The sequence below is a fragment of the Octopus bimaculoides genome, chromosome 16 (genome assembly GCF_046866305.1).
Source record: "Octopus bimaculoides isolate indiv1 chromosome 16, ASM4686630v1, whole genome shotgun sequence".
Lineage (NCBI taxonomy): Eukaryota > Metazoa > Mollusca > Cephalopoda > Octopoda > Octopodidae > Octopus > Octopus bimaculoides.
In genome coordinates, this window is record NC_142943.1 from 39,603,107 (window position 1) to 39,670,273 (window position 67,167).

At 36.0% G+C, this 67,167-nt stretch overlaps 1 protein-coding gene across 1 annotated transcript; it reads right to left on the reverse strand.

Annotated features, from left to right (window-relative positions):
• Positions 1-19,216: 19,216 nt before the first annotated feature.
• On the reverse strand, positions 19,217-38,811 carry LOC106883228 (V-type proton ATPase subunit F). Its single transcript, XM_014934157.3, has 5 exons — positions 38,250-38,811; positions 26,295-26,376; positions 25,086-25,168; positions 21,264-21,386; positions 19,217-19,797 (listed from the first exon to the last, which is right to left on the reverse strand). The coding sequence occupies exons 1-5, from the start codon at positions 38,295-38,297 to the stop codon at positions 19,768-19,770; spliced, it is 366 nt and encodes a 121-aa protein (XP_014789643.1). The 5' UTR covers positions 38,298-38,811; the 3' UTR covers positions 19,217-19,767.
• Between the last annotated feature and the right edge of the window lie 28,356 nt (positions 38,812-67,167).

A 67,167-nucleotide genomic window follows, 5' to 3' on the forward strand; every position in this document is an offset into this window, starting at 1 on the left:
AATAACAATAAGAAAATCTATGGAATAACAATAAGAAAATCTATGGAATAACAATAAGAAAATCTATGGAATAACAATAAGAAAATCTATGGAATAACAATAAGAAAATCTATGGAATAACAATAAGAAAATCTATGGAATAACAATAAGAAAATCTATGGAATAACAATAAGAAAATCTATGGAATAACAATAAGAAAATCTATGGAATAACAATAAGAAAATCTATGGAATAACAATAAGAAAATCTATGGAATAACAATAAGAAAATCTATGGAATAACAATAAGAAAATCTATGGAATAACAATAAGAAAATCTATGGAATAACAATAAGAAAATCTATGGAATAACAATAAGAAAATCTATGGAATAACAATAAGAAAATCTATGGAATAACAATAAGAAAATCTATGGAATAACAATAAGAAAATCTATGGAATAACAATAAGAAAATCTATGGAATAACAATAAGAAAATCTATGGAATAACAATAAGAAAATCTATGGAATAACAATAAGAAAATCTATGGAATAACAATAAGAAAATCTATGGAATAACAATAAGAAAATCTATGGAATAACAATAAGAAAATCTATGGAATAACAATAAGAAAATCTATGGAATAACAATAAGAAAATCTATGGAATAACAATAAGAAAATCTATGGAATAACAATAAGAAAATCTATGGAATAACAATAAGAAAATCTATGGAATAACAATAAGAAAATCTATGGAATAACAATAAGAAAATCTATGGAATAACAATAAGAAAATCTATGGAATAACAATAAGAAAATCTATGGAATAACAATAAGAAAATCTATGGAATAACAATAAGAAAATCTATGGAATAACAATAAGAAAATCTATGGAATAACAATAAGAAAATCTATGGAATAACAATAAGAAAATCTATGGAATAACAATAAGAAAATCTATGGAATAACAATAAGAAAATCTATGGAATAACAATAAGAAAATCTATGGAATAACAATAAGAAAATCTATGGAATAACAATAAGAAAATCTATGGAATAACAATAAGAAAATCTATGGAATAACAATAAGAAAATCTATGGAATAACAATAAGAAAATCTATGGAATAACAATAAGAAAATCTATGGAATAACAATAAGAAAATCTATGGAATAACAATAAGAAAATCTATGGAATAACAATAAGAAAATCTATGGAATAACAATAAGAAAATCTATGGAATAACAATAAGAAAATCTATGGAATAACAATAAGAAAATCTATGGAATAACAATAAGAAAATCTATGGAATAACAATAAGAAAATCTATGGAATAACAATAAGAAAATCTATGGAATAACAATAAGAAAATCTATGGAATAACAATAAGAAAATCTATGGAATAACAATAAGAAAATCTATGGAATAACAATAAGAAAATCTATGGAATAACAATAAGAAAATCTATGGAATAACAATAAGAAAATCTATGGAATAACAATAAGAAAATCTATGGAATAACAATAAGAAAATCTATGGAATAACAATAAGAAAATCTATGGAATAACAATAAGAAAATCTATGGAATAACAATAAGAAAATCTATGGAATAACAATAAGAAAATCTATGGAATAACAATAAGAAAATCTATGGAATAACAATAAGAAAATCTATGGAATAACAATAAGAAAATCTATGGAATAACAATAAGAAAATCTATGGAATAACAATAAGAAAATCTATGGAATAACAATAAGAAAATCTATGGAATAACAATAAGAAAATCTATGGAATAACAATAAGAAAATCTATGGAATAACAATAAGAAAATCTATGGAATAACAATAAGAAAATCTATGGAATAACAATAAGAAAATCTATGGAATAACAATAAGAAAATCTATGGAATAACAATAAGAAAATCTATGGAATAACAATAAGAAAATCTATGGAATAACAATAAGAAAATCTATGGAATAACAATAAGAAAATCTATGGAATAACAATAAGAAAATCTATGGAATAACAATAAGAAAATCTATGGAATAACAATAAGAAAATCTATGGAATAACAATAAGAAAATCTATGGAATAACAATAAGAAAATCTATGGAATAACAATAAGAAAATCTATGGAATAACAATAAGAAAATCTATGGAATAACAATAAGAAAATCTATGGAATAACAATAAGAAAATCTATGGAATAACAATAAGAAAATCTATGGAATAACAATAAGAAAATCTATGGAATAACAATAAGAAAATCTATGGAATAACAATAAGAAAATCTATGGAATAACAATAAGAAAATCTATGGAATAACAATAAGAAAATCTATGGAATAACAATAAGAAAATCTATGGAATAACAATAAGAAAATCTATGGAATAACAATAAGAAAATCTATGGAATAACAATAAGAAAATCTATGGAATAACAATAAGAAAATCTATGGAATAACAATAAGAAAATCTATGGAATAACAATAAGAAAATCTATGGAATAACAATAAGAAAATCTATGGAATAACAATAAGAAAATCTATGGAATAACAATAAGAAAATCTATGGAATAACAATAAGAAAATCTATGGAATAACAATAAGAAAATCTATGGAATAACAATAAGAAAATCTATGGAATAACAATAAGAAAATCTATGGAATAACAATAAGAAAATCTATGGAATAACAATAAGAAAATCTATGGAATAACAATAAGAAAATCTATGGAATAACAATAAGAAAATCTATGGAATAACAATAAGAAAATCTATGGAATAACAATAAGAAAATCTATGGAATAACAATAAGAAAATCTATGGAATAACAATAAGAAAATCTATGGAATAACAATAAGAAAATCTATGGAATAACAATAAGAAAATCTATGGAATAACAATAAGAAAATCTATGGAATAACAATAAGAAAATCTATGGAATAACAATAAGAAAATCTATGGAATAACAATAAGAAAATCTATGGAATAACAATAAGAAAATCTATGGAATAACAATAAGAAAATCTATGGAATAACAATAAGAAAATCTATGGAATAACAATAAGAAAATCTATGGAATAACAATAAGAAAATCTATGGAATAACAATAAGAAAATCTATGGAATAACAATAAGAAAATCTATGGAATAACAATAAGAAAATCTATGGAATAACAATAAGAAAATCTATGGAATAACAATAAGAAAATCTATGGAATAACAATAAGAAAATCTATGGAATAACAATAAGAAAATCTATGGAATAACAATAAGAAAATCTATGGAATAACAATAAGAAAATCTATGGAATAACAATAAGAAAATCTATGGAATAACAATAAGAAAATCTATGGAATAACAATAAGAAAATCTATGGAATAACAATAAGAAAATCTATGGAATAACAATAAGAAAATCTATGGAATAACAATAAGAAAATCTATGGAATAACAATAAGAAAATCTATGGAATAACAATAAGAAAATCTATGGAATAACAATAAGAAAATCTATGGAATAACAATAAGAAAATCTATGGAATAACAATAAGAAAATCTATGGAATAACAATAAGAAAATCTATGGAATAACAATAAGAAAATCTATGGAATAACAATAAGAAAATCTATGGAATAACAATAAGAAAATCTATGGAATAACAATAAGAAAATCTATGGAATAACAATAAGAAAATCTATGGAATAACAATAAGAAAATCTATGGAATAACAATAAGAAAATCTATGGAATAACAATAAGAAAATCTATGGAATAACAATAAGAAAATCTATGGAATAACAATAAGAAAATCTATGGAATAACAATAAGAAAATCTATGGAATAACAATAAGAAAATCTATGGAATAACAATAAGAAAATCTATGGAATAACAATAAGAAAATCTATGGAATAACAATAAGAAAATCTATGGAATAACAATAAGAAAATCTATGGAATAACAATAAGAAAATCTATGGAATAACAATAAGAAAATCTATGGAATAACAATAAGAAAATCTATGGAATAACAATAAGAAAATCTATGGAATAACAATAAGAAAATCTATGGAATAACAATAAGAAAATCTATGGAATAACAATAAGAAAATCTATGGAATAACAATAAGAAAATCTATGGAATAACAATAAGAAAATCTATGGAATAACAATAAGAAAATCTATGGAATAACAATAAGAAAATCTATGGAATAACAATAAGAAAATCTATGGAATAACAATAAGAAAATCTATGGAATAACAATAAGAAAATCTATGGAATAACAATAAGAAAATCTATGGAATAACAATAAGAAAATCTATGGAATAACAATAAGAAAATCTATGGAATAACAATAAGAAAATCTATGGAATAACAATAAGAAAATCTATGGAATAACAATAAGAAAATCTATGGAATAACAATAAGAAAATCTATGGAATAACAATAAGAAAATCTATGGAATAACAATAAGAAAATCTATGGAATAACAATAAGAAAATCTATGGAATAACAATAAGAAAATCTATGGAATAACAATAAGAAAATCTATGGAATAACAATAAGAAAATCTATGGAATAACAATAAGAAAATCTATGGAATAACAATAAGAAAATCTATGGAATAACAATAAGAAAATCTATGGAATAACAATAAGAAAATCTATGGAATAACAATAAGAAAATCTATGGAATAACAATAAGAAAATCTATGGAATAACAATAAGAAAATCTATGGAATAACAATAAGAAAATCTATGGAATAACAATAAGAAAATCTATGGAATAACAATAAGAAAATCTATGGAATAACAATAAGAAAATCTATGGAATAACAATAAGAAAATCTATGGAATAACAATAAGAAAATCTATGGAATAACAATAAGAAAATCTATGGAATAACAATAAGAAAATCTATGGAATAACAATAAGAAAATCTATGGAATAACAATAAGAAAATCTATGGAATAACAATAAGAAAATCTATGGAATAACAATAAGAAAATCTATGGAATAACAATAAGAAAATCTATGGAATAACAATAAGAAAATCTATGGAATAACAATAAGAAAATCTATGGAATAACAATAAGAAAATCTATGGAATAACAATAAGAAAATCTATGGAATAACAATAAGAAAATCTATGGAATAACAATAAGAAAATCTATGGAATAACAATAAGAAAATCTATGGAATAACAATAAGAAAATCTATGGAATAACAATAAGAAAATCTATGGAATAACAATAAGAAAATCTATGGAATAACAATAAGAAAATCTATGGAATAACAATAAGAAAATCTATGGAATAACAATAAGAAAATCTATGGAATAACAATAAGAAAATCTATGGAATAACAATAAGAAAATCTATGGAATAACAATAAGAAAATCTATGGAATAACAATAAGAAAATCTATGGAATAACAATAAGAAAATCTATGGAATAACAATAAGAAAATCTATGGAATAACAATAAGAAAATCTATGGAATAACAATAAGAAAATCTATGGAATAACAATAAGAAAATCTATGGAATAACAATAAGAAAATCTATGGAATAACAATAAGAAAATCTATGGAATAACAATAAGAAAATCTATGGAATAACAATAAGAAAATCTATGGAATAACAATAAGAAAATCTATGGAATAACAATAAGAAAATCTATGGAATAACAATAAGAAAATCTATGGAATAACAATAAGAAAATCTATGGAATAACAATAAGAAAATCTATGGAATAACAATAAGAAAATCTATGGAATAACAATAAGAAAATCTATGGAATAACAATAAGAAAATCTATGGAATAACAATAAGAAAATCTATGGAATAACAATAAGAAAATCTATGGAATAACAATAAGAAAATCTATGGAATAACAATAAGAAAATCTATGGAATAACAATAAGAAAATCTATGGAATAACAATAAGAAAATCTATGGAATAACAATAAGAAAATCTATGGAATAACAATAAGAAAATCTATGGAATAACAATAAGAAAATCTATGGAATAACAATAAGAAAATCTATGGAATAACAATAAGAAAATCTATGGAATAACAATAAGAAAATCTATGGAATAACAATAAGAAAATCTATGGAATAACAATAAGAAAATCTATGGAATAACAATAAGAAAATCTATGGAATAACAATAAGAAAATCTATGGAATAACAATAAGAAAATCTATGGAATAACAATAAGAAAATCTATGGAATAACAATAAGAAAATCTATGGAATAACAATAAGAAAATCTATGGAATAACAATAAGAAAATCTATGGAATAACAATAAGAAAATCTATGGAATAACAATAAGAAAATCTATGGAATAACAATAAGAAAATCTATGGAATAACAATAAGAAAATCTATGGAATAACAATAAGAAAATCTATGGAATAACAATAAGAAAATCTATGGAATAACAATAAGAAAATCTATGGAATAACAATAAGAAAATCTATGGAATAACAATAAGAAAATCTATGGAATAACAATAAGAAAATCTATGGAATAACAATAAGAAAATCTATGGAATAACAATAAGAAAATCTATGGAATAACAATAAGAAAATCTATGGAATAACAATAAGAAAATCTATGGAATAACAATAAGAAAATCTATGGAATAACAATAAGAAAATCTATGGAATAACAATAAGAAAATCTATGGAATAACAATAAGAAAATCTATGGAATAACAATAAGAAAATCTATGGAATAACAATAAGAAAATCTATGGAATAACAATAAGAAAATCTATGGAATAACAATAAGAAAATCTATGGAATAACAATAAGAAAATCTATGGAATAACAATAAGAAAATCTATGGAATAACAATAAGAAAATCTATGGAATAACAATAAGAAAATCTATGGAATAACAATAAGAAAATCTATGGAATAACAATAAGAAAATCTATGGAATAACAATAAGAAAATCTATGGAATAACAATAAGAAAATCTATGGAATAACAATAAGAAAATCTATGGAATAACAATAAGAAAATCTATGGAATAACAATAAGAAAATCTATGGAATAACAATAAGAAAATCTATGGAATAACAATAAGAAAATCTATGGAATAACAATAAGAAAATCTATGGAATAACAATAAGAAAATCTATGGAATAACAATAAGAAAATCTATGGAATAACAATAAGAAAATCTATGGAATAACAATAAGAAAATCTATGGAATAACAATAAGAAAATCTATGGAATAACAATAAGAAAATCTATGGAATAACAATAAGAAAATCTATGGAATAACAATAAGAAAATCTATGGAATAACAATAAGAAAATCTATGGAATAACAATAAGAAAATCTATGGAATAACAATAAGAAAATCTATGGAATAACAATAAGAAAATCTATGGAATAACAATAAGAAAATCTATGGAATAACAATAAGAAAATCTATGGAATAACAATAAGAAAATCTATGGAATAACAATAAGAAAATCTATGGAATAACAATAAGAAAATCTATGGAATAACAATAAGAAAATCTATGGAATAACAATAAGAAAATCTATGGAATAACAATAAGAAAATCTATGGAATAACAATAAGAAAATCTATGGAATAACAATAAGAAAATCTATGGAATAACAATAAGAAAATCTATGGAATAACAATAAGAAAATCTATGGAATAACAATAAGAAAATCTATGGAATAACAATAAGACTGAGAACATCATAGAGTAATTTTGGCTCTATTAAAATACACCAAACACTGATAGATTCAATTTATTTTGGTTCTTTTCTTTCACAACGAATACTTTATCATAAATTCATAATCTTGAAGGATGCTGTACGCGGCCTACTAGAAATAGCAGCAAAATTTCTCCCAAATCACACATACAGAAGTCCACATTGAACAACATAAACTTTGATATATGAAAAGAGAAGACGGTTATGATTATCTCACTCAAGTATTTACAGGGTCTAAAACAGAAATGACAGCAGCAGCAGCAGCCGTAATGTGAACAGCAACAACAACAAGAATCACAGCACCAACAATTGTTGGATGACTTGTTTAATTCTCAACTGACCTGTCTTTATTTCTTCTCTCAAGAATTTCCAAATATATTGAATAGCTTGAGAGGAATAATCTCTGCAAGACTGATTTATATCGAACCGCGCTTTATGAAGATGGAGTCTCTAGTGCTGATCTGATTACACATTAACGGTTATAAGAACAGATTCATTTGACTGGTATTCTTTTGCTACTAGAAGTTGATGCAGTGGAATGAAGTAACGATGATCAGGTTGGAAAGATCAGGTTGATAAAAGAACTAGTATTCCGTCGGTTACGACGACGAGCGTTCCAGATCAACGGAACAGCCTGCTCGTGAAATTAAAGTGCAAATGACTGAGCACTCCACAGGCACGCGTACCCTAAACGTAGTTCTACGTGAAATTCAGCATGACACAGACTGTGACAAAACTGGCCCTTGGAATTACAGGTACAACTCATTTTTGCCAGGTGAGTGGAATAGAGCAACGTGAAATAAAGTGTCTTGCTCAAGGACACAACGCGCCCCGGGAATCGAACTCACGACCTTGCGATCGTTAGCCGAATGCATTAACCACTAAGCCTAATGATTCCCAACACCACCTTCAAGAAGCCAGCCACTCACCTGATAACCTATCAATCTGGTGACCATGCTAGGCAGATTGAATACATTCTCATCAGAAAGAGGGAATAATTGTTGCGGAGAAATGCAAAGACTTTCCTGACTGAAGAACGTAGCCCTTAACATAGATTAGTCATTAGCGACTTCAGATTTCAGGTTAGAAGGATTCCAAGAAACAGACCAGTTTAGAAAAGAAAGATTTGAAAGTTTAAGGATCCTTTGAGACATCCTAATTGAAGCATTTGACAAGGAGTTACAGACGTGTAACATAAAGGGCAACTTACTGAGAGCTACCGACCAAATTTATAGCTAGTGCAAAGTCCCAACCAGACCTAGGGTGACATGGTGATAGAACAGTGTTGATGAGAAGGCCATTAGAGCAAAGAAACAGGCGTGTAAGGACGGGAATAGTGGTGGTAGCAGAGCACTTTATCGGGTAGTTAGAAGGGAAGTTAGGAGACAGGTATATTTAATCAGGGAAAAAGTAGAAGGGAAAAAGTTTGCCAATGTTCTACGGCGGGAGAACTAGCGGCTTGTCGGGTTTGATCCCAGTCCAAGAATTCTCAATAATCCAAATGCCAGTCCGTCGCAAGGGTTAATCAATCCCTCTATGTTGCTACTGCTGCTGCTGCTGCTGCTGCTGATGATGATGATGACGATTCACGCTTTCAGCTGAGATGACTGGTGCAAGGTAAATGAGCTGCCGTGTTAAAGTAAACGACGTGCCACCTGGAGTGAGAATCGAACCCACCACCTCACAGTCGTGTGTTGAACACTCTACCTACACATAAAACTATTACTTTATTTTATGCGCTCTTTTGTTTCCTTAGACAGTAAGATTTGAGGGATATTTGGCTATGTTTTCTAACAAGTCGAGCAAACGCATTGAACTTTGCCGCTTGTGTGTCTCAACACCCAAGTCTACCCAAGAGCCTAAAGAAGAATTCCAGGAGAGACAATTCACTTTTGTAAGCAGTGTCTACTTCGAAGAACTAACGCCTATTTTGTTGGCCTGCCATACTGGGTTCAATTCCTTAGAAGAATCTCCGTAATTCACCAACAACATGGCCCCTGGGTTTGATTCAGACCCGGCCTCCTCCTTAACACTAAACAAACTGGCGGCTGTTGGCAAGGAAGCATTTCGTTTTGCTTTACATTAAATGCACACAGGAAGTGAGGAGGAGAAGGAGGAGGAGGGGGAGGAGGAGGAGATTTCAGAAGGGGAAGAAACGGTATTTCAGAATATGAAGAAAATATTTGGAAGAATTCTGAATAAGCTAGATCGTGATGACAACGACGACGACGACGGCCATGACGCCGCCGCCGCCGCCGCCGATGATGATGATGATGATGATGATGGTAGCGGTGATGATGATGATGACGACAGTGACGGGGATGATGGTGATGATGATGGTTGTAGTGGTGGTGACGGGGAGGAGGAGGAAGAGGAGGAGGGAACGGGGATGATGGACGCAAAAATAAAAAAGCAAAATTAGAAGAGGAGAATCCCCCGAACGCGGCAACGGTGGTGGTGATGGTGGGGCGGGGGAGAAATAAGAGGAGGAAGGTAGGAGAAAAGGGAAGAGGGAAGACGGAGGTTGAAGCAGAAGATGATGATGATGAACAAGGACAAAAACAAAAAAAACGGAAGAGAAGAGCCGTGGCAACAGAAATGTGATTCTGTTGATGACGTAACAACGATACCAGACGACAAAACAGAATTGGAAATATGAGGCAAAAATGAATACAGAATAAAAGAAAAGCAAGCAACCAGGAGAGATTAAAAGAATGTTCGGTATTGATTTCTTTATTGTTCCTATGATATATATTTGGTTAATCGAAATACCTGTCGTAATCATATCCACCCATCTTTCTGTGACTAACGATTGGCAGATAACAAAGTTTATAAATCAGCTTTATAAAGTCTTTTATCATCACATCTCTTCGTTTTAATCGTTTCGAAAAGTAAATACATACATACACCTTTCATACATACATACATACACCTTTCATACATACATACACACATACATACATACATACATACATACATAGAGCGACGAGGAGCAGAGCTGGGGTTGGTTTCTGTTGGTGAATTGGTGACTGATCAGGCCAAACTTCACCCAAGAGTGTCTCTGATTACGTGGACAGGGAATGATGATCGTAGTTGGAGATTTGGTGTTACTGGTTTTCCTGTCCTGCCTACGTTGCTCAGCTGGAGCAATCCTGTGGCCTCGCAGGCTTGCATGCTTTGCGGCCAGATGATCGTCGCTTGCTTCTGTCCTTAGCCATCTGTTCCCATGCGACACAACCGTTGATGAAGACCCTCAGAGACACATAATATCCTCGAAGCACTTTTTCTGACCCCCCCCCCCCTCCGGGAGCTCTTTACCTTGTTGGAATTCGGCATATAATAATGCCTTCGGGAGCTGGTGGTCTGGAATGCGAATTTACATGACCTACCTTGCAAAGCAACACTCGTGTCAGGATGGTGTAGATGCTGGGCAAACAAAAACGTTTGAGTGCTTCAGTGTCTGGGATTTTGTTTTGCTATTTATACCAAGAAGAGTTCTAAGGCAGGCGGCATGGAAATGGCTCAGTTTCTTTGCATGACGTTTAATCAAAGAGTAGAGATGTGAGAAGTATGGCTTGATACGCTTTGATCTTTGTTTCTAGGCTGATGTCTTTCCTCCCCACACATTCTTATGAAGTTTGTCAATAGCAACGCTCGCTTTAGCAAGTTTGGCATTTGCCTCGTCGTCAATGACATTTCTGGAGAGTGTGCTCCAAAGATACGTAAACTTATTCACTGCATTCAATCTTTGCCCATTGATGCTAATGGTAGGTTCAGCGTAAGATTTTCCTTGAAGTTGACTAAAGTACGAATGTGCCAGGACATTCGCTGACATTATATTATAACTTTATAATGACATGTTGGCCAGGGTCCAAGACAACAGCGAAATATCCCAGCCATTCCCTCTCGCAAATGGCGGGCAAGTAGGATTTTGTCCTTGTTCCCACTCTATTCAATCTCATGTTTTCAGCCACGCTGACAGATACCATCAAAGATGCAGATAGATTGGTGTGTTGGTTGAACTGTCGATGCATACACCCAAGCGTGTGAATCTAGTCACGTAATCATCTCAGATGGAGAATTTCTGGAATGTCTTACAAATTTTCATTATACCATTAATAGATTGGAAATGAACATTATGTAATCAATCTTCATTAATAGATTGGAAATGAACATTATGTAATAAATCTTCATTATTGACATTTTTCTATTTTAAAACACCCTATCGTGATTGGTTGATGTGAGGTGGCCAACAACTTTTACACGGCCATTTTTGGGACTCATCTCACATCTTCCTCTCTCATTCAGAACTTCTACTACAAAATATAATGATTAGGTATGGAAATGGCTCCAACAGGACCAATGTTTCTTCTGTGAAAAACGCAATACGAAACATCCACTTATAAATTGACAATTAGTAGAAATTTGCAATAGTTTAAAGTGGCTGAAGACTTTTGCACTGCACTGTAATATATATATATATATATATATATATATATATATATATATATATATATATATATACGACAAACTTCTTTCAGTTTCCATTTGTTTACCAAATTCACTCGGAAGACTTTGGTCGGCACGGGGCTATAGTAGATAACACTTGCTCAATGTGCCACGCAGTGGGACTGAACCCGGAACCATATTGTTGAGAAGCTAATTTCTTGTCACACTTCCTGAGTGCACGTGTGTGTGTGTGTGTGTGTATGTGTGTGCGTGCGTGTGTGTGTGTGTACGTGTGTGTGTGCGTGCGCGCGCGCGCAGCGTTGTATATATGAATTTGTATGTGTATGAATATGTATGCGTGCATGTGCGTGTATACATACATATATATATGTATGTATGCATGAATGTATGTATGTATGTATGTATAGTCAGTAAATCAGAAAATCATAAATACAAAAAAGAAACACGCTCTAAAGTATAGAGTAGTAGAATAATTAAAGATATTCATGGCCGGTCTATGGGGTTCGCCAGGAGCTCACGTCCATAAAGCGCTTAGCTTTACGGCGTTTCTTCGGACCCTAATGACCTGCGGCCTTTAACCTTTCGTCAAAGTGGGGGAAAGGAAAGACCTCGCAGCTATTTGTTGAATGCACGGACAAAGGTTTGATGTAGTCGTCTGGTTCTTCTAGGATCGTCCATGAGATTACGCGTGGAGTCCCTTTGTCCTCCATGCGCCACGCATGACTTGTACAAGGACATGACGTATCGTCTCTCCAGTATCCTGAACGAGAACCTGTGGCTGGAGAGGCGCTGCTTGGAAACCCGAGGAACATCTTAAATTCCAGGGCAGAAGTCTTCGGACTCTGCTTACGCTTCAGCGGATTCCTGCTGAAATCCTGTAACCCACAAATCAACCACGTCGACTACGGATAGCGGTCTAAAGGGGACAATCTCTTGCACTTAGCCCTTCTTTGTCCGTGCATTCAACAAGTAGCTACGAGGTCTTTCCTTTCCCCCACTTTGACGAAAGGTTATAGGCCACCGGCCATTAGGGTCTGAAGAAACGCCGTAAAACTAAGCGCTTTATGGACGTGAAACCCTGGCGAACCCCATAGACCGGCCATGAATATATTTATCTAACACACACACACACATGTATATACACACACACACACACACACATATATATATATATATATATATATATATATATATATATATATATATATATTAATATATATGTATGTATGTATGTATATGAGTGCGTATATGCATATATACCTGAATGAATGTGTATGAGTATTTATATGCATATGTGTGTGTATATATATATGTGTGCGCGCGCGCGCGAATGTTGTGCATTGCAGTCACTGCTCAATATTCACTAACACACGCACTGCCCCGCGAACGCATGCACGTACAAAATGTCCACATATGTACACGCAGTCATGCACAAGAAAAATATTACTTCACTGTATCAGATTACTTCAACCAAATACTGCCCCGGATTGATGACTCTGCAATCTATATTTATTGAATAGCCACAACCTTAGCGATGTTAAAGAAATCTTGGGAAAACTTAACTGCTTTCATATTGATGAAATAATACGATTTAAAAAGCTATGAATAATTAATAAATATGATCGTTCTGTGTCGTTGACAGGAAGGCTTATCTGGCATTCACTGAGCAGAGCAGAAACTGGAGACAAATCACATGAAATATATATTATAATGATTACGTATTCAACGAACAATCGGATATTATACACTACCCACTGTAGCTGAGTATACACTAGATTCCCTGGTGAATATATATTCTTGCTGCCACTTCTTGTATGCATACGTTCATACATGCATGCATGCAGGGTGGGCTGAAAAGTTCATTGGCTGCCTACGAACGAGTGATGCGAGAGCAATGAAATCTTGCATGCTTTAATTGCAACTCTTCTTATTAGTAACTGGATTGTTTCGTCCCGGGTAAACTGACATCTGACTCTTCAAAGAAGATTTTAGAAGTAACTAGTAGCGACGTCTCTTGAAAATGGGCAAAATTTAGCATCGTGGTGTTATCGTGTAACTGTAGAAAAATGGCTTAACCCCCAAGAACCTTCATGTCGACGTGGTTGTTGACACTCCAGCTTTATCAACAGTGCAAAAGTGGGCAGCTTCTTTCAGGGTGAGGAGGAGGGAGAGTTTTGAAGATAACTCAAAGTTGAGTATATACGAAATGATTGTGGGCCGGCGTATGTTCTGATATTGATATGGGCCATAGGGCAATTAAGCAGCCATCAAGATTAAAGACGAGAATCACACTCCCACCAAATTCTTGAGCACGCTGTCACGCTTGACTCCATAACCAGCCTGCAAAGGTCTCCATACGCTTTAGGGTTGTTCAATCCAATATCATTAACACCTCTTCCCTTTACATTACATTCTTCGTATTTTTTTATCAATCGCTTCCTGTATACGAACCACCAGTAACTTTGCTTCACCAATGTGTGTGAACTACCAGCAACACACCATAATACCACCATCTAGCTTTGAGTCAAACGTAAATCTTATAACTTTTGAAGCCTGTTATGTCACCTGATGAAGGTCCCTGCGCTGCGAGATGCATCTGATGTCATTACATCGTTCCCCAGCCACTAGGGAGCAGTGCAGAATGCAGCCGAAACGATTGTTGTGATATATGTATATATCTATATATATACTAGCTAACGCACCCGTCCTTTGGACGGTTTACGTTGTTTTGGTAGTATTTTTTCACCAAATAATTGAACTACCGAGAAGGTTTAAGAGTACCACGGCAATCTATGTTTTCGGTTAACTTAGGAACGGAAAATCAAATTGAAGACTGGTTATTATGGAGGTCGTTGCACTTAATTGATCATTGAACATATAAGTTTGCAGATGATTCAAAGTAGAGCTACTGAAGTGTTTTGGGAGTAGATTACGGATAATGCCTACACATGCAACTCTCAGCTTGAAAGTCACTTCTGTGAATTAAATTAAATATATATAGATACATATATGTGTGGCACCTTGGGCAAGTGTCTTCTACTATAGCCTCAGGCCGACCAAAGCCTTGTGAGTGGATTTGGTAGACGGAAACTGAAAGAAGCCTGTCATGTATATATGTGTCTGTGTTTGTCTCCCCACCATCGCTTCACAACTGATGTCGGTGTGCTTACATCCCCATAACTTAGCGGTTTGGCAAAAAGAGACCGGCAGAATAAGTACTAGGCTCACAAAGAATAAGTCCTGGTGTCGATTTGTTCAACTGAAGGTGGTGCTCTAGCATGGCCACAGTCAAATGACTGAAACAAATAAATGAATAAAAGACCACTCATGTTTTGTATTCTATTTTCCTGTTTGTATTACCAAGCAATATATACATATATAACATACAAGTCACCTGTAAATCATATATATATATATATATATATATATATATATATATATATATATATATATATATATATATCAGTGGTATCATGTACAGTAGAGGGTTTGAAATTGAATGCTTTACACATTAATGACCAGAGAATAAGAGAGAGAAAGAGACAAACAGGCCCCTCGAGGGAGTTGAACCACAAGTGTTGCAGGTCATACACTTGTTTTACCAATTACAAATTTATCGTTGAAATGTCTGTAGGTGCTAATTGCAAGATTAATTTGTTCAGAATCTCTTTGCTGTAATTAGTAAAATGGTTGTTTGGTAGATGAGAGTTGCAGGGTTTAATTCTCATGAAACCTGTTCACCTTTGACTCTCTATGGGGTGGGGGTGGGGGAAGGCTATACATTTATCTTACCCTATTTATCGATTTATTTATACACATACACACGTATGTACATATATATATATATATACACACACATGCACATATTTATACATACATACACATATATATGTATGTGTATGTTTGTATGTATGCATCTATCTATGTATATATACGTTTGTATGACTGTGTACAATGTACATATATATATATATACACACACATACATATGTGCACATATTTATATACACAGACACATATATATATATATATACATACGCACATATATGTATGTGCATGCATATATATATATATGTGTGTGTGTTTGTATGTATGCATCTATGTATGTATATATACATGTTTGTGTGATTGTGAGTACAACACATACATACATACACAGGGAGGTTCAAAAGAATGGATTTTTAGTATTTTTCGGAAACTCTTAGACCTTGTTAGAAAATCTCTTTGTAATAAATGGAAATATTAAAAAAAAGCGACAGCAATACTTCTGAACCAATCCATATATCCAACACTTTGGCGTCACCATTCTAAAGAAGATAAAGCATTTGGGGGTGACAAAAAAAAAAAAATATATATTTATAAAAAAAGTTACTTTTATACAAACCCTTATGATTAAATATTATTTAGCTCCAAAACTTAATATTACAACTTACCATTCTATATTATCACATATTACATTTCTCAAAGATTTGCACACAGAAAAATTCATTGTTTGTTGAGATGTGGAACAAATCTTCGAAATAATTTCTGGAACCATCCCTAGTTTCCTCATTGACCACCAGATAAGGGAGCGGGGGACCCTGTTAAAAGCTTTCTCCATGTCAATGAAAGCCAGGTACAGAGGTTTATCCTTGGCTAGGTATTTCTCCTGCAGCTGTCTTACTAGAAATATGGCATCAGTAGTGCTTTTACCTGGCACGAACCCAAACTGCATCTCATCTAAATTGATTTGCTCCCTAATTAGTTGGGCTATGACCCTCTCCGTAACTTTCATAACCTGATCTAACAGCTTGATGCCTCTGTAGTTATTTGTATCTAAAGCGTCACCTTTACCTTTGTAGCAGTTGACTATGGTGCTGCTACACCAGTCATTGGGTATTACACCTTCGTGTATCACCTGGTTAACAATACGGGTGACTAGGCTATAGCCGACACTGCCAGATATTTTGAGCATCTCTGCAGTGATTCCTGATGGGCCGGGGGCTTTCCCTGTCTTCATACTCTTAATTGCTTTATCTACTCTGGTACTATCAACTCGGATAGCTGGTCCCTCTGTTGGGTCGACATACGTTAGGCTCTCTTTCTCCCATTCATTCTCTTTATTAAGCAATCTATCGTAGTGGCATCTCCAGACCTCTTTCTTTGCAGCCTCATTTAGTGCAAGCGTACCATCATCCATGCGAACACATTTCTCTCCTACGACATCACTATTCTCTCTCCTACACCGTCTTGCAACACGAAATACCTCGAGTCTTTGGTCCTCACGGCGCAGAACATTGGCAAATCTTTTCTTATCTGCTTCCCCTCTGGCTAAATAAACCTGTCGCCTAGCCTCCCTTCTGGCAGATTGGTACAATTCCCTGCTACCACCGTTCTTCCAGTCCTTCCAAGCCTGTTTCTTTTGTCTAATAGCCCTGTCTACCTCCTTGTTCCACCACCACGTTACTCTGGGTCGAGAGGGGACCTTACACCACCCACAGATCTGGTCGGTGGCTCTCAACAGGTTGTCCCGCAGAAATCTCCAATTGTCTTCCATGTTGTATGATGCTATATCCCCTTCTATTTCGTCAAATGCTTCAAGTAACTTGTCTCTAAGTCTCTGTCCATTTGCAGGGTCTTTAAGCTTCCACACCCTTCTCCTCCAAGCCGGTCTGCTTCTGGGCACCCATTTTGCCTTGATCCCGAAGTCGCTAACTACTAAACTATGTTGTGGGGTACATTCTTCACCAGGGAAGGTTTTGGCATTTATAAGCTGCCCTCTTTCCCTATTTCTGGCGAGGATGTAGTCGATTTGGCTAGAGTGTCTGCCAGATCGGTAGGTGACTAGGTGACTGGCAGGCTTCCTGAAGTTGGTATTGCAGACCATAAGATCGGTTGCATCACAGAACTCCAGCAGTCTGGTTCCCTCCTCGTTGAGGGAACCGAAGCCATAGCCTCCATGTATGCCATGGAAGCCTCGAGCACGACGTCCGACATGACCATTGAAATCTCCAGCCACAAAGAGAAGGTCCCTGTCACTCGTCGACGAGGTAGTTTGCAAGAGGGTGTCATAGAATTGGTCTTTCAGCCCATCCGGGAGCCCCGGTTGAGGGGCATAGGCTGAGATGACAGTAGCTAACCTATGGTGAAGCACTAGTCTGATCTTAAGTACTCTGTCACTTACTCTAACGACCTCGATTACCTTATCCACCCATTTCTCTGCTAGAAGTATTCCTACGCCCCCGACCCCGTCAGTGTTCCCTGCCCAGAAAATCTTGTACCTGTGTTCTTTGCCTGTGAGGAACCTCGCAGAACCTCCTCTCCATCTTACTTCCTGGATGCAGCACATATCTATGCGTCTCCGTTCAAGTATCTCAACAATTTCACCAGATCTACCTTTCAGCGTGCCAATGTTGAGAGTGCCAATCCTAACAATGTGGGTGTTGGGGGTGTGGGCCTGTAGCCTGGTAAGGGGAAAAGCAGTGTCGTGTACCTGAAAAGAAAACTTGCAATTGGCAGAATTCATAAGCAAAACAGTACCTACAGCCTGCAAACATTACACAAACTTTATGCGCTGATCTATATAATATTGGTTTCAAATTTTGGCACAAGGCCAGCAAGTTCCAAAGAGTGGGTAAGTCAGTTAGATTGACCCAAAGTTCAACTGGTACTTATTTTATCGACCCTGCTCAGTGAAATTTAAACACAGAACATAAAGCATTTTGTCCAGCATGCTAACAATTCAACCAGCTCACCGCTTTAATGATTTGTAAAATATTAAAGACTCAGCTGCCTACACAAATCTCCACCCATAAAAGATAAAGGTAAGGAAGAGATATTCAGTGCATACTAGGTGTTTCTAATTTTGGCACAAGGCTAGTAATTTTGATGAGAGGGTGCTAGTTGATTGCACCAACCCCTGCACTTGACTGCTATTATAATTTTATTGACCCTGAAAGAAACAGTAGGAGTCATTTTTGTTGACACTCTTATGATTCTGCCAAGCCACTGCTCTTATTCAATGTAAAATAATCAAAGAATTAAACTTATTTTTCTCCAATATTTATTAAATCTTCACAACACTATATAGTGCAGTTACTGCACCAAAGTACAAAACAGTCTGAATATCTATTTGATTCAGACCAATACTGTTACAGGTCTATGTACACAAACAGAGAAATACAAACAAAACATTGACATTACTTTGATAAGTCTATATCTCATCTAGGAGTGGCAAAGTTGTGTTTTATTTTCAGGAAAAAATAACAAATTATAAAAATACCTCAAAAAGAAAAACAAAAAATGACTCAAAAAAGAAATAACATAAACAAGAAAATATTCAATTTGTGATGAACAATAAACCAACAATTTGATATTTATCTTTCATCTTGATTAATGTCATAATTATTATTATTCCTTCAACGTATCCAATGGTGACACCAGTAACTAATCTAAGGAATGAAATTTCAATATCAAATCTTCATAGCCAATCTTTCAGGAATGTAGAACTTTAAAGGATGCCATAGTGAAGGAAATATAACCCTTTGAATGTAAAGCACCACAGTAGCTCAAGGTAACAAGATCAAAATTATTGGTATCATCGGAATTCTTCAGCAGAAAACATACCCTGGAAAAAAAAAGAAAAAAAAAAAAGGAAGAAATTAAATGTAAAATGAAGAAAAGGAATAAGGTATTAGAGCAATATCTTATAATTTACTACTTGTCTGAAATGACAAGACTTCTAAATCCTAGTGTGGTGTAGTGGTTAAGGTATTTGGCTCACAATCATAAGGTCACGAGTTCAATTCCCGGCAACGTGTTGTGTCCTTGAGCAATACACTTTATTTCATGTTGCTCCAATCCACTTAGCTGGTAAAGATGAGTAGAACCTATATTTCAAAGGGCCAGCCTTGTCATACACTGTGTCACACTGAATCTCTCTGAGAACTATGATAAGAGTACATCTGTCTGTGGAGTGCTCAGCCACTTGCATGTTAATTTCACAAGCAGGCTGCTCTGTTGATCGGATCAACTGGAACCCTCACTGTCGTAAACAATGAAGTGCCATATATATTCTATTATGTTTTAATACAAAGTAGATTATGTATGACAGTGAAAGCAGCAGTTAAACAGGTATGTCTGCTGCCTCTTAGAATCCCTACTGTCCACTAACCTGGTGTTTATTAGATGAAAGAACAATTTCTCCATAGATAGGCTGCCAGTCTACAGTAGGAAGAATGAAACACAGTATTGTCAAATAATGAATCTCTTACAAATGCCACTGCATAGCCAGTTTACAGCATTCAATTGCTTTGCAGTATCTTCTTTGAGAGGTAAGCCTCTTTGTCAATGATAATGCAGTAATGGAAGAAGATACAATCATCCAAATCCTGTTCTTATCAAAAGATATACAGTCTATCTTGCTAAGAACATAAATACCTACATCAGGGATTGAACTTGTATCCATTGTAAAAGTGATCTTGAAGGCTTGCTATGCAGGCAAATTGAATGGCGAAAAAGGAAATTTATAAAGATGTACAGACTGATAAAACTATTTCACTCAGTTATTCAAGTAATCAGGAATATCCTTATTGATACAGTTTGTCATAAAGCTGTTAGCTGAAAAATTGTTTTACAGATTACAAGTGCTGAGATCGTATCTTCTCATGCACAAAACTTGTTATGGATCAAATACTTTGGCTAAACCCCGGCAGCTACTGATCGATACAGTCTAAATCAGTCACGCACAAACTCCGACCTGTAAACCGCATATGGGCCATGAGACTGTCTGAATGGCATGCCAACAAAAAATTACATTTTAATTTTTTTTTTTAGCAGTGTGGCTCACCTGATGAGCCATGTTTCATAGGGTCCAGTTCTCAAGAAAGGTTGTCTATACCTGATCTAAAAACAAAGACACACAAAAATTTTGGAGACAGATCAATTGAAGACTTAAGTCACATATTCTTGACCTTATGCCCTACACCTTTCCCCTTGTTTAAATGTATTAAATTGAAAAAAAGAGAAAAATAATAATATATGTGTCTATGCAATAAAACTATTGCAGACTTAAAAAAAAAAACAGGCTCTTACCTTGGCTCTTCTAAGAATAGAATCTTTACTAGGGTCATAGGGGTGATCTTTACTTGGAATTTCTAGGACAGCAGGGATTGGTAAAGTGTGCGAATCAATAGCATGACGGATTAATTCAGCAATCTGTACCAAAAAAAAAATAAATAAACACAACTAATTATGCTTTTGCTTTAGGTAATTAAATGACCAAAAAATGCAACATGTTTTTCCGCATTTTATACTCCAGTTACTTTTTTTCAAGTTGGAAAGGATGGAGAAGTGTATTGAAGGGGACAAAATTATGTGTACCTACTAAACTTTTCAATGGTAAAAGGAAATCATTTATAGCATCTTGGAGAAAGAAGAGTGAAATTTTAAAAAATTTACCTTGAGGAATAGCACAAGCCATAGTTCACTAATCCAAAACCGACCGAGTGAAGGTGGTTAGGGTTATCATATTGGTGGAACAAAATGATTTATTTAATCTCTTTATCTTTAATTTATTTCAGTCATTTTTTGCGGCCATGCTGGGGCAATAACTTGAAGAAATCTAGTCAAATGAATCGACTTCAGAACTTTTTTTTTAAGCCTGGTACTTACTTTAATGGTCTCTTTTGCAAACCCACTAACTTACTGAGATGTAAACACACTAACACTGCTTGTCAAGAGGTAGTGGGGAGACAAACTCAGACATGAAGACATGCACACACACATATATACAACAGGCTTCTTTTCAGTTTCCTTCCACCAAAACCACTGCCATGCAGTAGAACTGAACCCAGAAACATGGTTGAGAAGCAAACTTTTTTCCCACACAGTCACGCCTGCAGGAAGCAGATATATCCACATAAAATATCATTACTTTTGACTGTAGCAAGTAATAATTTTATATAGCAAGCTTCTTTTGAGGAATGTCGTTTGAAACTATTTTCTGTTGCGATATATCAGGTTTATTGAGACAGCATGACTTGCAGAAAATACCAATTCTATTTATTGGTAGATATTTAACATCATTCCTAGAATAACAATGAAATTTAATTTTGCGGTTAATGGCTTTAAGTGCAAATTATGGCTCAGTAACATCATTGTTTCTTTCATCGTTTGAACTGAAAATTAGAAATATCGGGCTTGCAAAATTACTTGTCCTAATGCTTCCAAATTTACAAAATGCCACTCCAACAACATAATAACTGGATGTACAACATTTTGTTAATTGTTTTATCATAAAGTATGCAATTGGAAATGAATCTTGCCCAGAAAACAGCAGAATTTATTTTTTGGAATTGTTAGAAAATGTTTGCAAATTCATGTTCCACACATGGGATTTCATATAAATATGCAAAAATCCACCAAAAATTAAAATTTATGGCACTTGATTTAAGGGCTATTTACGTGTTATTTTTTAGCACATCTCATACCCTCTTTGTTTGTATGTCAGTGTGATGTGTTGATGTTTTTCAATATCTTTCTCCCCATAATGGTCTATTGCTGGGGTTTAAGGCAAACATTCAGACTGTCCATATTTTAAACTGTGATTTAAAAAAAAATTTCGAAAAATTTTAAAAAATCTTTTTTCCTCATCATCGTTATTTAACGTCCACTTTCCATGCTGGCATGGGTTGGACGGTTTGATGAGGGCTGGCAAGCCAGAAGGCTGTACCAGGCTCCAATCCAATCTGGCAAAGTTTCTACAGCTGGATACCCTTCCTAACGCCAACCACTCAGAGAGTGTGGTGGGTGCTTTTTACATGCCACCGGCACGAGCGTCAGTCAGGCGGTACTGGCATCGACCACGTTTGGATGGTGCTTTGTATGTGCCACCAATATGGGAGCCAGTCAGGAAATGATCATGCTTGAATAGTGCTTTTGACGTGCAACTGGTACGGGTGCTAATCAGGCGGTACTGTCATCGGCCACGACAACAATTTCACTTGCCTCAACAGGTCTTCACAAGCACAGTTTATTGCTGCACTGGCATAGGCCACAGTTAAGGTCACACTTGGTTTGCCGGGTCTTCTCAAGCACAGTATATCTTGTCAATTCCTCGGTGAGGACCAATATTCAAAGGTCGTGCATCACCACCTCATCCTAGATCTTCCTGGGTGTACCTCTTCCACAGGTTCGCTCTACTGCTAGAGTGCGACACTTCTTAAGTCCAACTTTTTTCTCAGGGCGCTTACATGTCCTTAGCAGTCACGGCCCATGTTTCACTGCCATGTAACATAGCTGTTCGTACACATGCGTCATACAGTCTACCTTTTACTCTGAGCGAGAGGCCCTTTGTCCCCAGCAGAGGTAGGAGCTCTCTAAACTTTGCCCAGGCTATTCTTATTCTAGCAGCTACACTTTCAGAGCATCCACCCCCGCTACTGACTTGGTCTGCTAGGTAACAGAAGCTATCAACTACTTGTAGTTTGTCTACCTGGAATGTAACAGAAGCTGTTTTCTGCACATTTTCAGTGTTTATAGCACCTGAGCATTTGCCACATTCAAAAACTATCTTCCCAGTTAGCCTTCCTTTGATATTGCTGCACCTCTTATGTGTCCATAGCTTACACTGGGTACATCTTATGGAGTTTCTACCTATGCCTTTTCTACAGATCGAGTAGGGCCATCTACCTGAAGGGATTTGTGGTTTGTCTGCCTTCCTACCTATTAGGACTTTGGTTTTAGCTAGGTTGACTCTAAAGACCCCTTCAATTCTAATCCTTGCTTCCACACTTGAAACCAGAGGTTGCAATGTGTTGGTGTACTCTTACACGGCGGTGCATCAGCATGGCCGCAGCTCTAAGCTGAAACTATAAACAAACAATTATTAAGGTGGCAAAGTGGCAGAATTGTTAGCACACCAGACAAAATGCTTAGTGGCATTTCATCAGTCATTACACTCTGAGTTCAAATTCTACCAAAGTTGACTTTGCTTTTCATCCTTTTGGGGTTGATAAAGTAAGTACCAGTTGAGTAGTGGGGAAGAGATGGGAGAAGAGAAGTGTCAATGTAAACGGCTTCCCCTCCCCTCCCTTCAAAACTGCAGGGCCTGTGCCAAACTTTGAAATTCTTATTATTAAGGTGACAAGCTGGAAGAATCGATTGAGCATCAGATGAAATGCTTAGTGGTAGTCCTAACTTTACAGTCTGAGTTCAAATTCCATTGGAGTCAACCTCTTGCCTTCCATCCCTCCAGGGTCAATAAAACAAAGTACCTGTCAAATACTGGTCAATGGTATCAACTAATTTCATCACGTCAAAATTGCTAGTTTTGTGATATTATTATTATTATTATTGAGAGGGCAATGCATGCCATCATGACTATCTGTTTGATAAGGGTACACCAGGCACATGCATCACAACCATATGTGTGCAACACGGTGACCTCATATCAAAATAAACAGTGCATGACCTTCAGGTGGTGTCCAGTTAGAATATTCTTCAGGTCAAGTAGCCCATCCTGGTCAAAAGGTTCCTGAATAAGGGTCTTTAAGGATGATGAATGAAACATGTTTCCAGCATCAGAATATATATATGTGGATGACTGTGTAGCTTCTTGACTGATGAAGTTAATCCCTTACCTCATTTACCACTACCACTTAATTCATGGGTCCCTTTAGCAGTGTTCACACTATTGCAAATATTTGGGCAAGGCCCCTGGTCTTAGGATAACTTTCTCATTTCCTTCTAGGAGTGTTAAAAAGGCTATAAATACAAACCTTCTTTCAACTAATCCATTAAAAATAAAATTCATTTGAAATATCAGATTTCCTTTGTTGAGAATAAAGTAATCCGTATGTTAGACAGTTTTATCAAGCATAAGAGGTAAAGAAAGAAAGGTAAGAATCCACTTACATTTTGGTTTATCAGAATAATTGCTATGTCTGCACGCAATAATAATGCACGGAAAAACTCTTCTATTTCACTGATACTGGTGTCTATAAAAAAGAAAAAAATGAAATGGTAATTTTATAAGACATTTCAAAATAGTTCCGAAATTACAACTCTAAGAATGTTTTATTTGCCACAGGGACATACAAAAACAAACATTACAAGACTTAATTGAAAATTGGTTTCTTTACAAAGCACAAAGTTTATTTTCTGTTTTTTTAGTAAATGAGAAATGTGACATTAAAGGTTCTCTCAAATGAGAGAAGCGGTTACATCAAGGACTGAAACTGTGTGAGTCTCAACTTGTTATTAGCTAATCTATTGTTCTATGACACTCATTATACAACTACATAAAATATTGGTTTCAAATTTTGGCACAAGGCCTGCAATTTCAGGGAAGGGGCTAAGTTAATTACATTGACTCCAGTGCTTGACTGGTACTTGTTTTATTGATCCTGAAAGGATGAAAGGCAGAGTCAATCCCAGCGACATTTGAACTAAGATGTGAATACTGACAAAATGCTGCTAAGCATTTTGCCTGGCATGCTGATGATTCTGCCAGCTCACCAACTTAAAAACAACATAAGATATTACATAGAAAAATGTTTCATGGTTGAAATTGATAAAATATGTAACAGACACTGGGTGCTTAACCAATATAGAATTGATATGACTTGATGGCAATTACATTTGGAATGGCAAGAAACAATAGTAGTTACACATTATATAGAATTAGAATATCATCAGCTTATGTTGAAAATTTGGGAAATGACATACCATGAAAAGTAAGATTTATTAGCTTATACCTTTTTAATAAATGGTTTATGTATATTTTCACCTGTATTTCATTTTTTTTAATACTTTAGTATTGGTTTTTAGGTGGTTATCTTTTTAAAAAATTGTTATGCTGTTAGACATGCTTGCTGAGACCGTCATAAAGTTGAATAAAATCAATTGAAGCTGAGGTTTAGTTTCCTCTATTCATTTCTTTAAAATGATATAACACTGAAAAAGATGTTAATTGAATAATCTAAGTTGAAGTACGCCTGTATACTGTGCAGCTCAGAGAGAAATTATTAATCATCATAGTCATAAGGAATCACTAACCAGATAATTAACAGTAATTATATTATTTTGGTCTTGAAATTGAAATGTAAAAAACATAGTAGTTACTTTTATTAACAACCAGAAAGTTCTGTTGTCTATTCTTGTTGAGTTCACCAATTCCACCAAGGAGGAAGCCAACACAGGTATCCTGTCAAAGTGTAAATTTTTGAAATATTAAAATTGATTAATTTCAAAATATAGAATAGGGATCAAATGATATAATGAAATAATACTCCTTTAATTCATATAAGTTTTTCCTACCAGTTTGTAAAGAATTATTTCCAAAATATAACATTCCTAAAGTATTATGAAGGGGTACTGAAAAGTTCCTGGCTTTGGGTCAAAGAAAATACATACTCAACATATTCCTCTTTCAGATTCACACACCTGTAGCAGTGGCCCTTCAGTTTTCCGAAGTCCTGTAAAAGAACTTGCAAGGTTGGGTATCCAACCAAGCCTTTCACGATACTCTTAAAGCCAAGAACTTTTCAGCACCCTTTGTAAGTATTAAGCACATCTTCAGTTTTTGAAGGCCCTTCAAGATAGAGATAGGTATAACTGAGCATAACTGAAAGGATTGATGGTGATAGAAGCAATACAAAGTTAAGGAAGAATTTCTAGAGATGAGGTTAACTAGCAAGTTAGTTTTTGTTTGTGGCAGATGTTCAGGTGCAATAAAGACTGCAAACAAACAGGAAACAACTTCTATCTCATTCCAGGGTGAAAAACTAGAGGTAGTCGATAGCTTCCGCTATCTGGGCGACCAAGTTAGTAGTGGGGGTGGGTGCGCTGAAAGTGTAGCTGCTAGAATAAGAATAGCCTGGGCAAAGTTTAGAGAGCTCTTACCCCTGCTGGCGACAAAGGGACTCTCACTCAGAGTAAAAGGCAGACTGTATGACGCATGCGTACGAACAACCATGCTACATGGCAGTGAAACATGGGCTGTAACTGCTGAGGACATACGTAAGCTCGCAAGGAATGAAGCCAGTATGCTCCGTTGGATGTGTAATGTCAATGTGAATACCCGTCAGAGTGTAAGTATCTTGAGAGAAAAGCTGAACATTAGAAGCATCAGTTGTGGCGTGCAAGAGAGACGATTGCGCTGGTATGGACATGTGGTGAGAATGGAGGAGGATAGCTGCGTGAAAAAGTGCCACACCCTAACAGTTGAGGGAACCCGTGGAAGAGGTAGGCCCAGGAAGACCTGGGCTGAGGTGGTGAGGCAAGACCTTCGTACATTGGGCCTCACCGAGGCGATGACTACGGACCGAGACCTTTGGAAATGGGCTGTGCGTGAGAAGACCCGGCAAGCCAAGTAAGATCGTTGCCAGTGCCCCTGGACTGGTTCTTGTGCGGGTGGCACATGAGATGCACCATTTTGAGCGTGGCCGTTGCCAGTGCCGCCTGACTGGCTCCTGTAGGATTTTCGAGCGAGATCGTTGCCAGTGCCCCTGGACTGGCTTGTGCGGGTGGCACATGAAAGACACCATTTCGAGCGTGGCCGTTTTCGTGCGGGTGACACGTAAAAGCACCCACTACACTCTCTGAGTGGTTGGCGTTAGGAAGGGCATCCAGCTGTAGAAACTCTGCCAAATCAGACTGGAGCCTGGTGTTGCCATCCGGTTTCACCAGTCCTCAGTCAAATCGTCCAACCCATGCTAGCATGGAAAGCGGACGTTAAACGATGATGATGATGATGATGTACTATATTAGGAAAGTGAAGACTTGTTTAACACAATTTAGGAAGGTGAGAGAGTGTGAAAGAGAAGTAGCTGCTTCAAAAGAGTTCAAATACAAAAAATGTTGTAATAATAATGAAAGAGACTGACAAAAATGGGTTGCTATAAATTAATCAAATGGTGGAGTATTTTAAAATTAGGTGTTATCTAGAAGAGCAGTCTTCAATTTTTTTCTCATCACAGAATAGTTTCATGCAAGAAAATTTTTCCACAGACTGGGAGGTCATGGTCATAAAATACAATAAAGTGCATAATATATAATTTTATCATTACATACATAATGCATATATATTACATATTTAATACATATACATAATGCAAAAACACTCTACAGACAGCAGTTGTCAATAAAACGGAAATAAAAGTTTTAAATTTTATTCTTTCTGTGTGGTTCTGTACCAAACAGTACATGACCCGGTATTGGTACATGAATTGTTGGTTAGGGACCCTTGGTCTAGAGTATACAGGTATGTGATTAGTGTACCACTGTCTATAATGGGTTAGTAATATATACATGTAGGAGATACTTGTGTTGCATTTGTCAGCAACTTTTAAGGGTTCAAGTGTTTCTTTAATTGGGAGTGAACTTATCCTTTTCATTAGATAAGGATTTCTATTAGATAATCACAGTATCTATCCACCCTTAGATTTTCTACTATCTTGTTGCAACAATCAACAACTTTAGTTTAGATAGGTGACATCAAGGTTAATTGTCTGAAAGCAAGTAATAGCATTTACAACTCTCAAGACTCTCTCTCTCTCTCATTATATATATATATATATATATATATACTCGCTCTCTCTCATTATATATATATATATATACTCGCTCTCTCTCATTATATATATATATATATATATACATACACACATAATACAGGGTTGGCCAAAAGTCACCCGACAGTAAATCAAAATACCATAAATACTTAATATTCAATTTTAATTATGAATGTTTAATAATTGAATGCTGTGAGTTAAAACCACATTTTGTTTTCAACATTTGTCTATTAGCAAAGTCTCATAAATAATTTTTTGTTTTTATTTTGGAATTAAATGGTTTTGATTTACTGTCAGGTGACTTTTGGCCAACCCTAATCTTTGAAACGCCGGTGTTTTAATGGTGGCAGCTGATGAAGGAGATGTTTCTATGTGGCTTGCTTGTTTGTTGTACCTTGTTTATCATTTTGTCCATGTTCTTTTGCCACGTCATGTACCCAGTTATGTATCTATGTGTACATGAAGGTATGTACATACATGTACATATATATGCATATACTCATATATTGTTTATATATATATATATATATATATATATATATATATATATAAATATATAAATTTATATTTCATAGCTCCTTAAAGCTATCATAACTGCGTTCCACCCATGCTACTACTGGTGATATCATCAAATTTTGAATTTATCCACAGATGATATGAACAGTAGTGACATCTAACTTCAAATCTCAGTGTTTAAATATTTCATTTATATATATATATATATATATATATATATATATATATATATATATATATTCTTTTACTTGTTTCAGTCATTTGATTGTGGCCATGCTGGAACACCGCCTTTAGTCGAATCAAATCGACCCCAGGACTTATTCTTTGTAAGCCTAGTTCTATCGGTCTCTTTTTGCCGAACCGCTAAGTTACAGGGACCTAAACACACCAGCATTGGTTGTCAAGCGATGTTGGGGGGACAAACACAGATACACAACATATATACACACATACATATATATATGTATATATATATATATATATATATATATATATATATATATATATATACATATATACGACGGACTTCTTTCAGTTTCCATCTACCAAATCCACTCACAAGGCTTTGGTCAGCCCGAGGCTATAGTAGAAGACACTTGCCCAAGGTGCCACACAGTGGGACTGAACTTGGATCCATGTGGTTGGTAAGCAAGCTACTTACCACACAGCCACTCCTGCGCCTATATATATATATATATATATGATGATGATCATGGTTTATCCCTGTGATACATAAATTGATTTATTATGTGTCCTTTTAATGATAGATATACAAGTTTAATTTTAAAATTTTGATATATATAAATTTTAATTTCACATCTTATCTATGGGTCCTTTATATTGGTGTAGTAAGTCTAAATGTACTTTACCATACCATTTTAAATTAATGCCACTTCATTGTTTTTGTATACTGCCTTAATTGATTATTTACATAATTATACACTATTTCATTTTATTTCATTAATTCATAATTAGCCTTTATTTATTCACATATTAATTAAACAATATTGGTATCTCAATTATTTCAAACTTAGCATATGTAAAACAATACTGATACATTATTCTGATTAATGAAAACTATGAATAACCATTTACTGTATCTGTATACAATACAGCAACTTTATTTTTTATATACTTTTGACCTAGGTGCCTTATGGTAAGACTTCCCCTGTTCCATTATAAACTGGTCTGCTAGTAGGGACCCCCCCCCCCATAGTAGTTTGTCACCAAACCCTAAGAAATTTTTATAATAACTATATCATCCATGCTTACTGTCTATACTGTTTACCCCTGACTCTAAAAAGAAAATACCAGTGTCCTCTTAGGCTTTGGATCTCTAGGTCTGATAAGATAGTCCATAAATCGGAACCAAAAAAAAAAAAAAAAAAAAATCAGTGACAGTTAAAAATCTGCTTAGAATTATTTACTAGTCTGTATGGTCTAAGTCAAAGTGGTTTTTGTATTCCTCCTTCCTACTTGGAGAGTTTAGATTTAATCATAAAAATATGTCCTTCTGTTGAAATGTAATGTCATTAAATTTCTATATCTTTGTGCAGCTGAAGATTGCTCTACATTTTATATTTGATGTAATGTTCACATTGCTTAATTAAATGGAGTCACATGAAACGACCGTACTGCATTAACTTTGGATATCCTTGTTGCTTATTTTGATTTTAATCACCTTATTTTGAAACTGTATGGATAATACCATACTTAATTCTGGTGCCTAAACATTAAGTAGCATATTCACCTGAATCTCTCTCTCTCTATATATATATATATATATATATATATATATATATATATATATATATATATATATATATATATATATATATATAATCAGGTTGGTGCAAAAGTAATGGTTGATTTTAAGGTCTCTATTAAAAATAAAAAAGCCCATCATTAAGACACTATTTATTCGTTAATGTAATTTCTGTTGGTTTCTAGAACTTCATTCTATCTGTCAACAAGCTTATAAATGCCATGCTTGTAAAATTGTTTAGGTTTTGATGCGAAATATGAATCCGACTTATTTTCAACCTCTTCCCTTGATGTCAACCTAAGCCCATTCAAATGGGTCTATAGTCCCTGAAACAAGTGATAATCAGAAGGAGCAAGGTCAGGAAAATATGGAGGATGAAGCAATATTTCCCAACCAAGCTCTTCCAAGAGATCTTTGATCAGTTGAACTGTGTGAGGACGAGTGTTATCATGGTGGAAGATGACGCTCTTTCTGTTGACAAAGCAGGGCCACTTTCTGTTCAAAGCTGCTTTCAAACAAAGTCGATCACAGTACAGATTAGCAGTAATTCTTTGATTGTTGTCTAACAGTTCGTAATGGACAATTCCTTCAGTATCCCACCATACACTCAACATGATCTTCCTTGGATGAAGTCCTCCTCTTGGTTGTTGAACAGATCTTCCTCCTCGACTGATCCGCAAATGGCAGTGTTTAACGTTATAGTAAAGGATCCACTTCTCATCATCATCATCGTTTAACGTCCGCTTTCCATGCTAGCATGGATTGGACGATTTGACTGAGGACTGGTGCAACCGGATGGCTACACCAGGCTCCAATCTAATTTGGCAGAGTTTCTACAGCTGGATGCCCTTCCTAACGCTAACCACTCAGAGAGTGTAGTGGGTGCTTTTACGTGTCACCCGCATGAAAATGGCCACGCTCGAAATGGTGTCTTTTATGTGCCACCCGCACAAGAGCCAGTCCAGGGGCACTGGCAACGATCTCGCTCGAAAACCCTACAAGGCCAGTCAGGCGGTACTGGCAATGGTCACGCTCAGGATGGTACATCTCATGTGCCACCCGCACAAGAGCCAGTCCAGGGGCACTGGCAACGATCTCACTTGGCTTGCCGGGTCTTCTCACGCACAGCACATTTCCAAAGGTCTCGGTCAGTAGTCATCGCCTCGGTGAGGCCCAATGTTCGAAGGTCTTGCCTCACCACCTCAGCCCAGGTCTTCTTGGGCCTACCTCTTACACGGGTTCCCTCAACTGTTAGGGAGTGGCACTTTTTCACGCAGCTATCCTCATTCATTCTCACGACATGTCCAAACCAGCGCAATCGTCTCTCTTGCACACCACTACTGACGCTTCTTATGTTCAGCTTTTCTCTCAAGATACTTACACTCTGATGGGTATGCACATTTACATTACACATCCAGCGGAGCATACTGGCTTCATTCCTTGCGAGCTTACGCATGTCCTCAGCAGTCACAGCCCATGTTTCACTGCCATGTAGCATGGCTGTTCATCACCTGTAACAAATCTTCCAAAAATGGTCCCTTAAGGTGTTGTGAAAGGAATGACTGACAACAAACAATACACTGTTGTAGATTCTCTGGGGACAGTTTGTGCAGGACCCATTTTCGAACCACTGAAACCTTTCCGATCCTTTTCAGTTGGCGTAGAACAGTTGTATGGGCTACGTTAAACTGTCCTGCAAGTTCTCTACAAGTAGTGGTTGAATTTTCTGTGACAACAGCTTCCAACACTTTGGAATCAAGTTGTTTTGAACGACCTTCTTTTGGCTCGCCTTCCAAACTCAAATCCCCACTTCTGAAGCCAGAAAACCATCTCCTGCAACGTTTTTCACTCGCTACATCATCCCCATGAACTCTCTGAAGAAACTTGAACTGCAGTGCTTGCATTGACACCTTTATGAAACTCAGAGAGTAAGACATGTTTAATGTGATCTTTAGATGGGATGAGCATGGGTGTGAGTATAGCAGAAGATTATGACCAATCAGAATCGGAATGAAAATTGTATAAATTACACATTGTGACATTCTTAAAACATTGCGAGAGGTACAATTTTAAAAGATACTGTCTAAAACTGTTTTCTAAAAAATCGACCATTACACTTGCTGATAAATAAAGAGAACAGAAAATGGAGAAGTACTGATGAACAACAATTGACTTCCATTAGTTATTATTTATTAATTCAATGCAAATAGACTGCATCCCATCTAACAGCTGTTTCTGCTTCCAATGTAGTATGGTATTGCTATTAATAGGCAAAAATATTAATCATATTTGGTAATAAAACTTTATTCTTCACTCTGATGAAGCTCCTTGTTTCAGATCTGTTTTATTACCAAATATGATCAATATTTTTGCATATCAATGGCAACACCATACAACATTAGAAGCAGTGTTTTTGCTTTGAATTAATAAATAATTGATGTAAGTCGACTGTTGTTCATCAATATTTCTCCATTTTCTGTTTTCTTTAAATTTTAATTCTTGATAAACCCATGTTTATCCTTGTCTTTACCTATAACTTATGAATAGGTTTGCATATGTATGCCCATGGTTAAATATAGGTAATATACTGGTAGTGTAATGGATACTTCTATCCCTTAGATGATTATTTTAACTTCTAACGCAACCAACTATATATATATATACTCTTTTACTTGTTTCAGTTTTCTGACTGTGGCCATGCTGGAGTACCGCCTTTAGTGGAGCAAATCGACCCCAGGACTTATACTTTGGAAGCCTAGTACTTATTCTATTGGTCTCTTTTGCCGAACCGCTAGGTTACGGAGACGTAAACACACCAGCATCGGTTGTCAAGCAATGTTGGGGGGACAAACACAAACACACACACATATATATATATATATATACATACATACATATATACGAGGGGCGTCTTTCAGTTTCCGTCTACCAAATCCACTCACAAGGCTTTGGTCGGCCCAAGGTTATAGTAGAAGATGCCACGCAGTGGGACTGAACCCGGAAGCATGTGGTTGGTAAGCAAGCTATATATATATATATATATAAAGAGAGAGAGAGATAGAGAGAGAGATAGAGAGAGAGAGATAGAGAGAGAGAGAGAGAGAGAGAGATAGAGAGAGAGAGACGGGCTTGTTTCAGTTCCTGTCAACCAAATCTACTCACAGAACTTTGGTCGGCTTGAGGTTATAGTAGAAGACACTTGCCCAAGGTGTCACACAGTGGGATTTAACTCAGAATCATGTGGCTTGGAAGCAAACTTCTTACCACACAGCTACACCAGTGCCTATAATGTCTTAGATGTTTTTTCAGCTAAGCAAAGGGTTCATAAACTAAGTGAAACAACTACAACTGATTCACAGAGTGACTACTTTTTTTTTATAGCTTAATTACTTTTTTTTTATAGCTTAATTAGTCGGGGAAGACCAGTCAGAGACTCCTGTCTCATTCACAGGGATGCTGATTGATGAGAAGAAATTACTCTCAAAGCAGACACCTGCCCCAAATATGTTGCAACAGAGTAAACTGAATTAAAAGCACTCTCACCAAGTGCCAGAAGGTTGTGTTAAATCTGGCAATGAATTAAGGCTATCAATTCAAACAAGTTTTGGTTTACCAAGTTTCATGCACTTCTTTAAAGACACTTACCAAAGGAGCTGTTCAGTGGGATCCAGCCTGTAACTGGTTATAACTTAACCACACAGTTGGCCCACCTTCCTACATATAAATCATACTGCTGCTGTTAAGGTGAATATTTTTAATCTTTGTTCAAGAACCAGAGTGAGGGAGATAAAGAGAGACACAGGTGCGCACATGTAGAGCAATGTAGTGTTAGCCAATTTGGAGCTGGTTGCAGAACTGAACTCTCTCACACACACATGAAGAGAGAAGGAATTATGTTTAATAATTCTTTCAAATTTTGGTACAAGGCCAGCACAATTTTGAGGAGAGGGGGGGTGTCTAGTCAGTTACGATGACCCCCAGTACTTGACTTATTTTATCAACCCTAAAAGGATGAAAGGCAATGTTGGTTGCAGTGGAATTTGAACTCAGAGGGTAAAGAGCTGGACAAAATGTTGCCGAAGCATTTCATCCGACAGGTTAACAATTCTGTCAATCCACTGCCTTGAAACTATTTCTAATATTATAAAAAGAATGGATATAACAAAGTAACTCTGCACTAGATATGTCTTGAAACTAGATTAGTCCTTATTGACATCGGTTCAAAGGTTTCTGGGGTCAATATACATTGTTACTACTACTACTACTACTACTACTACTACTACTACTACTCAATTATAAAAATATCTGAAGGCTTGATTCTAGATAATGAAATGGAGGCAGAAATATGGGTAAGTTTAAGAAAGAGGGGAGTAGATTGAATATAGCCAAAGGACACCATTATATTGAGATATGCATTAGAAATATGAGCAAACAGCTGGATAAATTCAGTTCTCTTTGTTTTGTTGAATACCAATAATAATTTCATGGTTATATTGTAGTAATTGTATAAAACGTTCTAGAGAACAAAACAATAGTTAATAAACATCAAAACGGTTCGAAAGTAAGAGAACAGAGAGTGAAGGATAGTTGAGGAAAGAGACAGAACTACATCGAGTAATATATAATATAATGTGCAACAGAATTAAATGGACTCATTGACCTATCGAGATTGTAGTTTATTGTTAGTAGAGTTATGAAGGTTATATCTGTGGATGCGCAATGGCTCAGTGGTTAGGGCAGCGGACTCGCAGACATAGGATCACGGTTTCGATTCCCAGACCAGGCGTTGTGAGTGTTTATTGAGCAAAAACACCTAAAGCTCCACAAGGCTCCGGCAGGGGATGGTGGCGAACCCTGCTGTACTCTTCCACCACAACTTTCTCTCACTCTTCCTGTTTCTGTTGTGCCTGTAATTCAAAGGGTCAGCCTTGTCACACTGTGTCACGCTGAATCTCCCCGAGAACTACGTTAAGGGTATACGTGTCTGTGGAGTGCTCAGCCACTTGCACGTTAATTTCACGAGCAGGCTGTTCCGTTGATCGGATCAACTGGAACCCTCGACGTCGTATGTGACGGAGTGCCAACAACAGGTTACATCTATAACAGAAAAAATACTGCTATTCATATTTTTCCGTAGGGGAAGGAAACAGCTTTTTAGTTTTCAACAAATTATACAAATATAAAACTACAAAAACTACTAAGTTATATACGTACCAAATTCACACAGTGCTGACATAGTTAAAGATCATTGTATCATCCAGACTATCGAATGTTGTTATATACCACTGGTTACAATGCGCTTCTTTGCACTGTTGTAGTTTTCAAATGATGCCACCTCACCGCCTAGGTGAGAAGGATAGCATTGCCCTTAAATTGAACGCAAGTGCGTTGCAGGCTTACCCATTTATACAGCTCGTTAGACAGAAGCAACGTGAAATGAAATGTTTTGCTCAAGAACATAACATGCCATCAGTCTGGGACCACGAGCTTGCGAGCGAGAGTTGAACTCTCTAACCACTAGACCACGCGCCTTCACAACATAATTAAAAACAAGACAATAATGTAAAATAAATTTCCATTCTTACTATTTAAACGCACACTATGTCTAGGGTATCGCAAGGAGAGGTTTGCTAACGTAATTCGGCGATAAGTTAAGGTTACCAAAATTAAGTGCTTGTTCACCTCTTATGTGCTATGCCTATAGACACGTTATTACCTCCGCCAAGGAAGGAGGTTGTGTTTTCATCGGCGTAGGTTTGTCCGTCTGTGTGCGAAATAACAAAAAAAAAAAACTTCCGAACAGTATTTGATGAAACTTGCAGGTAAAGTTGGTAATGACACAAAGAACAGATGATAAAATTTTGGTAGTGATCCGGGAATTTTTATGGATTCTTGAAGGATTTTTCATTTGTTATATTTATTTTACATGAAGTATTACAATGTTACGTTCTTTGATTATCTTTATAAATATTACATACTCCACTCCCATTTAACGCCAATAACATTAGATTTAAGTACGAAAATAGCTTTTCAAAATCGTTATTCCCTGTTAACAGTATCTTTCCCAAAATGCAACAGACCGTTTTATAAAATTAATTCTGAGTTTGGAAAGAGACGATGTTAAATAGTTGACGCTCTTTATAGAAGCCATAGATTTTTGCTAATCATTTAGAAAATATAGCGTATAGATACGAGGCTTAGAGCCTCCGTATAATTACATCACTGTAGTATCATATAGGTTTAATATGGTTATGAATATATAAATATATATATGTACGTATGTGTGGGCGTAAAAACAATAAACAATTTATATGGTCGTAGTTGTTAGATATTAGCATAGAGAATAAGAGAGAGGCAGAGAGTTAAGCATTTTATTTATTTTTGTTTTGTAAATAACACATTTTTAGATTTGGCTAGTATTTCTAGCAATTTGAGCGCTTATGTAGAGGATCCCTCGTTGGCTAGGTACCATCCTTAACTTTTTACTAGTCATTTGATCCGGTTTGGTCAGAAGTGAAATTAGGGAAGAAATACGAAAAATAGAACCATAAAAAAGGGAGGTCACTCTGACATAGCCAAAGGTTGACCTTGTTATCCTGGGGCAGGAATAACATTCAGCAAAATAGACTGGAAATAAAATAGATAGAATAGGATAGTATCCTCAGGTAGAACAAAATTCAGCGAAAGTCAAAGGATGTTTACGTTGTTATATGTAATAGACAACACTCTTACACACACACACACACACACACACACACACAATCATACCTAATATAAAATTGTTTTTTGTATTTCGTTAATTTTCAAAGTAGCGACGGACCCTCTGGCAAACACTTCAGCTAATTCTTTCTCTAATCAACAGGAATGACCATTTATAATTTAATAATCAATGAATTCGCAGGATAAACCTTATACAGGTAACATTTAATTTTCTTGAAGAGAGCTTTATTTGCAATTCTCGCTTATCAAGACACACAAAATTAAATAAACACAGGATGGAAATTATGATATAAAATAAGCAACGAGCAATAAAGAAAAATAAACTTCGAGAAAAACAAATATATTTTAGTTAAAGCAGACGTTATCGGAATGTTATGGTCGAAGTAACGTTAAACTGAAGGAATTATTTACACGTAAGTATGAAATACAAAGTAAGCTAACACCTGTATTCTAAATTGATAACACTGAACAATACTTCAGAATGGGTTACAAAAAACTAGTTACCTCATCTCCAATTACAGCCATAAGTTTTCCTTTCGCTGCCGAAGACATTCTTTTAATTTAAGGAGGACCTTCAAATGTTCTGAAAATCACGAGACGAAGAAATGAATTAGTCGGAGTTATCGTTCGTGGTACAACTTCCGCTGACGTCACTAATGCTGTCTGCATTTTTCATTTATCTTTTTACTCTCTGTTCCGGTTGGGCAGGTTAAACTAGACCTTTAACCGTATTCGAATCTCGCTCAATCTATGGCGCTTGTGATATGTTGATGATGCTACTCTGCTCAAAAACAACATTAAGAAGCTATTCTCCGCTTAAAATACGCCAGTGTTTATCTGAATGCCAATAGGACGAGAAAACCTATGATAGATAGCCAGGTTGATAAGAAAAAGAAAAAAAATACAAATATTTGAGTGTCTATCTAACGCGACAAAGAAATTCGTGGTTGACTGGATATGGGCTGTTCAGTGGTGAGCAGCTTGACTAATGTGTGTAAAAAGCGTATAAAAACATAAAGAAAGATGTGGCTGATGAAGTGTGTATGACTGCGAGGTGTGGCTGCTCAAAGTTGAGTAACGGAGTAGAGTTGGTTGTGAACAGGGGCGTATACTCCGGGTGTGCGCTGCACACCCATCGAAAATAGCAAATTCTTTATAGATATTAACCTTACTCATTAATTTAGTTACATAACATAATGGAAAACTTTTTTTATGCCCTTACTTGAAATTTGATGGCGGGCGTCCTGAAATAACACTGCACACCTCACATAATATGGTGCCAGACATATTTTGGGAGAATGGCCAAAAATTAATAGCAAAGGATGTGCGACAGCTTTGACAGCACGGTCGCATGTTCGTTTTCGTGGCGAGAAGTTGTACGTTTAAATTAATTTAAAATTCTTAAACTAAGACTGATTGATTTTGCAATAATTTTCTTCTTCTTACAATATCATCATATAACTTTGATCTTAATTTGTTTTCAAAACTAATGATAAAGTGTTTCGTTGTACGATGAGGTTATCGAACATTTTATGTCTCATAGAAGCAGAATAGAACTTACATATAAGTAATTTAAGTAAGTAAAATTATACGGTTTCTTATTTTTCAGTGTGTGCGTACAAGAAAATTATGGCTTATTTTAGAATGCTTACAATTTATAGGGTATTATTAATTCAGTTTGTTTTAGTGCCATATATCTGTATCCCAATTGAATCAAGTTTACATTATTTACATTTGCGATCCTGCATTTGTCTGCCTAATTTGAGTAATACTAGTAATATTAATGGCAACAATCATCATACGTCACTCTGTTTGGGATTGTTGAAATCTTCAAACATTTTCCATCTCTTTTTCTCTAAATACTTTTATTTTTGTATAATTCATTTATATTACTTGGTCTCCCCTTCAATCTCTTTCTACAAAACTAATTATATCAATCCGCCTAGCATTAGTTTCAAACTTTTAAAATTTAGACGCATTTTTATTGCTTTTAACCGACTAATAAAAGTTATTTCCCTTTAACCAGTATATATTTTGTCACGTAACATTCTACCCTTTTAATTTTCCTTCTATCGCAACCAACAGTAAATAACTTATTTTATTCTTCACATTCCCAACGTGGAACGCATATTTTTTTCACTCCCTTGCTCCCCTGCACTCTCTCACTTCCCTTGCCTACTTGGCTTTTTTTCTTGGCACATGGCCTGAAATCTTAGAGGAGTGGCGCAATTGAGTACTGGGGCCGATTACATCGGCCCTCAACTAGAATTTATTTTATCGACTCCGAAAAGTGAAGTCGATCTCGGCCATATTTGAACTCATCTCGTGCCTTATTATTGAAACGATTTCGTCATTATTTTAAAACTTTGAACAATTCCGCAGAGAATTAAATAGTTTTCAAATAGTTTACATTAAATATATATGAAAAGTATGTGAGTCTAACTTGCAATTGGCTTTTGCTGGCCGAGGGAGTTTGATATTGCTGCACTCGTTTGAGTGTTTTGCTTTGATGTAGGGCTCACCTGAGATCTTGGACTGCAGAAGGTCAAGGTGCTTCTTGAAATCGTCTACCTCCAATTCCTTCTAGATCTCTCAGTTTTTTGGGGTTTTTTTTTTTTTGGCAAGATATTAAATAGCTGTAGGCCTTTCAGTACATGGTCCACACTCTAGACGGGATGGGAGGAACATTTGAAAGTGCAGTGGCCTCTTGTTTGATATGACTATCCTAGAAGGTGCCCGACCTTCTAGGATCTTCCATATGTATATCACCCTGTATATCTCCCAACTGCGCTCCAGGAAGTAGAAATGCAATTCTTTCAGTCTCTCTAGTAGCTCAAGTGTTTTATTGATGCAATCTTCTCGGTGTAGCACCACTGAACTACCTCGAGTTCCCTGTTAATTTGACGCAGTGGGGTGACCATAAATTAAAGTAGTAGGCCAGGTGGCTGAGAACAAATGTCCTGCATAGGACCAGTGTAGTTTCTGGTCCCTTGTTCAGAAAGTTCTTAGAATCCATCCGGCCATTCACCTGCACGTTTCCACAATCTTGGTGCTATATACATGAAACGTTGCATCATTGCGCATATTAATTTCCAGGACCTGCACTGTGTTTGACTCATAGATTGCCGCTTCTTTTGGTCCAAAGTATTTTTATTGCGGCATGTCAGCACAAGCTGGCCTATATCGAAGGGCTTGGAATTGTCCTGCATTAAGTTGCATGTTGTTTTCTTTCGCTCATTTGCAAATGGCATCTAGCGCTTTCTGTAGAAGATTAGCATTGGAAGGATTTTCGAGTGCTTGTGCCAATTTTGTGTTATCAGCACAGCTAGTAAGAATGGTTGTCAGGATAACTGACGGCATGTCTGAGAGTGCCATCACAAATATCAGCGGCTCAGAGACAGTTCCCTGAGGCATCCCACTCACTAGTAATGCCCCCCGAGACATTAACAGCTAATGGACTTCTTGCCGAGGTCCATTGGCTGCTACGGCTTGATTTCTGTCTTCTAAGAAGTCATGTAACCACTCTCCCAATTTTCCAACTATATCGAGTCTTCGCAGCTTGTGACATATCATCCGTGATTAATTCTGTCAAACATTTTTGCAAAATCGAGATATATTACATCTGCAGTTGAGTGATTCACAAGTTGCTTTAACACCCAGTCAAAAAACTGCAGAAGTTGTGTAAGGTAGCTTCTTCCGGAGCGGAAGCCATGCTGGATGTCAAGGAGCAAGCCATTATCTTTCAGAAAGTGATCATCTTTATCCTATTTGATGCATGATTTTGCTAGCATGTGAGATGAGAGGAGAGACAGGTCTTGGGAAGTCTAGGACTTGCAAGAAGAGGATCTCTTTCTAAGGATTCTTTGTTCTTTTTTAAGGATTGTGAGGAATCCATTGAGGCTGATGGCTGAATTTAAGCTCATATCATCACTAACTGATATATTAAAGAAGTTTCTTCTATACATACATACATACATACATACATACAAACCTCAATAAAGTGCAGACATAATAGACCGGATATAGTAATCTGGGACAGAGAAGAGAAACTCTGTGCAGTAGTAGAAATCAGCTGTCCTGCGGATGTCAACATCCCACTAAAGATTAGAGAAAAAGAGAACAACTACGCCGAGCTACTGAGAAATTTGCAGATGCTCCACCCAGACTACAAGTTCAGATTCATACCCGTGATTGTTGGGGCATTGGGATATGTAACGAACTGCCTCAACAAAAACCTGAAAAAATTAGGGCTCTCAAAACCTGAACGAAAAAGGCTGATTAGAAGACTACAGATTCAAGCCACCAATGGAACTGTAAAGATATGTAAAACTTTCCCAAAATTTAGCACATAAATACATATGCATGCATCTAGACATAAAAACGCATCCATAAAACAAACATACAAATCTGCGCATACACTAACACCAAATACTGCACACACACACACATATGCACAAATACCTAGATGATGTTGATAAAAGTTCCAATGAAGGAGCTTTGAATCTATGCTAGAGTCCGGCTCTTTCTCTATGGACAAGAAATACAGAAATGAAACTGATTGATAACATACATTCATACATACATACATACGACCTGAAGATCTATGCTAAAAGTGTTAACAATGCCAAAAAAAAACAACTGGAATAACATTTTCAGCTGATATAGGCATGGAATTTGGCCAAAAGAAATGTTCATATTTGGTTATAGAACGAGGAAAGTAAAAATCCAAAAGCTGTGCATCAACGGTCTTTCTATCTCCCCCATTCCACACTAAGAATGTTACGAGTACCTAGACATAGGCGAAAATGTATCATATAAAAGCACTGTGAATAAAAATAGAGTGACCCGAGAACGGCAATGGTCCCAAAACAGCACCTTGTTGGACTTTACATTGTTCTTTAAAAAGTCACGTAACCACTCACAGTTTTCCGACTACGCTGCAAATGGGTGAGCGCTCCCCAGACACGTGTGTGTTTAACGTGGTTTTCAGGGAGATTCAGCGTGACCCAAAATGCAACAAGCTTGGCTCTTTGAAATACAAGCACGACTCGTTTTTACCAGCTGAGTGGACTGGAGTAACGTAAAATAAAGTGTTCTGCTCAAGGACCCAACGCGTCGCAGGGAACTGAACTCACCACCTTACGATCGTGAGCCGGATACCCTAACTTCTAGGCCCCGCACCTTCACCCCCTATGTACGGATGTAGTGGCAAAGAGCTCATTAGTTTGCTAACTGGCATGTGTCTCAGAGGTTGGGTGCGTGAAAACACATTTTAATGGCTCATTCAATATTTCGCTTATCCTTTAGGATTAACAAGTTAGCGAGACATTTTCTATTTTTTGGAAGAGTATTTCTACTTTGCAATGTCCCTTTAGTACATGTACAGAAAGTCTTAGGGTTTGTTTTTATAGTTTCCATAACCCTGACTACATTTTTTTCTTGAGAGTATTGCATATTTTTTCAATCTCCAGCAGCATCATTTTTAAGCAGTACATGTATATTATACATGTATGTTCTCTTCTATTTTCAAATAATTGAAATCTTCTTGTAAGGAGCTAGCTTCTATCAAAGATACAAAGCTTTATGATGTATATAAAAGCAAATCCTCATTCTAAACTTGAGAAAAGTCTCGCATATTTTCATTGTTCCACTTACAGATTATATTTGTAATGTGTGAATTAGCTGGTTGATTTCTTTTTCTGAAAGCCCTAGTTTATCCAAATTGTTACTTAGGTATTTACTCACAAAATCAAGTGCACTAAATGCGAATTTGTAATCCGGATATAGAAGCTGGAGGTTTCGAAGCAATTGTCTGTAATTATCTTCATTTTCTTTGACTTTCAAAGAGATATTCATATCTGTAGGACGGCTGACCTCTATGATGCTACATACTTGTATTTCGTCTGTACTGAACAACGATATCCAAAACTTGAGATAAGTTTTGATGGGAATATTCCCCTAGAATTCCTTGTGTTCATGTTTATGTATTCAGTAACAGGGATGGATCTCTGTATTTAATCTAGGACAGTCTTTTTTCCGGATTGCATTGTATATTGTTTTAGCAACAACGTCTTGTCACACAGTAAGGTAGTACCTTGGTGATATTTTCGAGCAGCTGCTGATCACATATGATATCTTCCACAGAAATGTGACATACTCGACATTTTCGTTGCACTCTAGGACTCCAACAGCTTCACCGTTTCTTTTGTTTACTAAGTATTTTTTATTATCTCCTTTTCTCGGATTGCAAATGCCTTCGAAATGTGATGTGATGTAGCAGTCGCGAGTCCAAAAGAGGTTGCACTTCATATTGATATTACAGTTATTTTCAAGTCTTCTGGAAACATATACATGCGTAGCCTTTTAAAGCATACTGAGCGTTTCATATCTACACATGGGAGGTCGTCAGGAAGAGAGTGCTTTCCGAGGAACTCACTGCCGACATGTAGGATGTCATTTTCTTTGCTTTTATGCATTAAGATGATGTATTCTTTTTTGTTGCTGTTGTTTAGCAAGTACTGTCTAAGAGAGACAATACGTATGTATGTATGTATGTATGTATGTATGTATGTATGTATGTATGTATGCACGTATGTAAAAACTATGTATATACAGGGTCGTGCGCGTGCGTGTGTGTATACCATTATAACACTTTCATTAGTCTAATATTGTATTCTGTACTCTACCATACATGACTAGGCGTAAGTGCCTAAGATAGTGCATGTGTGTGTGTGTGTGTGTGTGTCTTTGAAGCTTTGTTTGAAGCATTGCGATATGTGAGCAAAATGGTGACTTTTAATAAAACTTTTTGGCAATGTCAATAAGGAATAAATCAGAATAAAATATGGCGTTGCCAATAAATAACGGAGGTGTAGAAATATCTAAAATTCTGTATTTAATCTTCCAATATTTCGGGATAAAAATGCCCTCTCAAGCAGTGTGAGAAGAGTTCTCCGAATCAGCTCACGGCCGGCACGATCTATCATACATACATACATACAAACATACATGGCGAATTAATGGGGAACGTACAGTTCTCGTACCCTGACCATGAATTCTCGTTTGTACCTATCATTATAGGTGCATTAGGTTAAGTACCAATAAATTTGCATAAAAACCTTGAAATACTCAGTTTCACGAAGAAAGAGCGAAAGAAAGTGACTTATGTGAACTGATGCACACACTTGGGTGTCTGCATCGATAGTTCAACCAATGCACTAACTCAACAACTTATTTACAAACGCTCTTAATTCAAAAAGTTTTATCGCTTTGTTAGCAAACGGATTGAACTCTCTCAAGAAGTTAAACAACGCTCATAGAAAAATCATACGTACATACATATATAGGTGTGTGCATGTGCATATATGTATGTATTTATGTATAAATTCAAATTACGACAAACGTAAATAAACAAACGAAGTTTTATTTACGTTTGTCGTAATTTGAATTTAACATATGAGAGCGTCTCATAAAGCGAGATTTATATATTTTAATTTGCAGAGGAATTTGTAGTGGGTAGCTTAGCTTAATCGGTCAAAGCATCGTGACATGTAATCACGGGGATGTGAGTTTGAGTCCACAGCTAGCCACCCACACTTTTCTCTGCAAAATAGGGATAGTTTATCCTGTTCAGGCGGTATTTATGTATGTATATATGTATGCATATATGTATATATATGTATGTGTGTGTTTTGTTTATGGGTATATTCTCTTAGTACCCACCACAAGTGATGGTATTTATTTCCGTATTCATTCAGTATTTCTTAATCTTTCAACTTGAAGTCTTACTTCATTTCCTTTTTGTGTTTTATATTATTGCTTAGCTCGTTTCTTCAGTTTATAGAGCGCAGTCATTTGATAGCAGAAAGAAGACCTCTCATTGTTAAGTCAAAAGTGTAAAGAATGAAGACGAAGATCAATGTGGATCTGCCTTAGAAATCGATCATATCTTTGATGGAATTGGTATCGTAGGATCACACGTCTTACAATGGTATTGTTATTGTGTTAACATTTATCTATTAACATCTTTTGTCTTGAATAAATAGCTGAAAAATCCGGGTTTGAATAAAGGAAAAATACAACAGAATAGATATACGGCGGTGCATCAGCATGGCCGCAGCTCTAAGCTGAAACTATAAAAAAAAAAAAATGTATTTCGCCCAGAGATTAGTACCAACTTGGGATAAGATAAAGACGCCGAGGACAACTGATGTCACCGAAAGAAAACAATGTAAAATATGTTTATTATGTTTATGTATTTGTTTTGCAAGATTTTTGATGTGAACTCGTGTGTTGAAACATATTGTTATATTTGAGGAGAGTCATATTTTGCCAATTAAACACACGTACTGTAAATTTGGTCTTCACTTCAGTTTTATTATTACTATTTTAGTTTCTTTCGTCATACATCTTGTGAGCTCTTCAGAGACATGTGGGATAAAGAGAGCTGAAGCGGTCACATGACATACGACGAAAAAACTTCGACAAAGAAACTAAAATAATAATAATAAAGTTGAAGTGAAGAGCAAATATATAGTGTGTAATGAATTGACAAAATACGACCATCTCTGGGTGTTTTCTTTTGGCAGATATACAAGTCAATGAGGGAACCGCTTGAGAAAATCTCTGTAAGGCCGCCTGTTATTAGAAATATCCGCAAAATATCACTCAAATTAAATTCACTCGTCATAAATATGGAAAAGATACATAAGATAAGATGGTCCTAGACATTATTAAAAGAATAAGAGACATGGGTAGAATGCTTTTGGTCAGAGATCTCACTATCAATGCATAATAACCAAACCAAAATTATACATTACTGCATGTATTTTGTTAGATTTTATATATTCTAAATTTCTGTTTTATCTTTTTTCTTACGAGCAAAATCTGACTTTCTAGTCTTAAGAATTTAATTTTACAAAATATTAACGCTTGCAATTGAGGAATTTATTAATTTTCACATAAACACCACTTTTCACCTTCCAAATGTCATTAGATGTCTTACTCCTCGATATGTATATAGTACCGGAATGCTTTTGCACTATAAAATTTATTTTAAAATTAACTTTTTGTCCGTCCAAAGCATGCACAGGACAGACAGAAGGTTAAGAATACTAACGCTCTTATTCATCAGACCACTTACACATGTTCAGTTAACATTACATTTTTAGGTTATTATATTTACCTTTCAGCTTTCTTTACTTTCTGAGTTCAAATTCCACCGAGGTCGACTTTGCCTTTCATCTTTTCGGGGTCGATAAATTAAGTACCAGTTACGTACTGCGGTCGATCTAATCGACTGGCCTCTTCTCCAAACATTTTGGGTCTTGTGCCTAGAGTAGAAAAGATTATATTTACCTTTCAGTAAAGGCAGCCATATTGATCTGATATCAGCGCTGGATTTAGTGAGTCATCATCTCAAGTCATTTGTGTATTGATTCTTCGATCTTATAAAGTTTTCATTGTGGCCCTTAAACAACCACGGAAATTTGCTTTCACAGCGGTAAATTATTTCCTTCTTTGTATTATATATCTTCAGCCGTTCTCAACTAAAATGTTTCTCATTTCATGAAGGCTTTTCGAAGTTTATTCAGACTGTTAGAAAGTCTTAGTTTCATGTTTAGAATACTTCCCCAAATTGCATAGAATATCATACTTAGAGTTTTTAAGTTCTCATTAGTCATGGAAAGATTTATCTTTGGTGAGAAGTGTGATTTTACTTTTGAACGTAGTTCTAAGGTTGTACGTGTTGCCTATTTTCTGAATTTTCTCAGACAAACCAACCCTTGCAGTCGAGTTAGGTTTAATCGTCAATACTTTTAGCTTAAGAGTGGTTGTGGTGAGCGCCCAGGAATGGCTGTGAGGTAAGAACTTTGCTTCTCAACTATAGGATTCCGGGTTCAGTGCCACTGGGTGGCACCTTGGGTAAGTGTCTTCTACCATAGCCTCAGGCCGGCTAAAGACTTGTGAGTAGGCTTGGTGGAAGGAAACCGAGGGAAGCCTATCTTATATATATATACTTCAAGCCTTCAGTTTCTTCTTGTGTTGTTCAAAAATATATTTTAAGGTTCTTCATTTCTTCTGTATAAACTGCTACATCGTTGTGTTATCCTACATTTCAAGTAATTAGGCTGATTGCTCGATCTGGGCAAGATATCTATGTAAGAAAGCCTGTTGAAAGTAGTAGCAAATCGCAAATCACAACCCTAACCCTAACCCTAACCCTAACCCTAATCCTTTCTTCAGATTCGATCAGCTGTTTATCTTCCAAGGTCGATGATCGGTTTTGCCAATTGGTATTGTTTTTCTTTTACTTCTTTCCGAGAAGATTCTGTTTTTCAAATGTCGAGTTGTGAGACTGCACGATGGCTTCGTGTATGCGCTAATGACAATTTCGTCTTCGACATGAGATGCGGATTTACTTTGGTTCGTGAGGAACACTCGCTTCCTTACAAAAATTATATCCATGGGAGAAAAATGAATACAGACCTTCACAAGCTAGCATCTGCTCCCATTTCTCAACACACACACACACACACACACACACACACACACACACACACACACACACACACTCTCTCTCTCTCTCTCTCTCTCTCTCTCTCTCTCTCTCTCTCTCTCTCTCTCTCTCTCTCTCCACCCTTCTCTTTCTTTCTCTCTCACAAATACATAGATATTACCTCTCAATTATATGTTTTGTTGTCATCTCTTTCTTTAATTTGTGTGAGTCATCACGGCTTATACCGGGAATAAAACTAACACAAAAGACTGATTATAACTCACCATGTATAAAATGCATAATAAGCAACAAAAGAAAGAAAACAATACAACAGTAGACGATCACGCATACGAAAGTATGTACTCGACTCTAAACATAATGATATCTAAACAAACACAAATCATAACAGCTCACAACAGATATGTTAGAGTTAGCATTTAAGTGTACCTAACAGAAACAACCATTCGCCCACGGCAGTTCTTAAGGTTAACATTTAGTCACTTGCGAGCAGTTCAAGGTTTCATCACTAATTCATTTCGCAACCGAATTGAATGTGGGTTTTTTTGTTTTTTTTAGTAAATGATGGTCCAGTCCTAAGCTACATTTGGAGATAAATGAAATTTAGTTCATTAGTAAAAAAAAGAAAGTTAGGTCAAAATGTGTGAGGTAAAAATGTGAGAGTATATAGAAAATGGATGAGGAGAACATAAGAAAATCGATGAACATCGTGCGTCAATGTAAACACCTGCAAATGACCTCGTGCTCGATAAAATAAGTACCAGATGAGCACTGGAGTTGATGTAATCGACTTACCCTTCCCCGAACTTGCTGGCCTTCTGCCAAAATTTGTAATCGTTATTATCATCATTAAGGAGCTGGCTGAACCGTTAGCACACTGGGAAAAATGCTTAGCGGCGTTTCACTTGTCTTTACATTCTAGTTTTAAATTCCGCCGAGGTCGACTTTGCCGTTCATCCTTTCGGGGTCGATAAAATAAAATACCAGTTGAGCAATGAGGACGACGTAATACACTTGCCCCCTCCTTCAAAATTCCAGGCATTGTACCTATAGTGGAAACGACTATTATTAAAATTATTGAGAGAGCAGTGCATGTCATCAAAGTGACACGAAGCCCAGTATATCCACCATGACTGCCCGTCTGACTAGAATACACCAGGCATATGCATCACAACCATATGTGCGTGACATGGTAATCTCATATCAAGATAAACAGCACATCACCATGCAGGTGGGGCCCAGTAAGAATTTTCTTCAGGTCGAGTAGCCCATCTCACTCAAATGGTCCTCGAATAAAGGTTGTTTAATGATGTTATTTAAGGATGCTTTCAGAGGTGGATTATTCAAACCCCAGAGGATTCCTCTCAACATATGGTTATGATGCTCTCCTAGTGCTTCTGCTCGTGATCAGAGATGAATATGTCGTCAGCCACCAAGGGACATGCTCAACTGGTTATGGTCAAACAAGTGACAAGCAAATCTGTGGTATTGAGCAGAATATTTACTGTAGACCATCTTTTATACCAAGCTAATACTTCCAATCAGTTAATGTACATGTTAATACTACCAATCAGTTAAGACCAGAAACCATGAGAGTCACTGCCTGGTACTACACTAGGGTATTTGCTATTATTATATAACTCTTCAATAAGTGTTCTTTAAGGATGGTGAATGAAACAATCATGTTTCCAGAGGTAAATTATTCAAACCCCAAAGAATTCCTCTCAACACATGGCTATGATGTTCCCCACATATCATCAGCCACTAAAAGACATGCTCGACTGGTGATGGTCAAGCAACTGAAAAGCAAATCAGCAGAATGTTTGTTGTGGCCCATCTTTTACACCAAGACAAAACAAGTATATGATAACACTTCCAGTAAGTAAAGAACAGAAGCCATGAGAGCCACTGCCTGGTACTGCATCAGGACATTTTATTGTCGTCGTTGTTGTTGTTGTTGTTATTATTATTATTATTATTATTGTTCAGTAGTTTTATTTTTATAACGTGCTTTCACTTCACTACCGAGCGCAGCTCTGTGTGCCTTGGGCATGTGCTGTGGTTTGCTGTGATGCTCTTATGGTTACTGTATTGAAAGTGTTTTGCGTAGGATGTGTGCAGTGCCCAGTAGTGTAATTTTCTGTATGTTATATATATTTGTAAGTCCTGGTGTTTTTGTTATGTATTTGTCTGAATATTTTTTTTATTATACCTAAGGCGCCTACTATGATAGGAATTGTTTCTGTTTTTAGACTCCACATTCGAGTTATCTCTATTTCCAGGTCTTTGTATTTTGAAAGTTTTTCCATTTCTTTTAGAGAAACGTTGTCATCTGCTGGTATTGATACATCAATTAGAAAGCATTTTTTTTTCTTCGTGATCTTTGACAACTATATCTGGTCTATTTGCCTTAATTTCTCTATCTGTGTGTATTGGCATATCTCAGAGTATGGTTGCTTTCTCGTTTTCTGTGACCTTTTTTGGCGTGTGTTTATACCATTTTTTTTCTGTTGTTATTCCATAGTGTTGGCATAGCTTCCAGTGTATATAGGTCCCAGCTCTGTCGTGTCTGTGAATACATTCTTTTTTAGCCAGGACTGGGCAGCCAGAGATAATATGATTTATTGTTTCTTGTCGATCTCCACATATTCTACAGTTACTTGTTATGTTTCTTTTCATTATACGTTTTTGGTAATTTCTGGTGGGGAGGCTTTGGTCTTGTGCAGCAATTAAAAATCCTTCAGTCTCTGCTTTGAGTCCTGAGCTTCTCAACCATTGCTGGGATTTTTCTCTGTCTATTTCTCTGTCTATTTATTATAATAATAATTATTATTATAATTATAATTATTATTATCATTATTATTAATATTATTATTATTATTATTATTATTATTATTATTATTATTATTATTATTATTATTATTATCATCATCATCATCATCATCATCATCATCATCATTAAGGCGGCGAGCAGGCAGAATCGTAAGCACGTCGGGAAAAATGCTTAGCGGTATTTCGACCGTTCTAAGTTCAAATCCCACCGAGGTCGACCTTGCCTTTCGGGGTCAACAAATTAAGATCCAATGAAGTACTGGGGTCGATGTAATAGACTAGTTTCCCCACCCCAAATCTCATGTCTTGTGCCTTTAATAGAAAGGATTATTATTATTATTGTTCAGTAGTTTTATTTTTATAACGTGCTTTCACTTCACTACCGAGCGCAGCTCTGTGCGCCTTGGGTATGTGCTGTGGTTTGCTGTGGTGCTCTTATGTTTACTGTATTGAAAGTGTTTTGCGTAGAATGTGTGCAGTACCCAGTAGTGCAATTTTCTGTATGTTATATATATTTGTAAGTCCTGCTATTTTTGTTATGTATTTGTCTGAATATTTTTTTATTATACCTAAGGCACCTACTATGATAGGAATTGTTTCTGTTTTTAGATTCCACATTCGAGTTATCTCTATTTCCAGGTCTTTGTATTTTGAAAGTTTTTCCATTTCTTTTAGAGAAACGTTGTCATCTGCTGGTATTGATACATCAATTAGAAAGCATTTTTTTTCTTCATGATCTTTGACAACTATATCTGGTCTATTTGCCTTAATTTCTCTATCTGTGTGTATTGGCATATCCCAGAGTATGGTTGCTTTCTCGTTTTCTGTGACATTTTCTGGCGTGTGTTTATACCATCTTTTTTCTGTTGTTATTCCATAGTGTTGGCATAGCTTCCAGTGTATATAGGTCCCAGCTCTGTCGTGTCTGTGAATATATTCCTTCTTAGCCAGGACTGGGCAGCCAGAGATAATATGATTTATTATTTCTTGTCGATCTCCACATATTCTACAGTTACTTGTTATATTTCTTTTCATTATGTGTTTTTGGTAATTTCTGGTGGGGAGGCTCTGGTCTTGTGCAGCAATTAAAAATCCTTCAGTCTCTGCTTTGAGTCCTGAGCTTCTCAGCCATTGCTGGGATTTTTCTCTGTCTATTTCTTTCGCATTTAGTTTAGCCCAGTATTTACCATGTAGGGGCTTTTCTTGCCATCGTTTTATCATGGCCCGTTGCTGTTTTAGTTTTAGTTTGGATTTCATTTGTTTTATAGCTTTTGTTGTTTCTTCTTCTTCGTATTTGTTAGGTAGATTGATTTCTTGTTTGGATTTGTCAGCTTCCTTAAATACTGATTATTATTATTATTATTATTATTATTATTATTATTATTATTATTATTATTATTATTATTATTATTATTATTATTATTATTATTATTATTATTATTTTATGTTTGACTTTTGTTTTGCATTTGGACAAGTTGGATCCAAGTCTCACCCAGAGACCTCAAGAGACAACAAGCTAGAAGTTCATGTAGGTGTTATGCCTAGGGTACCATATATTTGAATTTGTACAGTTTTGTTCAAGTGAATGTTTAAGAAACCATAAGAAAATTATGTGTTTGCTTTAAAATTTGAGATCACATAGACAGTATTTTACGTAGGATATGGGCAATTCCCATGAGCACTATCTTTTGGACTTCAGCCATTTTGGGGTTTCCTGGTATCTGAGCTAGGTAGTAATCAGCCCGTTTCGCTGTCATTCCCAGGGCACCTATGACAGTAGGTATTGTTTTCGTCTTCAGATTCCACATTTTGCTAATTTCTATTTCAAGATCTTTATATTTGCTCAGTTTTTGGTAGGTCTTGACAGATACGTTTATATCGATTGGGACAGTCATATCAATGAGGAGGCATGATTTTTGTCTGAAGTCTTTCAGTATGATGTCTGGCCTATTTGCGTCTATCTTTCTGTCAGTTTGAATGGTGAAGTTCCAGAGGAGTGCAATGTGATCATTTTCAAGTACTGGGAGTGGTTTGTGTTCCCACCAGTTTTTATCATGGGGCAAGTCCAGGTTTTTGCATATTACCCAGTGAATATATTGTGCAGCTCTATCATGCCTGTTGAGATACTCTGTAGGCGCAAGCAGACTGCACATGGAGACAACACGATCGATTATTATTATTATTATTATTGTTATTAATATTATTATTATTATTATTATTATTATTATTATTATTATTATTATTATTATTATTATTATTATTATTATTATTATTATTATTAACAATATCATCATCTTCCTCATTATTGTTTTCACTATTTACCAGTTGTATTTACTGACCTCTGTCGACTTAATTATCAGTTTTTATGTGTTGTTATTTCCCTCTTCCATCCACCCCCACCATGGTATTTCTAGGAAATTCTTGGGAGGGTTATTACATCTATTAATCATCTGTGGACTGAGGCAGTAAAATCAAACAGCTTTGAAAAATGGCTTGCCAGTCGCCTCTTGAGAACATCTGGTCTATCGGAAGGATACCACCGTTTACTAATTAATCTTGAAAAGAACAACAATCGTATCGATGTATTCTGCCAATACAAACTAATCTTTTCCGAAAAATCTTTGCAGAACCAACTCTTTCCTTCCCCACCCCAACATATAAATCATTTTATATCAACGTAAGTACATACACTAAAATACAATATTTTTATTCATACAAGAGTATATTTGCATATAAGTACGTATAAATAAATGCTGACACCTATATACGCACACATTCATACATACACAGATACACGCACACACACACACACAGATGTGTATATATTAAAGATAAGCATTACCTTTCAGTTCCCACATTAAAGTAGATAAAGAAGCATCATACATTTTCCTTCTATAATTAAAGGTAGATAAATGGTTATTATATCTTTGTACACACACACACACACACACACACACACACACACACACACACACACACACACACACACACACACACACACACACACACATCATTACCACGAGTTCTTCACTACATTACAGCAGCCATACAATTTGGATCAGTTAACTTTCTAGACGTGATCCTAGACTTAATAAACTTGATAAACCCTATGAAAAGAAAATGAAAATGAAAAAATAACCTATATATAAACATTCTAACCATACGAAAACGTATAGTTAATACAGCAAAAACTATGTAGTAAGCTGCATCTTTTATTCATCAGTGCACGTATGGTTGAGATACATAAAGAATAAACAAAAAATCAACATACCCTGATGTACCCAACACAGTACGATGACTTCTGTTTATCCCTATATATCCGTGAAAGAGGCGGGCTTTTTCAAAATGCATCTCGGTAACACGTGCTTTAACAGAATAATATTCAGCACTGAATATATTCTAATAAATTCTTATAAATTCTTATATAAATTCTTAGATAAATTCTTATAAAGATTTTATCCTATATTATATTATAAATAATTAGAAGTAGCACTCCTTTACGATTGACCAATGTTGGGCACTTTACTGCAAATGTTAGTGTAATGCATTCAATTGACAATACTTCTCTGTATTAACTGTTTTAACTTCTTGATAAACAACAGCCTTTATATTTCACTAGACACAAAGTATATCTTTTCCAAGTCCTGGTTTGGAGATGGATTTTGCTGTTTTATTTAGTGCTAATCAATGTCATTTTCGTTGGATATGATTATAGTGAATCCACTTTTCATCACTTGTAATAATTCCACCCATGAAAGGTACGGTAGCAAAATAATTTTTAATGACAAGCAGAGTGCATCTCTTTGTGAAATGAATATATGATGAGGAATCCACTGACGAAGTTCAGACACTTTTCCATCTTCATGAAGGTAAAAATGATCGAAGTGTAACTTGAACTGTTTTGCTAATCCTCATGCAGTTTGCCTCAGATTTTCCTCTGCTGCAGTCTTCAGAAGCTCAATATTGACAGAACTTGGTCGTTTAGATCGAGACGAATCTGCAAATAGAAAAAAATTCCCGAGATGCTTAAACCATCGTTGACATGTCCAGACACTTATAGCTTCATTTCCATGGATAAAACGAATTTTTCATGCCGCTTGCATTGCTGAAGGGCCAGTTTTGAATTCATACAGCATGCAATGTCTGATATGGATCTGGTGTGAATTCATTTTAAAGGGGTAAAATCGATATAAATTTAATCATTACAGTATAAAGTAATCTGCGAAGAAAGATAATATCACATTAGACAGTAAATGTTAATGTTTATTTCACCGTAAGTATTAAAAACGTACTCTTAAAGTGATCAGAAACGCGACAGATAAAAGTTCTTGGACGTGAATAGCAAAACTATATTAATTAATCATACAAAAAAGAAAAAGTCAGATGGTAACATCTTTTATACATTTATTTATATATTTATTTTTACATTTATTCATTCGTTCATGTTCAGATATTAAAAAAATGGATTTTCCACAGAAAACGATACAATACTGCTTATGTTGTTTTTTGTGTAGTCTAGACAATTACTCAGATTACAAGATCAGCAGTTTTCTGTTTCCTTAGGAAAACTTAGATCTTTTTTATATCTGTAATAAATAAATAAAAAAGAAAAGATATCTCTACTTTTTGACATATTTTCCTACCGATATTAATATACATACGCTCTTTCTCTCTAACACACGCGCATACACACACACACACACATATACATACTCACACACACATACAACACACATTAAAAGATAAATGAGAAAGTGTTAAAGATGAATAGAGAGAGAGAGGAAGAGAGAGAGAAAGAGTAAGAGAGAGAGAAAGAGGGAAAGAGAGAGGGAGAAAGAGGAAGAGAGAGAGAGAGAGGGAGAAAGAGAGTGAGAGGAGATTAGAGAAAGGCTAAATGGAAAATAACAGATTGGATCTAGTTAAATTGCTTCACAGAATCTGCATTGTTTTTAAGGAAGTTGAAAATCGGTTATAGTGATGTAGTTTTCCACTCTTATTACTGTGAATCCATGATCTTGTGGAGAAAGAAAACATTTGAGGAAAAAGTTAAAGAGATTTTAAAATTGAAAAAACTGTGTATTTTTAGCCAAGAGTGAGCCAGCGGTGTCAGTTTTAAGGTTGTACCCTGTGAAATTTATAGTTTAGCGTCTGTGAAATGACCAGTTACCCATGTTTACTTTATGCGTATTTCAGTATTATGTATACTTGTCATGTACATCATTAATATATAAGTGCATGTGGATGTATGTATTCATATATAAGTTTGTATGTACATGTGAATCGATTTAACTAGATCCCACACACAAAGCACACATACAAACAACATACATACAGGCACACTCATACACACACACATATACACATGCACACATACACACACACGAACGCACATATATACCCACACACATGCACCCAACACACACGCAACAGGCATACGTGCACATACATATACGCACGCATACACACATGCACACACACACACACGCACGCACACACACGCACACACGCACACACACGCACACACACACGCACACGCACACACGAAGGCACATATGCCTCCTCACACACAACACCCACACATACATGCACACATACATACGCACACAACACACACGCGTGCGCGTGCTGTGGCACAGACGCAGGTGAAGCGAAACCCAACGTGCGGCTGTCATGGTAACAAGCTGTCTCTCTACAACTGTCTTGACTCATCTCTGTTTTACCTCCAAGGGAATTCAAACTGGAAATATTTTTCCCCATGAAGTATTCTGGGTTGCATTTAGACTTCTCTGAGGAAATTTCATAAAGACTTGTTCTGAAATGGCGACGTCGTTTTACGACAAATATCGAAGCTTATACATACACACCCACCCATATATATATATATATATGTATATAGACCGGACTATCAGATGTTGTTCTACAACACTTGGTGTCACAATGTACTTTGTTGTAGCTTTCGAATGGTGTAACTCCGCTGGCTAGGCGGACAGGCCAATTCCTTCAGAACGGAACCCCAGTACGTCGCAGCTGAATGGACTAGAGCAACGCGAAGCAAAAGTTTTGCTCTAGAACACAACGCACTGCCGGTCTGGGAATCGAAACCACGATTTTGCTAACTGCAAGGCCACACGCCTTCACATATACATGCAAACAAACACGAGCACACACACACACACACACACACACACACACGTCGTAGAAGAATAACCAGTACTGCCCGGGAAATAAAGCTCTCAGTTGTTTGCTTATTACTTATACAAAATAATTTCAAACATATTATTTACAACAGTGATACAAATTTTGTTACTTCTTAAAATCTCTAACCTCTAATTGCCTTATAAACTCCATCTTTGGGTTCACAGACAGGATCGGATGTCTCATCTTTCTACTCTTACACTCCATGGAAGTCATGATGTAAAATACTTAGTTGAAAGATGCTGAATCCGTGGAATAGAAACTGCAGGCAGGTCACACTAGTCGCATTGTTTTTGGTGGCTATTTTTCATTAAGTTCATTATGATACCTTGCTGTACCCACTAGTCTAGCATTTATATTTGTTAAAAATAAGCATTCAAACTTTAGGCTGTATCGAACTGGTTTAATCTTTGTTTATTTTAGTCTGAATTATCAAATACGAAAACAAATACTACGAGATTATATCTTGATACTGTAAGGATAGAATTATAATTAAGAAAATCAAATTCACCTTAAAAATTTTCAACGAATTTATACAAACAATTTCTCATCATGAGAAATAGAGGTGAATATAGATCGAAAGCAGGCGAAAGATGAGCGGTTAATAAATTCGAATAGTAAGCAAACTATAAGGTTAGTTAATAGTATTGGTTGCGAACTGCTAGAGAGTTGGAGATATTTCTTTCAAAAGGTGTAAATGTAAAAAATAAGCAGGGCATGTACAAATGAAATGTCACTCAAGTTTGGCTCGCATTTTTTCCTGCACGCCGATAATTCCGCAATCCGCCCAGTGCATATCATAACGAAGCTGTGATGTTGCTTACTTGCTCTATGCTTTTTCTTGATGGGGATGGGGGTCATTCTAAGTTGGTGGTCCCAGTGGCTTCATTGTGCGTAGAGCCAATCAGGTCGAATAGTGCCCAATCATTGGCAGCCCTGTGCCAGCCCCTCTGCATCCTCCAAAATGACGTCAAATCTCTGAAAATCTTCCTAAACCACATCCAGTAATCTGGTACGGGGCTCGCAGCTGTTGTGTCGAATGAGTAAGGCCCTAGTAAGATGATATGACGGGAGGCGAAAGACATATCCATACCAGCACATGTGGCGGATAGCTATGCAGTGGGAGGCTGCAGGCTGATGTGTGCGTGTATGCAGTTCTTTGTTGGAAACATGATGGTATCATCTGATGTTCTCGATGGTTCTCAGGACTCCACTATCGAAGCTGTGAGTGAATTTGGTAGACGGAAACTGAAAGAAACACTTCATATATATTTGTGTGTTTGTGTCTGTGTTTGTCCCCACCACCAACGTTTGACAACCAATGTCGGTGTGTTTACGTTGCTGTAACTTAGAAGTTCGGCAAAAGAGTCCGATAGAATAAGTACCAAGTTTACAAAGACTAAGTCCAGGGTTCGATTTCTTTGACTAAAAGTTGGTGCTCCAGCATGGCCACAGGCAAAATGACTGAAACACGTAAAAGAATAAAAGAATACGCATATATTATGCACAAACATGGATATATCTTTAATCTTTTTATCTTTTATATCTCACTTGTTTCAGTTCGTTAGCTGTGGCCAAGCTGGGGCACCTCCACATGCGAATCTGCATAAACACATAGGCAAATAGATATTCTTACCACAAGGCTCAACCCGTGTTCTTATGTGGGCTCCCATTGTACGTCCCAATGACGCTAAGAGTTGTGCCAGCGGAGCACAAGCTTCTGGTGGGTCTATTTATGCTGAACTGGTCAAAGATAGAGGCTAGACTAATATGGATCACCACTTAACACAGGTGAAATAGGTTTGCGTAGGGCCAAAACCCGTATCTAGAAAAGGCAAAGTTATAGAGGAATGGATGACAATTCAAAACCAACAAAATCTTTAAGAGGACAACCTTCCCTCTGGGAAACATAACGCGGTATAGCAAAATCCGAAAGGAAGACGCTTGGTCTACTCGCCCTCTGACTCTCTTTTAACGTACGTATGTACGTTAAAAGACATACATACATACAGACAGACAGACAGATAGATAGACAGACGTACATACAGATAGATAGATAAATGCATACATACATACATACATACACACACACACACAGACATACATACATAAATGCATACATACATACATACATACATACATACAATTAAATAGATAGATAGATTAGATAGATACCTACATACACATATACATACATACGTACGTATGTACGTTAAAAGACATACATACATATGGATAGATAGATAGATACATACATACATACATACATACATACAGACAGACAGACAGACAGACAAATAGATAGACATACATACATATATACATACATACATACATACATACATGCATACATGCATGTATGCATATATGTATGTATGCTCACTTACATTTTCTTTTGTTAACTTCAGATCAGGAGCTGCGGCCATGCTGGCTACACTTTCACTACTCGAAACTTCCTCTGATATGTAGAATTTGGTGAATGGTTTTGATATTGTTGCCTCCAATTTCAGTTCCTACAGCGAGGTAGATTCATCCAGAGCTCTTGACAGGAGGAGATCCAATTTTGATTTGAAAATACCTAAATCTGACCCACATACGCCTCTGAGGCTTTTTGAGAGGATATTGAAGAGCTGTGGGACCTTGAAACTCAAGCCGTGGCAATATCTGTTCTTGTATCCTGATGGTAATGTTGGGATCTGTAGCACTATGAAATGGTGCCTCGTACTGCTGTTTGTATAACTTTCAATGACAATGTTTGATACAAGATCTTCCAGAATTTTTTAAAATATATATCACAACATATGTCTCGGATTAGAATCTTAACTTTTTCAGCCTTTCCCAGCAGGTCACATGTCGCATTGAGACAATCTTCTTTGTGCAGCTTCGCTGGATTGCTTTGAGTTCCATCGTTAATTTTACACTGTGTGGTGACCATTTTGGGGAGCAGTATTCTAAACGGCTGAAGACAAATCTCACCCAGATCATGATTTCGTGTTCTCTCGTTCTGAAAGATCTAAGGATCAATCCGGCCAGCCATCTGCATTTTTTTGCCAACTCAGTGATATGTGTTATTGCCTCAGCCCACCTGTATATTGCGTTCAACTCTTGTTGCAGGTGCGCAATATGTCCAGGGCTCTGTTATCCTCTGAAAGATTTTTGTATCGTCTGCAAAGCTGGCAAGGGTAACTATTTGAACAGCTGAGTTCATGTCTGAGGGGGCCACTGTGAATAGCAGTGGCCGCAAGACCGTGCCCTGTGGGACACCGCTCATTATTTGCGTCTCATTGGAGGTAGTCCCGTTAGCTACTACTAATTGATTTCTATCTTTTAGAAAGTCGTGTAGCCACTCTCCAAGTTTTCCGACTATGTCAAGATCACGTAGCTTCTAACATATCATACTATGGCCGAATTTATCAAAGGCTTTTGCAAAGTCGAGATACATCGCATCAACATTTAAGTTGTTGAGCAGGTTCGTAGTGTTGTAAGAACCATGTCAGGCAGCTTCTACGGAGTGGATAACATGCTGGGTGTTAACCTGTAAGTCAGTCTCTTCAAGGAACGCAATTAATTTCCTTCCGACTATTCGTTCCATGACTGCTGATGCGTGAGACCATTGAGATAGGTCTATAATTTTTAGCATCTGCTCTGCTTCCTCTTTTTTGGATAGGAGGTCTTATTCTCTCCTTCAATGTACCTGGGAGCTTACCACTTGCAAGGAAGCTCTGATAAAGAAGCTGCAGTGGTTTTGCAAGGGCTCGTTTGCATGATTTGAGAAGGCTTGCTGGAAATCCTTCAGAGCCAGCAGCTAAGTTTGCGTCTATCTCATTTATGGTCAGTATTACATCTTTGATGTCGATGTAAGCAATTGTTACTGCCTCGCTTTTTACATATGTAGTGGTAAAGAACTCTACTGGTTTACTGACTTGCATGTGCTGTAAAGGTGGAGTGAAGACACTTTTGAATTGTTCATTCAGTGTCTTACTTATCCTCATTGGCTTTCCCGTGAGGGAACCATGTTTTTGGAGAAGTGCCCCTATTCTGCAAAGCACAGAGGCAGTTTTTTTGGAATACTTAAAGAATGCTTTAAGGCTTGATTTAATTTTTCTATTATCTAGGCTTCTTTGTCTACTCTCTCTTTTTCATAAGATTTCAAATTTTTCTCAGTCTTCGGCAGTATTGTTTTCAGACGGGATTTTTCACTGCCGTACGCTGTCATATAGGGACTTCCTCTCCACAAAAAATTTGTTCTTAAGTACAGTGGCCTTTCTCTCTGAGACAAATATGTAGAATATGGCTTGCATTATGGACATGAATGTGCACACACACACATATATATATGTATGCATATATATATATATATATATATATATATATGTGTGTGTGTGTGTGTGTGTGTGTGTATATATATATATATATATTTATATATATGTATGTATATATATGTATATATATATATATATATATATATATATATATATATATATATATATATATATATGCATATATATATGCGCGCGCGTGTGTGTGTGTGTGTGTATATGCATATCTATTTATGTATACATGTGTTTATATATGAAAATGAATATATGTGTATATATATTTATGTACACATATATGTGCACATACACACACATATACATGCACATACATGCGTATATATATATATATTTATTTATTTATTTATATAAGTATGTGTGTTTGTATATATGTATGTGTGAGTGTGTGTGTATGTATATGTATATATGTATATACGTACACATACACACACTCACACACACACACACACATACACACACATACATCGCACACTCGCAAAAACATACAAACGACTGCTTTCCCCATTAAAAGAAAACATCAAACAAGTTAAGAATCAAGTAATTTGAAGAAACAAACAATTCCATGAGAATATTCCTTGTTTTAGACAGACTGGGAATAAACGTCCCTTTCATCTGCTAAAGAGGGAGACAAAAATTAGAAGAAAAAGAAAAAAGAGAAAAACTGAAGCAACTGCTGAGTTCATGTACAGATGCATGAGTATCTGCATCCAGAAATGGAATAACCTATACGTGCACATATATACATATGCATGTGCCTCTGTGTGTGTTTGCGCGCGCGCATGGTGGGGGGTGTGTGTGTGTGTGTGTGAAATGGAAATAAATATACACAAATATGGAATTGCATGTTTCCTTGATGAGAAAAAATTATAGAGAGGAGAATTTTAATAATCATAACAATATTTGGTATCGTCATCATCACCACCACCACCACCACCACCACCACCACCACCACCACAACAACAACAACAACAACAACAACAATAGTAGCAACAACAACGCCAGCATCACAACATCAACAACAATAATGATAATAATAACGTAGTTATATTATAATCTCTCAAATACATCTTTTCTTCGTCTTATTTATCTAATAAATGTAGCAATATCAAACATGTATTTGCTGATCAGCAGACTCCTGTAGACTTCTCACTTTCTTGTTAGGTTCTAAGAGAAGCGTTGTTGCGCTTCTTTCTTATGAAATCGTAAAGTGAAATAAATGCCAACGTATAAATGTTTCTTTTCATCAATAGATGGCTGTGTCTATTGACACAGGACTACAGAGTCTGGTAAGATTGAATTTACAATCTGATTTCCAGGTTCTTCGACTTCTTTTCTCCTGCTAATTTGTAACGGAAAGGCTAGGCAATGCCCGTGGTCTTTTGTGGTCCGACGGTCTGTTGAGATCTTCAGTTCATCTGAATGAAGAACTTAAGTAGGGTTAAAATTCAATGGGTTATAGCTGTGGGTAATAATCTTTTCTTCTATGGACACAGCGCCTGAAATTTGATGGGTAAATCGATCACATTGACTCCAGTATTCAACTGGTACTTATTTTATCGACCCCGAAAAGATGAAAGGCAGAGTCGACTTCGGCGGAATTTGAACGCAGAACGTAAAGACGGACGAAATGCTGCTAAGCATTTTGCCCGGCGTGCTAACGATTCTGCCAAAAACTCACCGCCTTGTAACTATGAGTAGTAATGAACGACCTAAGTAAGACTTTAGAGTAGGATCAGAGAATGAAGTATAGTACAAACGATGAAAAGAAGAGAGAGAGATAATATTAGTAGTAACGATGGCGCTACCGGTATGCAGCTTCCTGGTAGAATCTACAGGGGTTGGACAAAATAATGAAAACACATTAAAATTTAAAAAAAAATTATTTTAATATGGGGTAGGACCGCTTTGGCAGTAATTACGGCTTTATTTTACGAGGTATGCATTCGTGCAAAGTTTGAATTGTTTCCAAAGGAATTTTTGTCCATTCTTCAGCTAAAACAGTCTCCCATACTTGTAGTGATGATGGTGGAGGATATCGACTCCTTACTTGTTTTTCTAAAATGCACCATAAATGTTCAATAATACTGAGATCTGGGGACTGTGGTGGCCAGATAAGACGTTCAGCCTCCCTAGAATGTTTCTCGTGCCATTCAGTAACAACTTTATGCGGCAAGCTAGCAGAAACGTTAGCACACCGGGCTAAATGCTGAGCAGTATTTCGTCTGCCGTTACGTTCCGAGTTCAAATTCCGCCGAGGTCGACTTTGCCTTTCATCCTTTCGGGGTCGATAAATTAAGTACCAGTTATGCACAGGGGTCAATGGAATCGATTTAATCCCTTTGTCTGTCCTTGTTTGTCCCCTCTATGTTTAGCCCCCTGTGGGCAAAAAAAAAAAAAAAGTAACATCTTTAACTGTGAATTGGTGCATTATCAGTTGGTATCGTCATCATCAACATCACCACCACCACCACCACCACCACCAACAGTTCCGCAAGCATAAGATGAATTTGATCAGATAAAATGCTTAAATAGTCTTGACTATTAATTTTGCCATGAAGGGAAACCATTGGGCCGACGGATTTCCAAGATATAGCCCCCCAGATCATTACAGATCTTCCTCCATGTTTAACAGTTGGAAGAAGGCAGTCTGGGTCAAATGTTTCTTTTGGCTGTCTCCACACATATACTCGGCCGGTGGTTGGAAATAAGGTAAGAGATGAGTCGTCCGAGAAAATATCATTCTTCCTCTACTCTAGGGCCCAATTCTGTAGGTTTTTACCCCACTCTAAATGATTTGCAGCGTTTGTTTTTGAAAGTAGTGGTTTTCTGATTGCAGCCCTCCCGTGAAATCCGGCTTTATGCAGCTCCCGCGAACAGTTTTTGTGGAAACTGGGTTCTCGAGGAGGTCATTAAGCTCTGCAGTAATTTTGAGAGCTGTACTTTTGAGATCCTTTCTAACAATTCGCGTAAGAGTCTGACGGTCCCTATCTGAAAGCTTTGTTTTTCATCCAGAGTTTTGTTTCAACGAGGAGGTTTTTCCCTCTTTCTCAAAGTCTGTCATTACTTTCGAGACAGTACTTCTTGATACACCAAACATTTCGGCTGTTTGCCTTATGCTAGCGCCTGCCATACGAGCATCAACAATTTGACCTCTTTGAAAGTACGATAGATCTGTCATTTTAATGAATTTTAATTACCTTTTTCTGATGATATCTGAAAAGAAACAGCAATTTTAGCAAAACGTATTAAGCAACACTAATAATAAATCAAAAACATGAAAACGAACAAGCTTTTGACGGTTTTATAGATATTTCAAAATTATGACTTAGTGATAATAGGTGTTTCCATTAGTTTGTCCAACCTCTGTAGTTGTTAGGATCTTATCTCCTCTCAAGAGGCCACACACAAACATCATAGACAATAGGTTTTTTTCTGCTAAGTAAGCAAAACATTGTCTCCGCTGCCACCGCCACTACCCACACACAATCGTAAATACGTGGATCAGCCAGAACGGTTGCTGGACTGAATCGCTTTTTACGCAACAAAATGTTTACCGTCGACTAAATGTGTCTTCAAGAGACACCACTTCATTATGATAAAAAAAAAAGAGTGTTAGCGCAAGCGTAGCTATGTGGTAAGATGATCGCTTCCCGACCACATGTTTCCGGGTTCAGTCCCACTGTATGGCACCTTGGACAAGTGTCTTCAAGTCTTCAACGATAACCTATATATATATATATACATATATGTATATATATATATACTAGCTTCAAAGCCACCCGATAGGGCGGTTTTTAAGCTAGTATATAGCTTTTAAGCAACTGACCCCAAATGGGAAGACCTGGAAACAGATCTCTGATTTGTTTCGGAGAATTTGTTGCAATTGCTTCCTCCAGAGTCATTTCCCAATCATGATCAGATTCGCCGCAAAAAATCATGTAAAAAAAATCGCCGAAAACAATCGCAGTAATGAAAACTTAGGAATCCAAAATGTCAGGATTGCGGGTCCGAGTTCAGCCCAGAATGTTTTTAATTTACTTCCGGAGTTAGCCTTTAGATGATAAAAATTGTACAAAAAAAAAATTTGTCGCAAAAAACCACGTAAAAAAAAAAAAAAATCGCCGAAAGCAATCGCAGTAATGAAAACTTAGGAATCCCAAATGTCAGGATTGTGGGTCCGGGTCCGGCCCGGAAAGTTTTTAATTTACTCACGGAGTCAGCCTGATTCCAAAATGGCATGACATGTTTGGCTACGGCCTCTAGGAGTAAAGTTGAAGAAGTGTGACACACTGACATTCACATTTATCATATTATGTTATTATATTATATTAAGACGGCAAACTGACAGAATCGTCAGCACGCCAGGCAAAATGCTTAGCTGTATTTTGTCTGCCGTTAGGTTTTGAGTTCGAATTCTGCCGAAATTGGCTTTGTCTTTCATCCTTTCGGGGTCAATAAAATTAGTACCAGTTATGTACTGGGTCGATGTAATCGACTTAACCCCTTCCCCCCAAATTTGAGGCCTTATGCTTCCAGTAGAAAGGATTTTAAAAACTGTGACACTGACATTCACGTTTATTATATTAGATATTTTTAATTTGGGGAAAACTTTATTTCGATTAATGTGTATTTTATATGTGTGTGTGTGCGCGCGTATTAAAGAAGGTAAAAAAAAAATTAAAATGATAGTGTTCAGTATGTTGACGACAGGAATTTCTGTCAAATAGACATAATTAAACAAAGCTGTACATCATCTTCCTCTTTCTCTCACGTACCGACTCTTTCTTTCTTTTTTGTTATTACTCCCACTGCCACCATCAAACTACTACTTTTAATAAAACATCATCAGCTTTCCTTAAATTTCTTTGTCTCTCTTTCTCTCCCTCACTTTCTTTCTCTCCCTCACTTTCTTTCTCTCCCTCACTTTCTTTCTCTCCCTCACTTTCTTTCTCTCCCTCACTTTCTCTATCTCTCTCTCTCTCTCTCTCTCTCTCTCTCTCTGTCTTCCCCACCGCCTTCACCGTCTTTATGCCTACCATTACTTTCACCCCACCATGAGAAGTAGAAGGAGTGTCATTGAATAGTGAGAGAGAGGGGGGGGATCTAAGTGTGACACACTGACACACAGAAATTAGTTTTCGCAATTATATTAGATGTGTGTGTGTGTGTGTGTGTGTGTGTGTGTGTTGATAGCCGGTGTTGGTGTGTTTACGTCCCCGTAACCTAGCGGTTCGGCAATAGTACTCGATAGAATAAGTACCAGGTTTTAAAAAATTAAGAACTGGGATCGATGCACCTGACTAAAAAAAATTCTTCAAGGCGGTGCCACAGCATGGACGCGTTCTAATGACTGAAACAAGTAAAACGTATTTTTAAAATCATATGATTCTACCAGCAGAATCTTGGAACACGAAGACAATGGTTTTAAGTTTTGACACCAGAATTATTCTGCGTGAGAGTGAGAGGAGAGAGAGAGAGAGAGAGAGAGAGAGAGAGAGAGAGAGAGAGAGAGAGAGAGAGAGAGAGAGAGATGGGGAGAGAG

What these genes read in the sequence shown, in the direction of transcription:
- LOC106883228 (XM_014934157.3), bottom strand. Translation starts at nt 38,297, where the DNA reads ATGTCTTCGGCAGCGAAAGGAAAACTTATGGCTGTAATTGGAGATGAG. An exon ending in CTTTCTGGTTGTTAATAAAA is followed by an intron (nt 25,169 to 26,294) that starts GTAACTACTATG and finishes TCTTTTTTATAG; the next exon opens with ACACCAGTATCAGTGAAATA. An exon ending in TTATTCTGATAAACCAAAAT is followed by an intron (nt 21,387 to 25,085) that starts GTAAGTGGATTC and finishes TTTTTGGTACAG; the next exon opens with ATTGCTGAATTAATCCGTCA.